Source organism: Maylandia zebra, linkage group LG3, assembly GCF_041146795.1.
Source record: "Maylandia zebra isolate NMK-2024a linkage group LG3, Mzebra_GT3a, whole genome shotgun sequence".
NCBI lineage: Eukaryota > Metazoa > Chordata > Actinopteri > Cichliformes > Cichlidae > Maylandia > Maylandia zebra.
The window spans coordinates 37275861-37347754 of NC_135169.1; the positions used below are offsets into that span (position 1 = coordinate 37275861).

Genomic DNA, 71894 nt, shown 5'->3' on the forward strand with positions numbered 1-71894 from the left:
GATAAGTGTCAACCATAGAATTAATTTTTGTTATACATGTTAATAATTAGAGCTATCTATTCTATTATTATCTATTAGAACTATTTGGTTATATTTGATAACTTTGTAATATATTTTATTATTTAATTTAGGTTAGTTATTCTTCTTACTGCTTGGAGCAACTGTTACCTCACGGATTAATAAAGTATTCTGATTCTGAAGGTTCTCGCTGATGGTCTTGCAGGTCTACAGTCTTGCCCCTAATGTCCTTTGACAGCTCTTTGGTCTGTCCCGAGAGAGTCCTTAAATCGGGCTCTAGCTCACTTAGGGGGCTTGGTGGTGGTGTGTGAGAGGGGGAAGAGGTGGAGCTCTGCTATCAGAGCTGTGATGAAGTCCTTGAACGCATCGCGATCAAAAGTACCAGCAGAGCGCTGAGTGACAGTCCTGCTCCACGGTAGCTGCTCCGCGCCAGAGAAACCAGAGCAGAGCCGAGCGAGGCAGGGGTGGGGGGACACGCACAGAGACCGCGTGCAGCAGGATGGGCTCCGCGCACTGCGATGTGCAGTAATTGGGATTAAACCTACCGGACGGCGCTTGGAAACACTCACAGCAGCAGCAGTAGTAATAGTAGTAGTAGTAGTAGTGGAGAGCAGGGGGAGCTCCGCCGCATGTGCTCCTCTGTGTGCGCCTGAAAGAACTTGTTTTGCTCCGTGCGCTGGGCAAAAATCGACCCCCTCCTCCTCCAGAGAAAGAAGCGACTCGGCGGTCATAAACAAACACGGGTTCAGATTTAAGCTCCGGGACTCGCAGTTGCAGCAACCCCAAACCGACCTCTGACTCTCCTCTCACATGCCAGCGCCGGTGTGGGGGAGAGAGGCAGAGGAGAGGAGCCGGGGGATGTTTGGATCAGCTCGCTGAACTCGCACAAACACCGACGAGGAAAACAAGAAGAAGTCGCGCTGGTTTTTCACGTGGGGGTTTAAAATAAAGAGAGAGGAGGAGAGAGCCCGGGGGGTGTCATGGAGAGCCAAGCGGGCGAGCAGTACAGCCACGAGGACGTGCGGAAGAGCGGCTACCTCCGCAAGCACAAGTCCATGCACCGGCGGTACTTCGTGCTCCGCGCCGCCTCGGAGCGCGGTCCGGCCCGCCTGGAGTACTACGAGAGCGAGAAGAAATTCCGGGGCAAGGCCCCCGTCCCGAAGAAAGTGGTGGCGCTGGAGACCTGCTTCAACATTAACAAGCGGGCCGACTCCAAAAACAAGCATATGATCGTGCTGTACACCCGGGCAGAGAGCTTCGCCGTGGCCGCGGAGAACGAGGCGGACCAGGACGAGTGGTACCAGGCCATGGTGGAGCTGCAGTGCAGGAGTAAGAGAAGCACATTTGCACACAAACACGCACACATGCACGCTTTCCTGCATGTACACACACACACACACACACACACACACACACACACACACACACACACACACACACACACACACACACACACACACTGGTGTGTTTGGGGCTTTGCACGAGAGGAGAAACGTGGCAATGCGTGCAGAGCAGCGCGAAAGGAGCGCACTGTGGACCGGGACGTGTTTTATTACACAGTTTAAGGATTCTTCCCAAGCCCTCACAGACTGCAGTGTCAAGACGACACAGTTGTCCTTTCATTGCTCGTTTCAGGCCGGTTGAGGTTCATGTGTGCACCTTTTAAAGCCTCTGACCGTGGTTTGCGTAAACGTGCGCCTCTGAGCCGCGCGGTGGGGTTTGTATCCTCCAGCACTTCTTACCACGCTGGTGTCAGGCTAAGAGTTTGTTCCTTGTTGTCCAGCACACTTCTTTCGGGAGGGGGAGGGTGTCAATGAGTAGGCCTCAGCTGAGTACGAGTTTGGCCTCCCTGTCCCGAGTTTACTGCTCAAACACACCCTGCCCTCTTGTTTACTCTGCTCTGCTTTTCTGCTGACACTGCTCTGTATTACATCAGGCATTGATCTCAGAGCAGGAGGAACACGTCCCCAAAAACCCGTCGGAGAGAGAAGTGCATTAGTATCCGACTGCTAAGTCATTAAACTTTGAAATCCATCTTCTGATTTGATGGGTAACGAGTGAGCAGCCCTGATGTGTCCCATCCAGCTGCAGTAGGTTTGTCCCAAATGGCCTCAAGTACCCCAGGGGGTGAAAAAAAAACAGTAATCCCTGTGGGTTTTTCTCAAGTCTTGTCTATCAGCTGCTGTGTAAACACAGCTGTTACAGCTACAGCGGTGAGCACAGCAACTCCAGATCACCTGTTCAGCCTTCCTGGCTCTGAGAGAGCAGATAGGCAACCAGGGACACATGACGCAATCGTGGATGATAAGAGTTCAAGGTGCTTCTCCTTGCACAGGACCTGCTGCTGGGTAACACAAATCAGCTGATTAATGTAGGGGCTGGGGGAGAGCACAGAAATAAATGAGGACAAACTTTGTGATAGTCCACTTTTTATTTGGAGCCAGAGGAGTTTTATAATGTCAAATATCTGCAGGTGTAAGCCGCTGCTTATTACGGGGAAGGTGACTGGACGTGCACTCCTCCTGTCTAGCATCTAACATTTAATCCAATCTACAGGTGCTCGCGTGGTCACATGTACAGAAAATCCCATTTCATGGCCGTCCTCTAAGAAATCCAAAGTGTCCCAACGAGCCTCTGGCTCGAGCATCCTCACGAACAGCCTTTGAAATGACTGATCCCTCGGTGGCTGCTTGTCTCCTTCCTTTGTTTTCCCAGAGTGCTGGGTTTCTTGTGTAAAGTAAAGGCTGCGGCTGGCTGCAGAGTAAACTCCAACGCTCTTGTGGTATGTGCTGCAGCCTATACACAGTTTCTACTCTTCTAGAAAAAAAATGAGGCCACACACGCGCGCGCGCGCGCACGTGCACACGTGCACATATGCATGCATGATCCAGGCGTTTACTGAGATGTTGCTGCATGCAACTCTGTAAGGATTCTCGGCCTGCTTTGATATGTGCACCCCATGCACAGTTTCAAATCTCGCTCGCGCCTCCATGCTCTACAGCCTCGCCTACCCACAGTGACGACCCCCCCCCCCAGGCTGGGATTATTGTCCCAGCCTGGATGGAGAAAAGTTGAAGCTGAAGCTGAGCCAAAAGATGCTGCACTATCTGCCTCACTAGTTTCCACAGAACCACGCCCTCGGTGTGTTACCTGTGTAGTTCCACATATCCCCTCTGCAAAGCAGCCGGCTGCAAAGGCTGGAGTTTGCAGCGTGCGTGCAGTGAAAGCACGAATAAAACCGCGGATGTCCTTGCTGTTGTACAGTTTCTGCTTCCTCTCCAGGCCTGGGAAAACTACCTAAAGCCGTCCAGGAACAGTTCAATATTGCGCACATGGCTGGTGGTAATTAAACACAAGCCAGCTGCCACGCTGGGCAGGATCCCACTTATTTATTCAGCTGATTCCAGTAAGACCCTTTCAGGCAGCGCGTACAGTATTAGGCTTCAGGGCAGCTATTTGCCCAACTATTAGGAGGCAGTCGAGTGTGTAAAGGTTTAACCTCGATGAAACGGAGCGGAGGCGCGACCTTCAGTCGCCGTGCGCCGGGCAGAACGCGGCACCTTGGGAGCTGTAGTCGGCCTCGGTAAACACTATAATAAAGTCCAAGATTCGTAGCGATCAGCACCGAACAAGAGAGACACACCATCTACAAACACACACACACGTTTAAATGTGCCAACATAAACAGAGATTAAAGCAGACTGACTGACAGTTTCTGATTTAGTCCTGATTCTGAAACGCAGAAGATCAGTCGGAAACATTCGGAGCAGGGAGGATCTGTTCCTGCCTGCAGCATCCGCAGAGAAGCAGTTTGCTTAATTTATGTTTCATATGAGACTAAATGTGTTTGATGGGCCCTTTGGCCATTTGATAGACTTCACTTTATGTCTGTGGAGGACAGAAACTGCCAATGTATCGGATCAAAAAGTGCATATTTAAAAAAAAATTAAATAAACATATGATATAAATGAATTAAAAAGAAATAGCAGCATAAATAAACCCTGAAAATGAATAACAAATAAAATAATTGGATGATTATTACAAAGATAAATTAATATAAGGAGAAAAAAAGTGTCACACTGTATTAACTAATGAATAATATTCATTTTGACTATTAGTTGAGTATTTAACGGCAAAATATGTCAAATCGTTTTTTTTAATGACTCAATAAATGAGTCATTTAAATAATTTACTTAATCACTTTTGATCTTTTTGGTCCCCTTATTATAAGTTCTGGTTGTCTTTTATTCTGTGTTTTCTCTTATTAACCATTTATTTTTGAACTCAGTCCAAGAATTCAGCAGGTGTTTCCTACTTTCTGTAAGTCACGCTGTAGGTGTGAGGAGAACTTGTGTTTTTGAGTGAACCGTCCTTTGTGACGTCCCTCTGAGTCGGAATTAGAAGTCAAATCTCCCCGTCAGGCTGTTTTTATCTCGGAGTGTCGTTCAGCTGCCCCGGCCTCAAAGATCTGGATCTCGCCGCTGGTTCGCTGAGCCGACCGATTAAATGTTAAGCCGTGCTTAAACACTGCTCATCTCCCTAATTAGGTGGTAATTATTGTCTCGAGGGTTGGCCGACGTTTGCACAGTAGAGGCTGTGTGCCAATTGAACTTTTTTCCGTCTCTTTCTTTTCTTAAAAACCCTCAAAACAAAACACATTTTTCCTGCAGAAGTGAAGCTTAACTACAGCTCTCTGTTAGAACCTCAGCCCCGGTTGGAGCGTGCTGAGCTGCCACAGAGTATTTCTCCTGCGTAACGACTAGATGCACAGTAACCCTTTGTAACTTCTTTAACTCGGTGAGCTGCAACCTGACCGGATCTGGTTTGTAGCGATTCTGCAGCTTGTAAAACGTCATGGATGTGAGTCAGAGTCGGCCTTGAGCAATCTGCTTTGTGTCCGCTGGCCAACTTGGAGCTGAGCTCTCTTTGACTGACAGTAAAGCGAGGCCAGCAGCAGCAGCACCCGTTTAATCAATAAGTGCCGATGTGTGGAGCGTGTGTGGCTTTAAATGCATAGGAACCTTTTATAGCAGGCCTCACTGATTAATGTTGCTCGATAGTATCCCATTAACATTGTTTAAGCCGTGAGACCAGTTTTCCCGTGATTCACTCGCGTACGTCAGTTTGAAGAGGAAAAAGAACTCCACGGGACTCCGATGTGAAAAGATGTAACAAAAAATTTATTCCACAGTTTTTGCATCTTACAGGAGTGGTCAGGTTTAACTTGTCCTCAACAAAATAACCTACTACGTTAGGAAAACCGTGTGGCTCTGTTCTACCCTGCTGCCCCGTATAGCTTATGCCGTGTTAACTCCTTTTCTCTCTCTCTCCCCCCTCCCGCACCGCATGCACTAATTTGCATACATCCGTGATGCCCGGATTTTACTATAAACACGAGTCTTTAAGGCACATGTATTCATGGTACTACCTAACCTAGTTCCACCATAAACATGCATCTATTTCCTAAAATTATTAATTACACAAACAAGCTTAACAACAGCGAAATATAAATACTAAAACATATGAACTATCTTAACTTGGCTCCCACAAACATTGTTATATTGGGGGTCAGGAAGTTCATGGGTTGATATTCATCATGCACATGGGGGATGCTTTAGAAACAGAGGTAGTAAACAAAAACCTTAATTAGTGCCATGCTGTTCCTGTAGTAACGTATACATGCAGCAGCAGTGAATGGATCACAGTGAACCCGCCCTGTGCCAGTGCTTGTTATAAAAAAAATGTACAAAAAAACATACAAAAACTAAAGCAGCATTTGGGTGTGAGTCATATGACAAGCCTTTCCTTTCATTATACCTTATCTGTGTATGAGGTATAACTTTGACCACAGGCATCAACACTTGGATCGTGAATCGTGAGTAAACTCTGTTATCCCGATTCTTTTTTGGTCTTGTTACAGCTTTGAGGGCGCGCTCAGATCGAGCGGGTTCGAGATAAAGCTAGAGAAGCGCAGGAGGGATGGGAAGGACGCTGAAGCTGGAGGAAAAGAGGGAGACAAGGAGGAGGTTCATGGATGTAGTGAAGGAGGACATGCAGAGGGTTGGTGTGACAAAGGATGGTAGGGATAGAGGGAGATGGATGGAGATGAGCCACTGTGGCGACGCCTAAAACTAGCAGCGGAAAGAAGATGGTAAAAGCTTTTTATAGATTAGAATGCTTTAACCAGGCGGTTACCACCACACCTTCCTGTAGCTAATCAGCATAAGCAACACGAGCAGCACTGATAAGTCTACGATTACAAATGCAGGTTGCAGAAGCTTTTAGTCAGTGTTTTTTGACGAGCTGCTGTTACCATATTCCTCCTCCTGATGTTTTCAGAGCATTGGTCTGCGCTTTGTAGTGATTTATTTCTAAAATACAAGTTATCCACTTTGGAAATGTTAAAAAAAGACAAAAAACCCAACAACAAAACAAAGCAAACAAACAAAAATAAAACCCCAAACCCATTGTGTATTGTTAAAAATTCCTTCCGCACAGTCTCAGTCTGTGCGACACAAAGTTTAGTAACCCAGAGCCTCGCTGACCAATAAAGTCCGAGGTGGATGCCAGCTTGGTGGGTTTCTTGCAGCTTTCTTGCGTGTCCCGGAACGGCGAACCTTAAATGCGTCACCGATAATTTCAGGCAGCCATGCATGTACGTCTGTGCGCACTCCCGTCTAACCGAGACCACATGTGAAACTAGCTCCGGGCGGATGCTGGTGTTGCCCCCCAAGTGTGGGCCTAGAGAGATGGGTGGGGTGAGGAGGGTTGGGCAGGAGGGGGATTGCAGATGCTTGAAATGGATGAAGATCGAGGAAGTGGAGAGGTTAGAAAAGAGGAAAACGGGTACACATGGCAGCCAGAGATTAGACCAACTGTTTTCACTGCCGGGTGGCTCTCGTCTCTCACAAATACGTGCGGGGATAAAATGTACACAGCTGTCTCCCATCTATCTGAGCTGGTACACTGGTAAGTGAGCGTGGGTGGATCTGGGCGGCACGGTAGCTGAGATGGTGGGGGTTTTACCCTCACCAGTCTCTGTGCAGTCTTTTGTGGCCCTACAGCACAGCGTGCTAGGGCAGTGAGGTCAGAAATTTGAAATAGGACCCAATGAGAGCCAGCCAGCTAATTTCCCCTGATTTACAGGCGGCATTAGCTAACTAAGAAGTTTTAGCTGCAAATTCAAGCATTTTTTTGTAGATGGTCACTGCTTGATTGTATCTGGACTTCTGCATTTCTGCAGCCAAGTCCCCAGGATTTTGGGGGGTAACCACGACAGTGATGAGCCCGCCACTCAGTGAGGTGCTGTCAAGGGATCTAGCGGCCTTTGAGGCTAAATATGGCACCTCCTTCACCCCTTCACAACCCCCGTAGCACAAAAGGCTATAGGAAAGCAAGCTTCCCCTCAGTGCCAACAACTCGTAATTGAAATTACAGTTGAGTAAATTAGCTTGGATTACGGCCTCTTTATGGTCAACCTGTGATCTCGAGGGAGCCAGCTCAAGCGTAGCAAATAAATCGGCGTGAATAGGCGCCAGTGTTGCCCGCGCAGGCTCCCGCTCTCCAGACTTCAGGCTTCCAGTGTGTGCTCACCGCGGACGTGGACTAAACAAGTGAATAAGGCAGTGTATGTTATCTTCACCTCAAACTGCGAATAAATATGCACGGACTCCCAGACCCGATGCATGATCTGTGAAAGTTGGGACAAGGTTGTCAGAGTGTGTGTGTGTGTGTGTGTGTGTGTTGCCCATATTCAACCAGCAGATTTCACGCGGATGGTTCATTACCTCCAGGTGCTTTCATGTGCATCCGGCTTAGGTCCTTAGATTATCTCCAACTCTGTGTGCGTGTTTTTCTGAGGGTTCATTATGTAGTATAGGGGCGTTGTGCTGCACGGAAGCTGACTGACTGATAAACTCTCCATGCCCCGCTTTCTTTCCGACAAACACCAAACAGCCATAAAGATACTCGAGAGGAAAGCCGAGGGGGGCGATTCATACTTTATACAGCACTGTGTAAGATCAGGCCCTGAGCTCTGTAATGCTTCATAGGTGTGAATCCACCTGCAAATCTGTAGAAATCTAGGAAAAAAAACTTTGAAAATACTTTAAGGGTTTTTATTTTTTGAGGGTTGTCGATTAGAGTACACAGCCAGAGCGGCCTTGAGATAAAAGGTGTTTGTGTAAGTGCTGTTGAGGGCACAGCTGAGGTTTAAGGCTTTGCTTTATTCAAAACAAACAACACGCTCACACTCTCCTCGAGACATTTTAAATGGGTTCTTGAAAAGAAAAAGATACTCTTTAAGGATCGTGCTGCACTGCAATCTGAGTCACTCTCAGAGAGCAGGGGGAAAAAAAGAATTTTGAAATAAGCCTGTAATTAGATTCTTTTAGGCAAAGCAATCCCGAAATAAACTTTGAATAACGCTCCTTTTTTTAAACCCCCTTTCTTAATGACACTCTTATATCTCCTTGCAATCTCCTGTAGTCCCTCATTCCATAGGTCCCCGCTGAAAAGTCCCAAAACCGTCTCTTCCTGTTGTAAATCTAAATCGAGGAAGCAAAAAGGACTTCTTGCACAGAGGTCCTCGCGCTCATTCACACACATGGAGAGAAAAGCAGCACATGAAAACAGCCGTGCATGGCCTTGAGTGAGTCATCTAATATAGGGGGAGTGCCACAAACTCGCACGCACGCACGCACGCACGCACGCACGCACGCACACACACACACACACACACACACACACACACACACAGCCGCGAAGCCGCAGCTTCACTGGCTTTCAACAAAACATCTATTCTAGGTCTCTTTCAAGTCGTGAGCGATCCTCCAATTTTGGGTAAGAAGAGTGGACGGAGACGCGGCGAGACACGTCAGACCTCTCCCTCTTGTGCAATCGCATGTAAAGCTGTTTTGGGATTGGGATCTGGAAAAACAGTTTGCATAACAGAAGCTCAGTTACGTGATGTTCGCTGTGCATGCTGAGGGTCCCGGTCTACATGTGGTTGTCGTTTTAGGATTGTTTTTTTTGTTGTTGGTTTTTCTTTTCAACCAGCAGATGCTTGGGGAAACAGAATGAAGCGTCCATAGAAAACCTACTTTGGGCTGTTCCTCATTCAAATGAGGTCGCCACAGCGGGCTGCTCCACATGTTTGATTTGTCAGGTTTTTTTCCCCTTTCTTTACACCAGATGTGCAATGTGACAAAACCCCAAAGGGGTTTGTGTCTCCTCTTGGAATTGAACTAGGGAATCTGTGTAAAACATGGTCATTCTTCTGTTGGAAATTTGAACTTCGAAGGTGGAACAGACAGATTTTTACCTCAGAAAGTCGGAGAAGTCATCAGCCCCGAGATTGTGTACGTAAACATTAGTGAAACTGTAAAACTTGTAATCTGGGGATAAAAAAAATAAATAAAATCAACACAGCATAGAATCACTTTGTTTTGCATGGTGATATATTGATCCGGGGACATCAAATGCAGATTTTTTTTAATTAGGTGCATATAAACGCTCTGGGGGTTCATTGTCTGTACCATCCTTCTGATATAATGTTAGCAAAGCAAGCTTACATTAAATTGGCTAAACTGAAAAACTGTCCAACAGTGGACAAACACAGCTTGACAAAGGTGCTTCCTTATTCCGAGCAAGCTAATAGCTCAGTCGCATCAGTAAAAAAAGGATAACAACCTCCTTCATCGCCAAAAAATAAAAATTAAAAAGTGATTGTAATGAATTTTTTCACATTCTATAACCGATTGCAACTTTTGACTAAATGCTTGCCCAGACTTGCGGGTGTTTCACACTCACAACCATGGAGGCAACCTTTATGCAGACAGTTGCCATCTTACTTGGACTGACTGCAATATCTCTCAGAGAGATTGTTAAAGGTTTGTCTGTGAAGGTTCTCAGTCATCCAGGTCATCGTAGTCAAAGGAGCTTGCAAAGAAAAGCGTCTGGACTTCTTTAAGTTGCTTGAAGAATGGTGGGGAGTCCCAGACACCATTTGACCTTATAGAACTGAAGAAGCTTCTCGGATGAGAGGTGAAACGTCTTCAAGCAACTTAAAGAACTCCAGACGCTTTTCTTTGAAAGCTCCTTTGACTGTTGAAGGTTTGCAGATAATTTCTGTCTAATTTATAAATGCAGACATATCAGCCTGAATGAGTCCCTGTCAATGAGCACAACTCGAGAAGAGTTGACTCAACTTGCTGTGAGCTGAATGTATTCAGGTTATGTTCCTGTAAGTTAAAAGTGAATTTCTGTATATGTAGACAGAAGCCGACATGTGAACATCGATTTCTCAAAGTTAATTGTTGCATTATCAGAAACGGGCTGCATTGAATTGCCAGTATGACCTTTTTGCAACAAAAAATAACTGGAGTGAGATAATTTTATGTCTTTAAATAAAACAAGATAATGTTTAACTTTGAAGATGTGATTTGCACTTGTAACGTTGGGTTGCGTTTAGTGGTTGAGAGGAGGCGGCAAAACACTTAGCAGGGTAGCCAAAAGAATACACACTCACGCTGGCGTTGGGAATTCCACAGTGTGTTCTTTAATATACCTTCTCTTCATCAACCATATAAGCCCGGTTGAATGGCTGCAGCTTAACAAACATAGCGCACAGTGTTCGTACAACCCATAACGTTGCAAACAAAGGTGTCTGGAGAGGTAAAACATAAAATACGTCCCTCCTCATGCACTAGCGTGTAAGCACATGTTCACACCATCACAGAGAGAGAGAGCAGAGAGACCAGTGGCACACACTGATGACACCATCAACCCTCGACTTGGGTGTCTTAAAGGGACACCACACCATAGTGGCTGTTACACACTATTAAAAAAGTGATAAATTACAATGTATATTATTGCAATACTTGTAATATCATATTGTGGGTAAAGTATTGTGATAATATTGCGTTGTTGGATCAAAACTATAGCTTAAGGCAGTGATTACCACCAATAAGCACTCTGTGGGCTCTTATACAGTTGCTAGAGGTACATGAATCAAAATCAAAAGCTAATGGATAATCAGTTGGAATTGACAGTAAAATAAGTGCACAAATCAACACTAATCCTTTGTGCAGAAAAATAGTTGGGTTAAAGAGCTTTTTTTTTTTTTTTTTTTTTCAGTCATGAGGCTTCTTCTATATTTTAGCACCAGCACTGGCCATTAAACAGAAATTTGTGTATAACAGGTTGTTAAACAGAGACTCACCACTAAATGCAGCTTTTACTGAAGCTGAAGTTGTGTTTGTTCCTTCCAGCTGCTTCAGTTTGAAGCTTCTCAGGATCCACAGGTGCATCTCCACAGGAAGAGAGTTATGTGCATTAATTAAATCGTGTGGCTCAACAGCTGCGACTTGGTGAACTGATCGTAATTATCAAAATGCCTAACTTGGAGAGAAGATCGGTCAGGACTCCTTAATTAATTCTTGCTTGTGCTTATTGAAATCAAAAATATTTTGCTTTGTCTGCGTAAAATCTTGCAGTTTGCAGTATTATATCAATATGGTGCCTCTTTGACCATTAACGTTTAATATATATGTTATATATTTTATCTAAAATTCTGACTTAAAAAGTCCAAAATGATTAACTTAAGATGAAGCTAACAGCTAAAAATACATTTGGCTAAACAAATTGTTAGCTAAACATCGTGGGTAAATGGCTAAAAATTCTAGCTAGCTAAAATTGATAAATTAGAAGAACTGTGTAAATACGACTAACTGATAGTGAACTAAAAGTAAATCAGACGATAAAATGATTCTACTGAACAAATTTGAACATTGGCTTTGTTGGAACATCAGCAGATATATGTATATAATATATAGCAAACCAGTGGTTTCAATGAGATAACCCTTTTAAAAATAGAACTTTCCTTATTTCAATACGTCGTCTCCTTCAGTATGCCAGATGTGGTAGGCTAATAAGGCAGGTGCTTAAGCTCACTATAAATGCACAAAGACCATCCTGTTCCATTCAAGGGAACAGGTTCTGATGTTGAGGTCTGTTTCTTTAGCCTTGTCATTAGTTTGATTGAGTCTGTGTCATAGATGGTTATCATGCTCAGACATATCCAAACTGGCAACATAACAGAGGTATCTCAGAAATGTGGGACATGTGAAAATAAGTTTCAGGAACTTTTTAGGGTGGTTCCCTGGAGAAGAATACGAAATCCACCCTAAACATGACTCACATAATGTTGTTCCTATAATCCGTGCTAGTCAACAGATGTGATGTCTTTTGTGTGTGGATATAAATGAGCTTAGATGTAAATCTGTCATATATTCAAAGGTAGTGTCACTAGCCGCTAACAATGATTTGCAGTACAACGTAGTATTAAGGTACTTTCCTGGGATAATAGTCAGACAAATATTAGGTGGTTAGATAAGTCCCATGCCTTTGTTTGGCCCCTACTAACTTAGGATCAGATATCACTTTGGGCCGTTTTCTCTTGTGTTTTGGCTTCAGTAGGCCTCTGGTATCTGACTACAGCACACTTAACACAAAGGGTGAATGTGCTGCCTGTGCTGCTGCTTAAAGAAACTTCAATTTATTAGTTTACAAAGCCAGTTTTTATTGTCAGTTCCGCTTGAGAAAATAGCTGTTAAGGGCGTGCCGTTAGGATTCCTGCCAGTGATTTGCATTGTTTGTTTTGGAGAAGCATTTCTTATTAAGCATTTTCCAAGTCGCTTCTCTTAAGGTTTTCCACAGAGCTGTTATTTTTCCCTTTCCATATTCATCATTCTTATGTTCAGCTTCAGTTGTCAAGAGTTAAATTTTCCCACACTGGTAGTATGTGTGCCTCTGTGTGTGTGTCAGGATGCCTGTGTAGCTGATAAATGAGACCACAGGCATGGAGCCTGCAGGTACAATGATCCGGTCTCACAAGCCAGTGCGTGCCCAGTTTATACTTGGATCTGTTTTAGAAATATATGGAAAGCTCGGCCACAGCACAGCTTACATAATAAAGACAGCTTGCCCTCAACTAACAGGCATATAATAGAGATTTTATCAGTTGTTTCTTTTATTTGCAGGTGCATCAAAGTCATGTCAGTCCTTTGTTGCAACAGCTGTACTTCCCAGTGCTCTTCATAAATCCTCACTTTAATAGTTTAATCTCTTATTTTTCTCTTTGTTTTCATCCCAGTAACCTTTTAATCTCACTCTGTCCCCGTTCTGTCCCTCTAGGTAAGAATCCTAATGACGGCAGCGGTGCAGGAGACTATGGAGTGCCTAATCCTGGGCCAGCATTCAAAGAGGTATGGCAGGTAAAGGTATGGCCCAAAGGCCTGGGTCAGGCCAAGAACCTGGTTGGCATCTACCGCCTTTGCCTGACCGACAAGACGGTGAACTTTGTGAAGCTCAACTCTGATGCTGCCGCCGTGGTGCTGCAGCTGATGAACGTGAGACGCTGCGGCCATTCAGAAAACTTCTTCTTCGTTGAGGTGGGACGCTCTGCAGTGACAGGCCCAGGCGAGTTCTGGATGCAGGTGAGCCTGTAATCTACAGTTCTGTTCATGTTGATGGTTATTTTCATTCTCCAATCCTACTCATATCTTAAAAGCCCGCAATCAGCAGAGTGAAAGAAATGTCAAAGTTTTGTCAGAGGCTTCATGGGTTTGAAAAAGGAGATTAAACAGAGTTTCCATGACAATCTAAGATTTAAATACAGGGCACTTTGTCTTTAAGATGTTAGTGGTTTAATGTGCAGTAGTTTTTAACTTTGAATACATTATGTGAATATAAAATCAATCATATTGTGATTTCATTCCCTTTATCAGATGCTTTTTGCCTCTTGTCCTAGGTGGATGATTCAGTAGTCGCCCAAAACATGCATGAAACCTTGCTAGAGGCCATGAAGGCGTTGAGTGAGGAGTTCCGCCAGCGCAGCAAGTCTCAGTCCAACTCTGGCCCTGGAGGAGGTGCTACTGCTTCTAACCCCATCAGTGTTCCCTCACGCCGCCACCACCCAAACCCTCCTCCTAGCCAGGTTGGCTTCACCCGCCGGCCCCGAACCGAGCCCCCTGGAGGAACTAACAGTGGAGCACCCATCAACTGTGCCAACGCTTCTCCCACGCCAAGGCATAGCTTCCCGAGGTCTCGCACTGCAAGTGATGGGGGGAAAGGGGAGGATGGGATAACAGGTGCCACACCGATCCATGGGGTGAACTCCAGCCCCTCCACCAATGGCTCTTGCTCTAACACCCCAATCCTCAGATCAAAATCAGCTCGTTCAGCACCCACCACAACTGCTAAAACTCCTTTAGGGTTGATGCGCTCTATCTCGACCCCAGCTCCTTCCCCAGCTCCAAGTCTGTCCTCTAGTTCTGGTCATGGCTCAGAGTTTGGAGGCTTAACGTCTTGTGCTGGTGCTCCGGGGTCTGGAGCCTATAGTCGTATTCCCTCTCATCGAGCCTCTGTCTCCGGCTCACCCAGTGACTACGGCTCCTCAGATGAGTATGGTTCAAGTCCTGGAGATCACACGCTCCTACCTTCTCCTAGCCTCCCTGGAAGCTCTGTTGGCAGTGTCAGTAGTCAGTCCCTCAGTGAAGATGGGGCCAACTATATCCTAATGGGCCAACGTAGTAGCAGTGGTGGTGGCAACAGTAATCAAGGAAGTGGCTCCCAGCAAACACCAGGAACACCAACCTCTGGCTCTCAAACTAAAAGAGTTCTACGCCGCTCCTCCAGCCGAGAATGTGAAGCTGAACGCAGGCTGCTGAGCAAGCGGGCCTCCTTACCTCCTATGGCCCTGGAAAGGCTGGCTCCACGTCAGCGCAGAGCTGAGGAGCCAGCAGATGACGATTCGGCCGATTACGCTATCATGTCAAGAAGCACGAGCCGAGAGTCTTTTACTTCCACCTGCTCTTCTACACAGAAGGAATCTGCCATGAGTGCTGGGTCGGCAGGGGGAGGAGGCGGGTACTTGGATGTGGCAGGAGAGTTTAAAGCTGAAGGCACTGGAGGAGCAGGTGGTAGCGTAGATTTAGGCGTGGACAATGGGTACATGTCAATGCTACCTGGAGTTACTCAGCCTCCGACGTCCCTTTCCCAGTCACTGGCCGTTTTGGTCCCCGACTCAGACTCCAAACCTGCTGATGATTACATGGCCATGACTCCTAACAACAGCGTGTCGCCTCCACAGCAGATTCGACCTCCACCAAATTCTGATGGCTATATGATAATGTCCCCTAATAGCAGCTGTTCCCCTGACCAGCGTGGAGGTCTCTCCGGTGGGGCTTGGGTGGGCAGTGGCAGTGCAGACAGCAGGCCAGGCAGTGACTATATGAACATGTCTCCAATTAGTGCACGTTCTGTAAACGGCAGTCCCCCACCTCCTGAGCACTCATCACATTTGGAGACCAGTCCACAGCAACATGGTCCCAAGATGGTGTACTCTTACTATTCCCTACCCAGGTCTTATAAACATAGCCCCTCTACCGGACACTTTGATGATGGTCCTGGACGAGGAAGAAGGCCCAATGGGAGTTCTAGGAGGGGAATGGGTGGCGGTAAACCTATTAGAGGGCTTCAGGAGCAAGCAGCAGTTGGTAATGCAGTAGTTGGACGCCACCTGTCTCTCTCATCTTCCTCGTACTCCTCCAGCTCAGCCAGCAGTGAAAGTCTGGGTGAGAGCGACGAGCGAACTACCCAGGCTTTGAGTAACGTGACTGGGGGAACTCAGTCCAAGCATGGGAGTAAGCAGCAGCAGAGAAGAGGCTCTGGTGGGTTGTCCAAGCAGGGTAGCTATACTAGAAGCAGACCTGTTAGCCTGTTTGTTGACGTATCCAAAGCGAACACTCTTCCTAGAGTTCGTGAGAACCCTCTGCCACCAGAACCTAAGAGCCCTGGGGAGTATGTAAGCATTGAATTCAAGGGGGAGAAGGGCAATCCGACTGGGATAGGATTAGGTCGTGGTAGGGGTCTAAGGCATGGATTATCGCTGCCTCATGGCTCCAGCAGCCAGCAGCCTCAACAGAAGCCATCTTCTTCCTTTGGAAACTTTATACCCCTTTCCCGTAGCCCATCTGCCCCGATCACTCCACCAGCTGCCTCTGAGTACGTCAACATGGACCTGGGCCCTTCTCCATTGCCCTCACCCCTCTCTCTTACCCCGCTGGTTTTCCCCTCTTTCCATACCCCTCCCACACCCCCAACGCTTGCTCATGCCCCTAAACCCTGTAATGAGGATAATACTGAACCTCATGAAGATGAGGTTGAAGTAGCAGAGGCCCTACTTAGGAAAAACAGAGAAAGCGTTCCATCAGTGACGAAATCCGAGTCTCCTACATCATGTGGAGACTACACAGAGATGGCCTTCAGTTTGAATAACAACCCTGTCCCCCGGTCATCATCTAGCGTCTCCCCAAAAGGCCCATCTCCCACCAGGGATGATACATCTGTGCTGCCACGGGGTCTAGACTTTCCCCTATCCAAAACAGGACCCAACCCAGACCAGGGAGCTAAAGTTATCCGGGCCGACCCCCAAGGACGCAGACGGCACTGCTCAGAAACCTTCCTTGCCTCAACTTCCCTCTCCACCTCTACCTCGACTTCTTCCTCAACTGCTTCCCTCTTTCCTGAACACCAGTCTGTAGCCCGCCGGCTGGGCTTTGAAAGCATGCTGTGGGGCAATGGTGTTGTGACTGAATCTCCCACTCAGTTCCCCCTTCCTGGACAGCAATCTCTTCCCACAAATGCTCAGACTTCATCTGCAGAGCAAGGCCTTAACTACATAGACTTGGATTTGGCCAACAAGGAGAGCCCCCACGTGGGACTGGATGGGCCCTCTGGCAACCAGGCCCCATCTCGCCTCTTCTCTGGACTGGGTTCTGGTTCTGGGGTGGGGGCGGCAGGTGCATCAGTCGGCAGCAGCGGGAGTGGCAGCTCCAGCCTGAACACGTACGCCAGCATTGACTTCTACAAATCAGAGGAGCTGCGGACGCACCAAAATGGAAGCAAGGAGGGAACTGGTAAGAATTGTTATTTTTTTCCCCCCTTCATGTCTTTGTCTTCATACAGACTCTGTGATCTCTATGTCACCGCTATGCTCATAGGTTTTCTATCTCTCTTTCTTTTCCTGCAATCACATGGCTCAGAATGAAAAAGAATATGCTTTCAAGATAATCCAATAGAGCACAGCCTCCCTATCCATCGATGTTTGTATTCAAACTTTACCTGGCGCCAGATTGAAATGTAGAGACTTGTTTATTTGTGTGACTGTCTGCATAATCTGCAGTAAGAGCCAAAGCTTAGCTGTTCTGACAAATCATGAATTGATTTACCTCTCTGAGCTTTGGTGTACAGAAACTCTTCACCTGATATGATTAGATAAAGTGTTAAAGGTCAGACAGACTCCTGAAATATCAGTAAATATCGAAGTTGTGGAAATTGCTATTGATCTGAGGCTTCTTGAATATTGTCCATGCATACTCAGTGCTGCTTTTCCCTATTGGGAGTTTAAAAGCAGAACTGGGATCCGTTTTTAATACGTTTATGACAAAGATCAGAATCATTCTGCTCTGATTGAGCCATTGTTTGTTGAGGAGAAGAGCTGTCTGAGACATCTCGCTGCAGTCCCACTCTTAGCAAAGGAAACCATTCACAATTGCCACTGAAGCGTTCTGCTTTAAGTTCAATAAAGATTAACTTTGACCCTGTTTTCTGTTGACCTGTCAAATTAAAATGCTCCATTATGACACTTGAGGAGATTGCTGTGAGAGAAAGAAATTTTGAATTATAATTCTTTTTTTTTTTTATCATCTTCTTCTTTTTTTTGCACTTCTAGAGCTCTAAAACGTATGTAGGAAAGTATGCAAAGACTTGAAAGAAGTTCCAGGTTTGTAGATTTGGCCCTGAAAGCATTGCGTGCTGTGATTTGTACATTACTTAATCTAAGCTGAAAACTTTGAATGTTTAGTTGAGCCCACTGCAGAGTTAACAAAAATGTTTTATGATGAGTGTTTTCCTGTAATCACATGCACTTTATGTGTAGAGTTCCTGATGCATTTAAAGTCAGCATTTTTTTTTCTCTGCACATTCAATGAGGTCATCGAGGCTGGATAATGGATTTTCATTGTATTTACATTTTCTCCTCCTGTGTGGAGCAATTTTCTAGCTGTGGGGGACCACCGTGGCTAAACAATGCCTTAACTAACTCCCTTTGAGGCATTTTCCTCATAGAAAAACATTCCCTTTGAACCTCTGTCTGCACTAAATTGGCCCGTTAAGCAACGGACGCCTGCAGTTTAAGCAGATAGAGCAGCATTTAAATGGAGATGGGGGGAATTTATATGCATCAGTAAAACACTCAGTAGTCTTGCTTAAGCTTCCACAGTGGGTCTCTTGTGATGCATGCATCCTGCCAAGGATCCTCGCCGCTTATGAAGCCCTGTTTGCTTCCACGTGATTTGCACCATGGGCCGTGCTGGACCGAAATCCTCTCTGGGATTTTTTCATTTTTTTGTTGTTGTTTTTTGTGGTAAACGTTGGAATCAATGAAGAATTTGAGGCATTAGCAGAAATTCATCATGGGATCCTTCAATGAGCGTGGCTCAACAGTTGGGTTTCATTCCACGGATGGAAATGAACCACCGGCTTGTGTCCATACCTCACTGCGTTAGTTTTATTTGGAGACGTGAGGCCGTCTCTGTGGAAGATGCATGAGTTTTCTGTGTATTTTACATCGAGATGCTAGCATGCTACCGCAGAAGGACCATATGGGCTCTGGCTGCTGAGAACATCAGCGGTGCAGCGTTTGGGGCGGGAGGGGGGGGAATGTTACACATTGGCTGTGAATGTTGAGATGGGACCAGTCCTCACTCACACAGCTCTCAAATGCCTCTGTACAGTGTTCCTCCTCCTTTCATCCCTCCCCCTCTTTCCTCCTGCTCCAATAAATGATCCTTTTGTTCGAGTGTTTTTGCCGCGGTGGGCTGGCAGGCCCCAGCAGGACCAAAACCCCAAGACTACTGGACTCTCCTGAAACTTTTTTTCTCATGTACTCTGTAATTTGCGCCCTCCAACTTACTTTTTTTTTCTTATTTTACTCTTTATTCCTGCATTCATCTTTCCTCTGGACAGCTTGTATTCATCACATCTACTGCTTGTCCTCGCTCCTCTTCTTGCCTGATGGATTTTTGAAATTCCTTCCCTCCCTTCTGTTCACTACATGCACTATTGTTCAACAATTTTTTTTTTCTTTTGCTGAAGACGTCCTTTGTCTTTCTGCCTCCCCACTCACACTGTGTTTCAGCACAGTCCTTTAAGAGCAGGCACGTTTGGAAAACGCATCTTTAGCTGAGATGTTGTTGTTTTGCAGCAGCAATGCGAGAAAGAAACGCAGACATGGAGAGATGGTACATAACGTCCAATCTGTCGGCTTCTACACAGAAAAATACAGTTTTGAAAGGATTAATTATCTTGTCTGTGTCAATCCAGTATGTGTGTGTGTGTGTTTTAAGGAGTTCAGGTCTGCTGTAATTACAGGGCTTTTTTTCCAGCAGGCACCAGCTTGTATAGGAAGAGACTGTATATGTCTCAGGGGTGCGTTCTTTTGGCTCTGAGGGGCAAAGGCTAAAATTGAACATCCGTAGTGGGACGAGAGCCAGAAACACTCCTTTTGGACTCCAGTTATGCAATAAGTAGCGTTTAAAAATAACCCGTCACGGTTGGGGAAACGAGGAAAAGGCAGACTGAGCTACTTCAAACCCAGTTCGTCTTTTAGAATAACAACACAAAAAATGAATCAGTTGCAACAAATTTGGGTGAATTTTATGGAGACAGTTTGAGCGTCTGTGCTGCGTTTTACAGATGCTGAGCCGGTGTCGTGCTGATTTATTTATTTATTATTTTCTTTTTTGTCCCGTGTGATGGAGGAGTTTGGTGACCTTCAGCAGAACTGAGTGAAACATTAGATTATGAAGTGGAGAGGATGTTTTTTTTCTTTTGGGGACAAATTAAATCAGTGATCGCTTGCAGCATTTTCTCCAGGAAAACCATGTGAACTAATTTTATTATCTTTTTCCTCAGAGGCCAATTATTTTATTTCTTCACCATCTGGAGGGGGATCTCTGTTCCAGTCCCAAAATAACCTGTAGCTCCTAAAATTGCTTCCCAAAATGTGCTCCATAAGGATGCCTTATAGGAATTTTCAACCAAAGATATCGGTAGTATTCAGTTAAGCCTAGATGCGATTGGTAAGTTGAGGTATACAAAGCCTGCCACGCTCTGATTTAGTCACTAGGTATTCTCCTCATCTTACCCTGAACTCTGAATGAAGTTATTGGCATGAAGTTTGACTCTTTGGAGAGGCAGCTTATTATTTTAATTCATTATTTATTTGCCACTACCTTCCTCAGTGCGTGGTAAAGTAAAACATTTGTAAAGAAAAAACTGTTAATGGTGTTATTTTGTAACTTTAAGAAAGTGTGCATACGTTAATGGACGATGATGTCAGAGACGTTTCTTAGATTCATGATAAACTGAGTTTGCTGCTATAGATTCATGGTGCACTTTCACATATATTAATATGTGTGACTGACAGTTGCAAAGACTTCATGGTTCTCAGCTGATATCCAAAAACTTATGTTAACTAATTACAGTCAGCCAAATTAATCAGCCTCATGATATATGAACTACAGGTGTACGTGTTTCTCTTTCATACCAGTGTGTTTCTCTTGTGTTGGATGCACTCTGTGGGGCGATGCTGTTGGTCATTGGCAATGTCACAATGAGGGACGATGGGGGAACTGGACTACGGAGCAAATCGCCCAACCCTAGCATGCACCTCCTTTCACAGATGATGTGCACAGTACACATTGTGGTGTTATTACAAATGGTGAAACTTAATTTTACTGCAGTATTTCCAGTGGTTTGAGAATGTATTTCTGGTGGTGGATGGTTTGGCTAAAGGATTTACAGATGTTTCCTTAATGCTTCACTAGCAGGCTTTGTGTAGCAGAAAGCATCTTGAATATTAGAACTACTCATCCAAACCACATCGTGCACACATACAGAGATTCCTTGATTTAGAGACATCGCAGAGATGAACTTCTCACCTTTAACCTGTGATTACATACTACATAATTTTGTAATGTCAGCACTTGTTTGGAAACAGCTATGTTGCAATATGCAACTTGTGATTGGGCTGATTACATTATAAATATATGCACTGAATATCTTAAAATATATCTAAAAGTGGTTTGTCTTGTGTTCTAGTTGCTGTTTTACTTTTTACCACGTTGCTGAATTTTTGTAGATCCCAGCGAATTCAATTTATGACTATTACGCCATTATTACCAATGAATGATGGCGGAAACGAATTATCCTAAGGTGTTATCGAATTATACAAGTGTTTATTTAGCACTGCTCTTTAAGCAGCCGAATGATGCTCCGATCTACAGCAAACCTCACGTTTGTAAATTCCTCACAGTTTTCCAGAGTGCGACAGGCTCGTCTCGCTGTGCATGTAATCCAAACCAGCGCCAGGTTAGACTGACAGCACTAGTGGTGTTATGTAAAACAGACCCACGTGGCTGGGACACGACCCCCGGAGAGGGTGAAGCTCAGGGCACGGAGTGTACGTATGCATTTGTGCTCCAAGTTGTTTATCAGTTGTGATTTCTGTTTGTGCTGGAGGCAGACCGAGCTCCAGCCTGCTCCGAAGAGTTAGTCTCGGAGCGCAGTGACACACAACTCGGCTCATATTTATGCAGAGCGTAACTGCACACAGATGTGCAGCAGGACAAAACATGTGGTGACTGAATCCAAGCATGATATGTGACTGCAATTCTTAGCAGTTCATCAGGATGGTGTTAAGAATTTGAGCGCTACCGGTGTTATTTGCTGTTAAAATGGTATGTACTGTATCTATTTAGTGTTAGAGCCTTCTGGTTCGAGGGAGACCAGCAGCAATACCATTACTTACAGCAATTTCATAATCCCAGATTTATGTACCCCTTAGCCTCCCAGATTCTCCTCTCTGGTATTCATCTGTTGTACAGTTGGCTGTACGGATGACAAACACGACTAGGTGGGAGGTGCACCCCTGCATCTTGTGATTACATAATGCATAATATGCTGGAAATTAGCTTGAATTTTGCACAATGCAAATTAAATGTTCCTTCATTAGGCTAATTCCAGAATAATGCAACTGATTTGCCCCCCGGGAGGAGATCTAGAAAAAAAAAGCATTGTAGTTGCACAAGAACATCTGAGAGGTTTAGTTCTGTGGGGTTTTGTGAAATATATTATTCCTCCCACGGTTATTTAGATTTTTTCGATAACTTCTGGATTTGAGAGGTTTGTTTTGTTTTTGTTTAAGTCAAGGTTGTGTCCTCTGAAGTCCAGTGTGCATTGGTTGGGTGGTCCGTTCAGGGAGTTACTAAACTCACACCGCACATAGCAACAAGCCTCCTCTGTTTGGGTTTTGGGGGAGGGTTGAAGGTTGTGCATGCGTGTGTGTGCGTCCCGCTGCACGCGTGTTTGTCGGAGAACTCCCTCCACCTCCCCCACTGACTTCAGTCATATTATGATGTCATCTGTGTGCATCGCCATGGTCCAGTCGGGTGAATCCAAAAGCTTGAGGGGTAATTTAGGTTGATTACTAACACATATACTCCCACATAGCTTTGTGAGCACACCTACTTATTATGCAGAAATGCAGAATTCACTACACTGCGGTAATGGTTAGCGACAGTCAGCCGTGTGAGCCTGAAAGTATAAAATCTCCAGACTAGCAACAGTGCCCCTTATTTCTCTTAAAAATCTGCCCCTAGGCCTTTGGTATTATTCATACATTGTTAAAAACACTGCTTACAGTACGTAACTTAAGCTGAGAGAAGACTGCAGACAAACTGGGATCAGGTTACGGAAAGCCACGCTGCAACAAATTACTGCACATGCAGTGCTGTGCATGCATAGGTGTATTCTCACCTTGGGTCATGTAGTAGTCAGTAGGTTCAACATAAGAACGAAGAATAAGAGAATCTTAAGTGAAATTAAGATGATGTTACTGATTGGGCGGGGCAGCAAATCCAGACATTTGATTCTGAATGCGTGTGGATCATGTATCCAGATGTTTGCTCCACAGTGAACACAAAGCTTACAGTTTGTATGTTGCCAGAGGCACACACACAGACCAATTTTATTAAAGGTTATTAAAGAGACTCGTTAAAAATCACGGTCTGATGAAGGATCTGAAGTTGTGTTTCTTGCTTCCAGCTGTTTGTAGAAGTCTTTCTGGTTAGTTCATTAAATATATACAACTTTATAGAGATCCCTAGAGAAGCAGGAAGCACCGATTTGATATTTAGATGGGATATCGGTGGGATCTTTTTGCATTTGTATGTTTTTTTTGTTTTGTTTTGTTTTGTCATTAAACTGATCAAATTAGTTTTCATGGCTCTTGGCTTTTGTCTCTCTCTTTAAACCAAGACTGATGTTGCCTTACACATGAAAGAGTCATTAGAGTTAATAATTCAACCTTGGTGTTGGACTGGTGTTCAGTATTGACAGATACCCCTAATTCAAGCCAGGTCAAGTCAGTGTTATTTATATAGCACTAAAGCAAAACAACAGTTACCTCAATGCGTTTAATATTATAAGTTGAAGACAGAGAAAACCCCAACAATCAGACGACCCCCTATGAGCAAGCATTTGGCAATAGTGGGAAGGAAAAACTCCCTTTTAACAAGGGGAACTAGGCTTACGGAGAGACAGCCATCTGCCATCACCAGCTGGGGTTTAAGCCAAGGTATCTGTTTCATATTGGAACCAGTAAAAGCTGGATCAGTGCATCCCGACTCAAAAAGAGCATTAACTCAACACCTATTAGGTTTAAATCCTAATCTTGTGTAAGGGGTCAGAAGCCCCAATATTGGAGTACGTTCAGTGATCAATTACGCTATCTCATCAGATTAAATCAGTATTTTACCTGATATAAAGTAGTATAAATTAAGCGGTGTTACGTAAGTAAAAAAAAAAATAGCTGCTGACTTTTGCCTTCATGGGGAGTGGTGGTTGGACTTTCCATTTTCGGTGTGTGTGTGTGTGTGCGTTGTTTCAGATGTTGCCCGCTGTCCTCCCCGTCACAAACTAATCTTCCACTGAGTGTGGTGTGAGGGAGAAGAGGAAATGGGAGGATTTGGTTCTGCAGAATGAATACAGACTAAATCTCTGGTGTATGTGTTGGACATTGTGCATGTGTGTGTCACCGTGCAGCCTCTCCGCACACATGTTGAACCTTCAGAAACCCTAAACTGAATCAGCGAGCGCAGTATTTGCAGCACAGTTCAATCACGAGGTGACTTGGACTGTAAATTCTGCTTTTGAGCAGATTGTTTTCTTATTTGTGGATTGCATACATCTCTCCTACATATCTGCTTTCATACTATTTCTGTTTGCTAAGTTTTGACAGACATCAAAAAGCCCTTTCATAAAGTGCTGTTGACTCTCAAATGCGAAAGCCTGGAACGCCGGCAAGCGTGGAGAATCAATGAGAACGGTTTTCAGGGTGTTTTTAGAGCAATGGTGATTAATCTGGGAGACTCATGAGCGATAATAAGTTAATTTACTTGGATCAAGATAAGAAAAATGGACTTTACACACTGAATACTGCCTGAATAGAGAGCAGGTGTTTGTTGCTATGGTGCTCAAGTGTAAAGAAAATTAATTAATTAATTGCTCGACTCTTTTTCACTCCCTCGTTGCCAACATATTATCACACAGCTGGTTTTGTTTTCAGTAACTCCTCTTCCCGAGGCCTTAACCAGGCTGTGGTGCACACATTCATGCCTGGATCCTGCTTGGTGCGATCTTGCTGATGGAGGTGAAAAAATGACGCGTGGGTTATAAATGAGTGTGACTTTGACAGTATAGTATCACGAGGTCAGAGCGAGAGCTGCAGACCTGAGTGGCTTCATTCTTGAGCTCATCACATGAAGCTGAAGTGGGACAGATCACCTGATGGGACACAATGTGTGTTTCCGTGTGTGTGTGTGGGACTAATTCCAGTAATTCCACACGTCCTGCCGGGCTCGTATCTCATTTCCGGCCCTTAATGTAATGGACACATCCTTCACTACGCTTCATGTATCGCTTACGTTCTCTAGTACACACACTGGCGAGTACTTTGTCAACTGATCCAACTGCAACACGACAGAAAAAGTTAAACACACTTTGATGTGAATCACGCAGTAGTAAGTAAGGTTAGCAAAGGTCGACGAGGTACTCAGAAAGTCATCTGACTGCTAAGGGCAGTATTTTGAAAACATGTCTGTCATGCGTGACCTGCAGTTTGGAGATTATCAGCCAATGCAATCGGTAGCCAGTCAGGTTGGTTATCAAGGTGCATCTGTTTTTTGTTTTTGTACAGTTTTGAATCTTAAAGGAAAGCTTTAAAGAAGTTTCCTTACTGGAAATACTGGGCAGCAAATTCACAGAGTGTTTAATAATAAACAGGTGAGGGTTAAATTTGACTTTGATCGGGGGATATTTCGCAAAATTTCAGCAGGATGGTAGCCACACCCTGAAGCATTTTTCTCTTATTTGTTTAATGTGTTAGTGCAGGATAAGCATTAGGTCTCATTGGGGCCTAAAGACTGATCGCCGAGCCCCTGGCAACCTCTGTTTTCTAGGGAAAATGTGTATTTCTCAGCGGTTTGGCTATCGCTCAGCGAATAGTAGATGAGTGTTTGGCTTCTTCCATGCAAGTTGTGCATGCGGCAACCACTGTGTGACCAATTTTACCAATCTTTTAGCAGCCACTCGCCAATCAATTCTAGGCGTACACATTTTTCTCCGATGACCAGCGGCTGCCAGGGTTTTTCAAACTTCTTTGTGTTATTGAGACCAAAGGAGTCTGTTTTTCAGGTCATGGGTTAAGGAATGGTCTCAAAAGCCCAGTCTTAGTCCAGCCCTTACACCCTCTCCCCACACACCTTCAGTCTGTTTCAGCGAGATGAGATGATGTGCGCTAAAAGGATGTGAGAAGAGCATCGTGGCAATAAAGATGCACAAAGGAGCAGCAAGCGAACTGTTGTTCAGCAACACTTTGAATAATGAAGTGTTGGCACTAGAAGTAACTTAATGAGACCTGCAGAGGTTTGAAGTGCGTGAGCATTTTCTATTCGGTTCCATTCATTATTTGTATATAGCGCCATATCACAACAGCAGTCATGTCAGGCTTAAAGAGACTCTGAATAATATGACAAAATATAAAGGTCTGCAATCCTGCGTCCTTTGGCTATATGAAATGCTAAAAATTCTAAATAAATGAATTTTAGTTCTCACAGGAGTGGCTTTTTTCATTTTCTTCACTAATGAATCTCTTTATTTCTCTCATCCACAAAATGACTCAGCTTGGGCTTAAATCATTTACTCTAGAGCCCCTTGACAGGACCTTAATTGTGCTGCTTTTTGTTCTGCGTGTGTGTTACTGGTGAGCTGCCCAGCCTTCGAATGATAATTAGGTAGTAAAACATTGGCTAATGGCTCCGCACTCTGGTCATGTTTTGACTAACTAGTACCTTATTCACATGGATTCGGCACACAAGAACACAGAGGCAGCAGAGTGAATTGTATTGGCAGCCTGGTCAGTCAAAGAGGCGCCGCTGGACAGAGTAAGTGTGTGTGTGTGTGTGCGCGATTTGAGGCTTTCCACTGTTGAAGCTGTCACAGGATTTGATAGAGGAGCATATGATTGCTACACCTGCACTTGCTTGCTTTTCACTTTTCACCACTTTAGTTACATTAAAAAGTCTCAGTTTGTTTGGTTTACACACACATGCTTGAAACGACACACTTATCTCACTCAGACACACACACAGACACACACACAGACAGACGTCTCACCTCCTTATAGGAAAGGCTCAAAGCAGATCATCCAAGCCAATCACCTTTCAGGAAGCAGGGATCAGCCAAAATCTCCTCAATTAATAACCTTCAGTGACCTGACTGTGATCTACCACAAACACACGCACACGTACGCACAGACATGCGCGCACTTACACGCACACACTCTCTCTTTTGTCGGTACTGTTTTTGCTCATTCTCTTCTCGAACAAAGCCCCTCGGCCCACCATTCCTACCTCCTCCGCGCTCCAGACTTCTTTCTTCTTCTGCTCTTCCTGTCTTTTCTCTTTCTTGCAGAGCGGGCTCTTTGTTTTGCGCTCTCCTTTTATTTTCACACCAGACTTTTATTTTTCTTTCTCACAGTCGTGTTCCTCTGGGGCGTACGAGCCGTGTTTGCGTACAAGGTGCTTGAACAAATGAAATAAATCACCTATGACTGTGACCCGAGCCATCCGTCAGATATAAAACAGAGTGCGTGATTAAATTTATTTAGATCAGAGCGATGGACTCAGTTAACTTGCAGAGCATAAATCTTGTCCAACTCCGACTCTTTTTTTTCTTTTTCTTTTTTTTCTTGAAGTTGCCTTCAACTTAATGTGAGGACTGTGTTTGAATGTTGCATATTATGTGTGTGCATCATCAGAAACCTCCCTGGCTGATAAATGAAGCAAGCAGAGAAGTTCCCCAACCTATAAAGTGGCCACTTGAGGCTGGCGCCAAAAGTGCATCAATCCCCCCTCAGACGCGTCTGTTTAAAGTCTTTCACTTCGGTGGAAATCACCATGTTTATAGCCAGCTACAAAAATTAGGTCTCCCTATATTACAGTGATGGCGATTTTTGCACTATCAATTACTACTAATGCTCTGCTGGGTTCAGGAATCCTTTTAACCTTTTTTTTAATATTTATTTTTAAATGTATGTGTATATATATGTAAGTTTTATGTCCTGGTAATCACTAAAATTTGAATTTATTATTAAACTACAATATCCACTGTTGCATTGAGATATTTTAAGATGCCATTTATCCCAGATTTGGCAATTTCTTTTTTTTTTTTTTAAAAAGAAATGTTTCAAATCCCATTTGTTTTTGTTCAATTGGAGATATTTTACGCTATCAGACATTCTGGCTAATTGCTTTTATTTTACTTTATTGCATTTAGGTAGAAACAAATCAAAATAAAGTATATCTTATCTTAACCTAGATGATGCTTCGAGATAACTACCCCCTAAAGTACTATGATGGATAGCTGCGTACATAAATTGACAAAAATATGATTTACTGCTTTGTAAACTGTGTGGTTCAAGTAGTATCCTAGTACTGCGGGGCGATTAAAGGTTTAGTTTGTTTATTAAGATTTGAACTGGTTCATGACTGAAGTTGTAAGAAGATGCTATGTTATGGGGATTTACTCCTATCCCTCGTATCTGTCTGGTTGTTATTTCAGGCAAAATGGCACAACACCAAGCGTAGTTATCTGACCAAATAAAGCACTCCTTGTGTCTCTTCCAAGTGACTCCTTGGTTTGTTTTACGGCTTTTTGCTGCACTTTGTGCGTCCTGCACGTCTGTTGTGCTCTGCCGCATCCCAGAATGCAAAGCATGCCTGGCCCAAACTTGCAGGGCACACCTGGTAATTCGGGTTGGATCACATTTAATGGTGAACAAACCGCTCTGCAGGTGGAATCGCCAGATGTGAACGCAGTAATCGCATCTGCACCTCTGGAAGGAGGTAGAGCTATGATTACCACACCAATGGGGGGGAATTGAGACAATTTAATCGATATAAAAGCTAACGTGTGAAAACACTCAAGCGCCTCGTTCCGTCTTAATGCAGTCTAACCTTCAGTAACACGTGTGCAGTAGCTTGGCGGTTGTTCTAAGAAATCCAGAGGAGGACAAAATGTCAAATTTCTACCCAGCAGTTGTTGAGATGCATCACTCTGAAGACAGCTCTCCTTTATTGGAAAACATGTGGTTTTAAGTTACAATTTAAAAAGTGACAGGACATAAAGCTCTGGAAATTTGCCTGAAGCGGGTTTTGCTGTTTTTGATCTTATAGCGACAAATTATACATTAGTCCTGTGATGATCTGTATGTGTCTGGCTGTGTGTGTGTGTGTGTGTGTGTGTGTGTGTGTGTGTGTGTGTGTGTGCATGTGTGTGTGTGTTTGCGTGTTTTCTGGGCAGTGTGCCAGTTCCGTGTATGAGCATGATCCCGGCTACAGAGCGCCAATTGTGCGCTGTGGTATGGGATGTATGCTGGGCTCGGAGCGCGTCGGGCGCTGCCTAAAAGAACGGAGCTGCCACCCACCAACCCACTGGGGTTACTGAGTGCAGAAGAGGAGGAGGAGGAGAAGGAGGGAGTGTTTCCCTCCGTTCACATACACTCATTCTTGTTTGCCCCCCTCCCTCCTAATACACTCTCCCAGGAAAGCTTCCCCTGGTGCTCTATTTGAGTTTTTGTGTGGCGTTTCGGCATTCTTCTCACTCTCTGTGTGTTTCCCTGTCTCTCTTATTTTCTCCGTCTGTCTGCTCTGCCATATAAATGTCTTTTCTCCCCTGCGCGTACACATCTCTCTTCTAGCACAGGGAATTGTGTTGATGTCAACACCTCCACAATGTATCTCCCCGTGTCGCCTCTATGATCTGTATGTGTCTGACTGTGTGTGTGTGTTTGTGTGTGTGTGTGTGTGTGTGTTTTGTTGGACTTGGGGCCGCGGCGTTGCTCAGCTGCTACTTCTCTAACTGGGTTTGTCTGTAAAGAGCTTAGTGCCGGTGGGCGCTGGAGAGCACTAAGCTGATTACCCTCTACTAACGAGCCACTTCTCACATGGAGACCATGATTGTGCTCCTGTCTGGTTGTATTACTGTTTATTTACGTCGCCGTGTGCGATTTCAGTGCATGTTTGTGTGTTTGTTGTGGGTCGAGCTGTACCGAGGCCCGGACGGATTAGGGGATGAAGGTTCAGAGGGGTGAGAGGAGGTTAAAGTGCATGGCAGGTCAGCTGAAGTGCTCACGGTGAAAACGGAGAGAGTTTAGTCTCATGCAGAGAAGGTCAAGTTATTCTCAGAGGAGACCGATTTACAGTCTTTTTTTTACTCCCTCACTTGCTTGGGCTTTGACTGGGATGTTTGAATTGGACCCAACTGAGCCGTTTTCCACTAAGTGACTGTTAATCTGTCTGGACAGTGCAGTTAATACAATCTCAGAGTGCCAGGCCTCTACCTTCAAATGGCACTTCGCACTACCACTGGAATTTGCTATGCGCTTGTATTGTTTGTGGTATTGTTGTGGTATTAATGGTATATTGTTCACGGTCTCTGCACAGTTGCACGATGGCTGAGTGCCACCTGCCCACGCCACATGTAAAGTTTCATTGGTCAGCAAGTCAAATGTGAACATTTGAGAACTAGCCCTGAAAAATACTTGCAGTGAAGTTCTTCTGGAGTCTATAAAAGAGAGGGGAAATTTGCAGGTGTACATTAACCATGCAGTTTAAGCAGCTTTTATAGAGTTTGCTGATTCTGCAGTGATTGTGCCCGAGTGACCACTGCAGATAAAGATAATCTAAGTAGTGCCTTAAAATAAAGCAAGTTAAAAAAAAACAACAACAAAAAAATCACTGTGGTTTTTCGAAATATTTTAATATTCTTTAAATTAATTTAGTTTTTACAGTTTTGCCAGGAGTGAAAAGTTTTGAAAAGTGAAACATGCCTCTAATGGCCAGTAGGGGGCAACAGCTCTGGTTGTTAATAAGGGAATCAGATTGTATAGAAATCTCTAGGAAAACATTTCTATTACGACCTCAGTAAACACCTTCCTGATTAATTTATAGTCTCAACAACTAGTTTCAAGTATTATTAAATAGAAAATTCATTGTGTAACTCATGATCCTGAGTCAAAAGAAGGGAAAGCAGGCTATGCTTTAAGGGTCGCCCGTTCTCATTGACAACTTGCTATCAGAAAGCCTCAGTCACACTTGCGTACAGACTGGTTGGCAACTGTTTGTCAACCACTGGTCACTAGGGAAATATGTCATTGTGTCCTAAAAATGTGTTGGCAAGTGGTTTCTTGAGTTTGCTGGCTCCTTTCAGGTGAAGTTGGTTGCAAAGAAGGTGCTGCACCGACTACCTCCTTGGGATTGCTTTGATGGCAAAGAAGTTGCCACGGTTACCTGTACTTCGCATTGAAGATGCCAATTTGTCTGCAACTACTTGCTAACCAACCACAGAGTGCTAATGAAAGGAAATGAAAAAATCAGAAATGGTGAACCGTCACCTTCAGAGTAAAACCTGTGGCTCGCCACTGCAGCCAACACATTTCAAAAGATAACCAGTCTCAATTTCCACTTTGTGCTGGACTTTTCACGGTTCCGAAACTACTTCTATCCAAACTACCCGTGACCGTGGCGATCTGCTAACGACCAACAACAGCAGTCCTGAACAACTGGAAGGAGGTTTTCAGTGCAGCACCGTATACCTCTTTGCAATCAATTTCAGCTAGTAACAGTGATCCAATTTCAGCAGCTACTTGCAACTGATCAGGGAATATCATCATGTCATGTCTAGTTTCAATAAACCACAATCAAAGAGCTCAAATCCTACACTGAAATTCTTTGAATCAGTTTGCGTTGTCTTGGTTGCTGCTTGAGTAGATCTTGCAAACAAAATCCAAATCCTCACTTCAAAGTCATCTTGGACACAGCATATGACCTTCGTAAAATCAGCCCATAAAATCATCTGTCACAAGGTAAATTTAGATGTCTCAGAGGGAGTAAAGTTGACAGGAGAAATATGTTTCAACTACTAATAAGGGTGAGCAAAACAATAAGAGAGCACGAGGTCTTGAAACAGCTGACTTTTGCATCAAGTAAAAAGCAGAAATTTGCATGCAGCTGGTCACAGTTCAGCGTTCGAATGCGAGATGTTTCTAGTTTATGACGCCAAACACCGGAAACCCAGATGCAGTTGCTTCCTTTTTCCCTAAAGTTAGCAAACTGTGTTTTCTTTGAGAGGAAACTGGTATTATGCGTAATGCTGCAGTTTGTTGCATTACACAAAGAAGAGTGGGGTGGGGGGGGGGACTCATGGGTACACTACTGAGCAATGCTTGAGCACCATAAAAACAGTAGGAGGCATCTAATTATTCATAAAACCATATAAAAAGGGAAGGAAAATATGAGTTAAAAAAGTGAAAATGTAGTTTATTGTTGATAGCTGAAGCTTCTTATACTTGCCACACAAAACCGTGAAGTGCAAACAATGAATTGAGGATCTTGGTATGAGTTAAGCCAGCCTTTCAACATCATATAGGTTGCTCAACCCTGACTGCCTATAGGGGAGCCTATAGCCTTGAATTGCGTAATCGAGTTCAACGAACTCTGTTCAGGAAACCAAGCCGCCAAAGGGCTCGGTCTCTGATGTCACCTCAGAGAAACGATATTTCCCAGTGTTAACATATGGCTGTACCCCCCAGCTGTTCCCCGTACACACACAAATGTACACTTCCTCTAACTGCGACTGTGCAGGAAGATGAAGTAAACTCCACACGCAGGCCCCCGAGCTGATCGCTTTCCCGAGATCTTTAAAGTTTTCTTTATGGTAACAGCAAGGAGGAACAAACAGTACTTCGACCTGCCTTATGTAACTCCTCGGTGCAGACCGAGCGAAGGAGCAGATTTGTTTGCTTATCGCTGCCATTATTGGCTTGAGAGCGGTCGTTAACCTTTAGAGAGCAGCCTCACCTCGACGTCACCTCGTCGTCAGCACCATAACTGGGCCTTGGTGGTAGAACTAACAGCTTCCTGTGCTTTGCAGGGGTTTTTTTCCCATTAAATTGTCCAAATTACTGCTGGGAACAGAACGTGTGTGTGTGTGTTTATAGAGGCAGTTAAGCATATGGGTTCTCTGACTGTAGTTAAGTTTATTCTTTTCATTTGAAGTCAAGTTTTGCCTTGTTGTGAACCTGAACCCTCAACTCACTCAATCAAAAGCTGATTAATTAACATATGTTCAGGATGTATTAGAGGTTCTGGTTCTTTTGTCTTGTAACTTTGAAAATGTGCTTTTTTTAGCATGTGGTTAAACACATCACATACTATATCTTACTGCCAGCAACCCGTTAAAAAGGAAGCTGAAGCATTGATAAACGCGTGTGCATTCCAATCATTGCATGTTGGATCGTGAAAACAAAAGTTCCTCTGAGGCCAAGGGGTACTATTACTAGAGAGTCATACATGCTTTAGTGGTATGCAGCTAAATCTAAAGCTTGAGAAGTCGACTGTGACTTGTCACAGTGGTAATTAGGCAGGTTTAGTGAACTGTCAGTTGTCAACTTAAGTAAAATAGTATTTATTTGCTTTTTATCTGAAATAATTGGTGTTAAAATATTAGTATTTTTTTTTTTTTTTAGAAAACGTCTCAACACCAATATAAAGCATTAAAACCATATACATTGTACAATGTAGATCCTTCTTGCCAGAGTAGCTCTGACCTTTTGGGACATTTTAAATTGGGAGTGGGAGTGGATCGTTTGGATCCCATGATTTGCAGGGTGAGGCCTCCGAGGATTCTTTCTGTCGTCACCCTGTGAGGTCAGCAGTCACTGATACCATCATCACAGCAGCTACATGGTTACGCTGAGCTCTAATTTACCCACGCACCCAGACGCTTCCTTGTTGAAGGTGTTGGTTATATGTGGAGATGATGATGTTGTACTATAGTAAGGCAGATTATATTTAGCATGAATCTAATATTAATAATATGAATTTGTATTAGTAATAATACAAATTTATTGCATTAATGGTCTTGCTTAGCAGACTTATCTGACCATAATCAGTCCCTGAGGTCATCATCCACCAGCTGGGCAATCTGTGCTTGTTTAGGCACATCTCACTGCTGCTCAATCAGATTGTGAACTGGGAGGTTTGGTTCTGAGTCGACCCCCTGACCTCTTTCTTGTGTTCCTCAGACCATGCTTGAGTGATCGTTGCAATGTGACAGGACATGCAATGAGTTATGTGCATGCAGCAACCTGTAAGTGGGTGATGCGTGTCAAAGTGACGGTCAGTATTTGGTTCATTGGTGTATCTCTGGAGACAGTCTTGGATAGTTAAAAAGAAGGAAACTGCACGGGGATTAAAGGCCGGTATAGCCGGTATGTTGGCTGCTTTGCATGGCTTTAAGGCAGCACGCTCGTGTCTCGAGACGTGCACGATGCTCAGAAATGACACCGAAAACTGCAGCTTGCACTGTCGGATGCGACATTGGTTTCACTGCTTGGTTTCACTGCTTGGCGGATGATGCAAATGGTGAGCTCTAGAGCTTCCATCAAAACCCAAATTATTAGTGTTGTTGGGATGAAAATGCCACGTTCGTTTGAGTTTAGCCAGCCTGAAGTCATGATGTTTACCTGGATTTGTTTTCTTGCCACTCAAGCGGCATGTGCTGTGTGCCCTTTGGTGTGCCAGATTTAAATGATGTGGAAACCGCACCCATCCGGCACAAGCTGGCACTGCATCAGTTGGTATTTGGCATTTGAGATTTCAGATCGTCTCCACACATGCTGATACCTCTCCACCGTGTTTGGATTCAAGCCTTGTAAGTGCTCCTGCCTGTGTGTGTATGTGGGTTTGAGTGGTTTGTGAAACTTGAGTGCTTTTGTCTTGAAGACTGCTTCTGTCAGTCTGATAAAGACCATCTATGGAATCTACAATTAAACTGCGCACAGACGCACACTCACACAGAGCTGTTAACACAATGTTCTTCCCCACCGCGGGCGTCACAGCACCCAACCGGAGCAGTTAAAGCCTCGATTTGGCAGCGGAGAGGAAATGAAAGGCGCTTAACTCTCCTGTTTACTCATTAGTCATACCTGGCCGAGAACAAACAAGTGCACGTGGAAAGTGATGGATGTTGAGGAGAGAGGAGCGGATGGGGGTGGGAAGGAAGGGATGTGCGCAGTGTTTACTGTTGATGTTCTTGTTGAATTTCATTTGCCATTAATGAAACTGTTTGTATTCATTACCAGTTGTCAGCCAGGAGAGCCGAAAGAAACATGACGCAAGCTTTTTCGCCCCCTTTACACGTGTGCGTCGTACATGGCTGGTCGACGATGTCTACTGATGTGTAAAGCACGCTCGTCATCAGCGATTGTGTATGCTCGTTGCGAGGCAGTTCGCTGTGAGCTGATGACGCTGATGGCTTTTCTTTTTTTCCTTTTTTGGGGCGGGGGGAGTTAGGCAGAATATGAATGTGAATCACCACCAACTGTTCAAAACAAGACAGGGACACACACACAGAGGTGGTGGTCGGCCATGCGTCATGACGCAGCTCATTCACATAACATGAGGGCTGAATATCCACGACAATCTTACTTTGTACAGGTGTGAGGGAGTGTAGCTCTAAGTCAGAGGAATGCAAACATACCTTCCATTGATTGAAAAACCTGCTTCATTGTGGCAAAAACGAGGCGTGTACTGAGGTTAGGTTGTTTAACATGATCACTCGTCTTCTATTTATTCATCAAATAAGGAACTTTAAATAGAAACCGCAGACACGAGCGTTACCAACACCTCAAAGTAGCCAGTCCCCTCTGACAGCATCATTAAAATGTCAGTTATCTCGAAGTCGACATTCATATCAACCGTAGATCCTTCAGCACAGCGTCGATCCCAGAAACGCAAAGTCTGTCAGCCCAGCGGCTCGTGGTAGGGACAATTGGAAGGGAAGCGTAAATCCACTTTGGACATGGGAATTTGGGAATTGGAGAGCAGGTAATAAGAAGCTACTCCCTGCATCAGCTAGGATTAAACAATCACTGTATCCCAAAAGGTTGATTCTGTTCATCTGGATGTAGCATTTTCAGAGGGAGGATCGTTTCATCACTTATCCAAGTGACTTCTAAGTGCACAATAACTAAAACCAGCCCACTGAATGGTAGGGTGGGCTGGTTTCAGTCATTGTGCAAATGTACTGTTTATAAGATTGGGGAAACGGGCAGTCAGCTGACACTGAAGAAATCACTTGGATGAGTGACGAAACATTTCTCTCACTGAAAACGCTACGTCCAGATGAACAGAATCAACCTTTTCGGATCTACTTACCTGGATGATTGAGCATCACCGTGTCCGTTGTATGGCTGACTGGTAAGAACAGTATATTTGTTGGACTATGACTCCCAGAGTGCATCTGCCAGTGACCACTGCAAACTTTAAAAGGACTTTTCTTTTTAAGTGTTGATTTCAGTGCATGGTAAACAATGAGGAGGTGGAAGGCAGCTGGAGGTCGAGCGGGTGTTTTTTCTTGCACGTGTCTGTAATGTTGTTGTTTTTTTTATACTTGTCTGAAGTCAAACAAAATCCCATCAATCCCCGAGGCAGTGCTCCATGTTGGTTGAATTTACATACTCAGAACAGGACATTCAAACAAGCTCTGTGAATGCAGTGCACTGTGTGGTACATTGTACAGGGAGTGCAGAATCATTAGGCAAGTTGTATTTTTGAGGAATAATTTTATTATTGACCAACAACCATGTTCTCAATGAACCCAAAAAACTCATTAATATCAAAGCTGAATGTTTTTGGAAGTAGTTTTTAGTTTGTTTTTAGTTTGAGCTATTTTAGGGGGATATCTGTGTGTGCAGGTGACTATTACTGTGCATAATTATTAGGCAACTTAACAAAAAACAAATATATACCCATTTCAATTATTTATTTTTACCAGTGAAACCAATATAACATCTCCACATTCACAAATATACATTTCTGACATTCAAAAACAAAACAAAAACAAATCAGCGACCAATATAGCCACCTTTCTTTGCAAGGACACTCAAAAGCCTGCCATCCATGGATTCTGTCCGTGTTTTGATCTGTTCACCATCAACATTGCGTGCAGCAGCAACCACAGCCTCCCAGACACTGTTCAGAGAGGTGTACTGTTTTCCCTCCTTGTAAATCTCACATTTGATGATGGACCACAGGTTCTCAATGGGGTTCAGATCAGGTGAACAAGGAGGCCATGTCATTAGTTTTTCTTCTTTTATACCCTTTCTTGCCAGCCACGCTGTGGAGTACTTGGACGCGTGTGATGGAGCATTGTCCTGCATGGAAATCATGTTTTTCTTGAAGGATGCAGACTTCTTCCTGTACCACTGCTTGAAGAAGGTGTCTTCCAGAAACTGGCAGTAGGACTGGGAGTTGAGCTTGACTCCATCCTCAACCCGAAAAGGCCCCACAAGCTCATCTTTGATGATACCAGCCCAAACCAGTACTCCACCTCCACCTTGCTGGCGTCTGAGTCGGACTGGAGCTCTCTGCCCTTTACCAATCCAGCCACGGGCCCATCCATCTGGCCCATCAAGACTCACTCTCATTTCATCAGTCCATAAAACCTTAGAAAAACCAGTCTTGAGATATTTCTTGGCCCAGTCTTGACGTTTCAGCTTGTGTGTCTTGTTCAGTGGTGGTCGTCTTTCAGCCTTTCTTACCTTGGCCATGTCTCTGAGTATTGCACACCTTGTGCTTTTGGGCACTCCAGTGATGTTGCAGCTCTGAAATATGGCCAAACTGGTGGCAAGTGGCATCTTGGCAGCTGCACACTTGACTTTTCTCAGTTCATGGGCAGTTATTTTGTGCCTTGGTTTTCCCACACGCTTCTTGCGACCCTGTTGACTATTTTGAATGAAACGCTTGATTGTTCGATGATCACGCTTCAGAAGCTTTGCAATTTTGAGACTGCTGCATCCCTCTGCAAGATATCTCACTATTTTTGACTTTTCTGAGCCTGTCAAGTCCTTCTTTTGACCCATTTTGCCAAAGGAAAGGACGTTGCCTAATAATTATGCACACCTGATATAGGGTGTTGATGTCATTAGACCACACCCCTTCTCATTACAGAGATGCACATCACCTAATATGCTTAATTGGTAGTAGGCTTTCGAGCCTATACAGCTTGGAGTAAGACAACATGCATGAAGAGGATGATATGGACAAAATACTCATTTGCCTAATAATTCTGCACTCCCTGTATATAAATAGTAAAAACACAGCCGTGTCTCTTATTTTTATTCATGTAGTTTTTTATGAACTGTGTTTCTTATCCAGTTAGTGGCCATAATAATGGGCCAGGCCAGCCGCCACAGCTGCATGGCTGCCCAACTCTCCAAAACACACACAGACATATAATCACATACTCATTTCATACTCCTGCTCCAGCTCATTGCAGCTCATTGATTCAGAGCTTACTCCATCTCCTGTTATTGTGTCACTCGTATCCATGTCAACGTTTCGCTCGCTCCTCTCTAGCTTCTCTCCTTTTCTTGTTTCAACCTGCGTGCAACCGTCCAAACACGGCACGCATGTGAGGCGACTGGTGCAGTGGATTTGCATGTTTGATCTCAGGAAAGCGTTTTGCAAACCAAGCTGGCGTGATTGGAGTGGTCTGTAGGGACTTGTGGTTTAATTTTGAGCTGCGCACGAGTCCTGTCATTTCATTTCTGCCATCAATCAAATTTGGCAAAAACTGCCAGCGTTCGACTTGCATGAATCGACTACTTTGGTGGCCTTGCAAGCCAACAAACGAGTGCCCAAACATATTATCACCTTATAACTTCCTTTAGGGCTAATTTGTTAGCATGCGGTTGCTCATTTACACATCCAGCAGACACAGAGTGACATTCACTTCGGTCAGCTGTTGAATATTAGTCTAGTACAAGTCCTTTTAATTCTGTTTTGATCTCCAGTCCTTAGCAAGTGCAGGGAATGGCTCGGGATGAGTGTAGCTCATGCTGAGGAGGTGCTTCGAACTATAATGGGGAGCAGGTAGGGCAGAAGGAGAGGAGGCGTTTCCTCTTGTGGAGATGAGGCGATGGCAAGTGTCAGTAGTGGAGAGTCCAGAAGGTTCTTAGATAAATATTTGCTGTGCATGTTGGCCAAGTCTGCTGTCTACCCACAGTCTCTCTCACACACACACACACACACACACACACACACACACACATACACACACACACACACACACACACACACACACACAAACACACATACACACAAACACACACACACGCACACACACACACAAACACACACACACACTCACACACACACACACACACACACACACACACACACACACACCTACGCTCTCACGTGCATGCCTGCACATTCGATCACACTCGTCCTCGGTGTTTGCACACGCATATATATGCAGTCACACAGAGCTGCACTTCTTTCAATAAAGCTGCACATAGTAACTTAAAACCAGCAGAGCTGTTGCTGTATGAAGCGGCAGAGGCGTCTCTATTAATAATTACACAATTCATCATCAGATTGGAGCAGAGGCCAGGAGCTGTCATGAACACACACAGACACACACGGAGGCACTGTGAAACACAGATTGGCATCAGTTTCCAAACACACGGGACACGATTTCCAAACTGAACTCCAGATTCCACACTGTCAACCCCTTTTTTTGTCATTTTAATGATCCAAAGGTTCATGAGTTCTTCTCTGGGTCCTCTGTCACAGCAGAGCACTCCTATGAGGTGATGAAGACCTATAGAGGAACTGACCGAGATGGCACCGGGAAGTGAAGGCTTTAATTGAGAGTCATCTCAACTATAGCAAACCTTTCTTTCTTTTTTTTATTGTTTATACAATCTCTTTTTTTTTTTTTTTACAACATTTTTGCAATTAATAATAACTCAAGCCAGCTGCAATAGAAGAGTCAGTATATCTTGAGGGTGGAACATTTTGTAAATACCACACTGACATGTTGGCACCTGAGCTGATATGGCAAATTTATTAGGAAAAGGCCACTGTTTATTAAAATAAAAGCAGGCACAGCCTGCAGCAGCTAAGTGGTTACACTGATTATAAAACATTAAAGTTGCAGAATGGAAAACCAGAACAATTAGCTTCTGTACTTACTCCTGTAACAACAGGAAAGTGGGGCTACAATTTTACACAGGCTCAACAGAACTGGACAACAGAAGATTGGAGAAACGATGCTCGGTCTGAGTCTCGATTTCTGCTGCGACATTCAGATGATGGTATCCAAATTTAGTGCAAAACAAAACTGAAAGCATGGATCCATCCTGCCTTGTATCAACGGTTCAGGCTGCTGCTGGTGTGATGGTATGGGGGATATTTTCTTGGCAAACTTTGTGTCCCTTAGTAACACCTGACCATCATTTAAGCACCACAGCCAGCCTGAGTATTGTTGCAGACTTTTACAGCTATCATGTCAATATGGACCAAAATCTCCAAAGATGTGTCCAGCACCTTGTTGAATCTTTGACATAAAGGATTAAAGACCCGAGTAAAGTGGCCGCTGAGAGTATTCGTGTTAATGCATTTCCCTATATTTCTGCTCCAGATGCACATGTGGGCTGTGGGATGAACATTAACATTATCATGTTCATGTTTGCAGCACTTTTGGTTCAACTACCAGCCTTAGTCGGCTTTACAATGAATTTCTTGATCCAGATCGGTGCTGGTGTGATGTGAAGACTAATAAAGAAGATTTCCTTCCTTTTACATCTTCTTCACTGATGTGCCAAAAAACCACTTTGGCTGAATTTTGCTGTTCTGTCACAGCGAAGCAAGAAAAGACACAAATGTCTCAGCAGCAGCTCGGCGGCTTTACTTCAAGATGGTGCAACAGCTTCTTGTGTTTCACTTCGTTTGTCCGTCCACATCGGAGAACCGGAGCAAGCTGTTCGCTGGCATTCTGGGAAAGGCCTTACACGGAAGAGAGGATCCCACCTGCTCATGTTATCACTCAGTATATCACTTCACTCAGGATGCCACCGTCATGTGTGTGCATACGTGTGTGTGTGTCAATGCTCAGTGGGGCCATCGGCATTAGTAGAAAGTGGCAGAACTGGTGGAGCGGCACGACACAAAGACGGAGAGAAATCGCCGGTCTGAATCAGCAGACAGTGACTGTGTGTGCGTATGTGTGTGAGTGAGAGTGGGAGAATGAATGAGATAACGTCCACAAAAACCCTTTGGTCCCATTGGCTTTCGCTGTGTCTGCGCTCTCCAGGGACAGGACGTCCCATGTCAGATTTCACTACGGTTGCCAGTTTCTGTTACACAGTTTAAACGCTGCATTTGGAGCAACGGCAGGAAGTTTCTGCTCAAACTGGGTTCGAGTTTCTCTGCAGTGGTTGTTTTTTCTTTCTATTTTTTTTTTTTAAAGTCACTCATTTCAACAGTTAGGAAAATCCTCGGATGCCCTGAGGGGAATCCGACGTTTGGACCTACAGTGGGATCATCTGGTTACAACACACTGATGTCTGCAGCATGAGCTGTTTGGAAAAATTAATACACTTTTTTAAAAGTTGGTCAAAGGTTAAGAAGCAACTCGCACAGGCCCGGACTGGTTTGTTGTTGCAATAAAAAGACTAATTGTGACCTTTGGTGGTTATTTCTATTTATGGGTAAACTACATGGAGGCAGCGTCTTTTTGTGTCTTCATGCACCACTCTGTGTTTAGTCAATAGCTATTATTATTCCCTGGCTCTCATCCACAGTGTGCCTTTTGTGTTGTCTCCCTCCCATCACCACCATCCAGTCTTGACTTCCCCTCCCTGATCCTGGTTCAGAGGTTTCTTCCTTTTAAAAAGGAGTTTGTCCTTCTCACTGTCGCCAAATGCATGCTCAAAGATTGTTGTTTGATCGTTGGGGTTTTCTCTGTATTATTATAGGGTCTTCATCTTACAATATAGGGGGCCTTGAGGCGACTGTTGTGATTTTGTGCTGTGTAAATGAAATTGAATTGAAATTTGTTTACTAATTAACAGCAAACAATCTCCAGAGGTCAAGATAACATGTTTAGATGCAATTTTTCTGTCCAAACCCAGCAATAATCAATGTATAATGACTTGAAATAGGCAAAAAGTGGCACAGTGGTTAGCACCATCACTTCACAGAAAGATGGGCCCAGGTTTGAATCCCCTCACCTCCCCATGATTGCTGGGATAGACTTTAGACTGTGACCCTGTGATGGATGGATGGCCTGAGAAAAAGTGTCTCAAACTTAACTGACAGAAGCGTAAGCAGATGTGTCCAGTTCTTAGTGACTGACTTGTCTTTACTGCTCTGGTGCTGAGATACAAGATGCATTTAATAAGATGGTGATGATTTGTTGTATCTTTTTTTAGCTTTTTGGCGTTGTCCATTCATTGCAGGAGTTGCTGTTATTTTCTCTCTCTTTATACTTTATTAACGTCTGGGTTTCTGCAGATCACTGAGCGTCTAGATCAGGAAGAAAGCAGCCAGTAATCAGCTTTACTTGTTGACACTGATTTTCTATGAAAAGGTTTAAGCCACCCTGTGAAACAGACGCTTGTGTATTCTCACTAAAGCGTTTGGGCTGCACATAGGCAGCCACTGACTCTGTAGACCTGATTTCCTCGGGCATCTCCTTCCTTAGTTTTTGGGCTGTGAATGCTGACACGGTCTTATATGTGACTAAAAGATCAGGGAGGTCGTACACCAGAGGCTATGAAGAGCTTTAAAAGCCAGAAGTGAGATCTCAAAATTCAGAATCGTACAGGGAACGAGTTCAAGGTGTGATCTCGAGGCTGAGTGCAAAGTTCAGAAGCTCACTGTCGTTTGTTTGAGGCAGGTGTTGAAATAGCGAAGGTGTGACGTGATGAAACAGAAGATTTTTGTCCCAGTATATTTCTCAGGTGATGAGAAAGCTGTAGTGTGCAAAGGCCAGCATGTTGGCCTGGCGGCATAACAAACTACTTGTTCGGATATTGTTCAAGGATGAGCTAAAAATACTCGGATGCGAAGCGGCACATGGGACAGGACAGTGGATGTTCTTCTCCCCCTGACTCTGCAGTGCTGCTCTGTCTCTGTCCATCTCTTCCTGTCCCCACACATTCCTGTGCTGTAACACGCCCACTCAGGCTTTCCCACTGCGCTGCTGCATAATGGAAAGTCTCTGGAGCCTTATACAGGCCTGTCTCTGAACCTCACAGAATATAGGAACAAATTACCACCTTTAATAAGCATTTAGCTTTTAATACCATTTAAAGAGTGCTATAGCTTTTCGCACTCATCTCATAACCTTTTTTGTGTATATATACCTTACCCTCTCGCACACCTGGTTAAATAGCTACAGCAGCTATGCTACGAGCTGCTGGAGGCGTGATTGACGGCGGCAGAGCTACAGAAGGGGCAGGCGTGAAAATGCAATAAGCGTCAACAGTCTGCTCGCCGCTGTCAGCTGCACGGATGTAACGCATGGAAATTTACAGCTGAGCATAAAAGGAAAATGTTGTATTCAAATGAAGAGATGTCTTCAGGTGATAAAAAGCTTTGATTAAAGATGGATGGTTAGCGCCTTAATTCTCATTATTTCAAAGGTGGTTAAGCATCGCGTGGAGGTGCTCGTTCTGGAGCATACTGATTTCAAATCGTGTTTTGGTGAACACGAGATGCTGTCTTAGTCTCAGAAGAGTTTTTCCCAGGAAAACCTTCCCACTCTGTTTGTACCGAACAGCATGTGCAGAAAATGTAACGTTTTGTGCTGTAACTCAATCAGCCACAACATTAAAACCATTTAATGGGGATGTTACTTAAAACTCCTACATGAGCGTTTTTGCGGGCCATGTGCAACCGCCTCATAAACAGCAGCAACTTCCCCATTGGGATAAGCCCCCCCCCTCTGCTGCACTGCAAAAAATGCAGCAGAACAGCTTCACAAAAACCATAAATTTCTCAAGGAATTGCTCAGGGCACCACAGTCTCCTAGCTAGGGCCACTCCTAAAGAGAGTTTTAATGACGTGGCCTACTGGTGACCATCTTATTGTACTCACCTGACTTACTGAGTTTATGCAGACTATTAAATACGATGGGGACGGGCTTGAGATCTGATTCTGGATGTAATCAGGAGATAAAGAATTATTTTTGCCTTTCTACAAATCTCTTCAACCTATTTTCTGGTTGTTGGCAACAGCTCAAAGGATTCAGTCAAAAACTGGTGTGAGTACTCCACCAGAAATATCTGTCGACTGTTTCCTGTAGACTCCAAAACGGCTGTGCACATGTCTGTCACATGTGTGATTCAAACACTACTTTACACTAGTGTTTGAATTACTCTTTGATGTTTAACTCGGCTACTTGTTCTTTACCTGAACAGCTCTCATATATTGTGTGTCCTCATATGGGTACTTTGTATTTTGCCTTTTCGGCACCATATACCTGTACAGTGGTGACTTTATTGTCTTTTGCTGTCAAATAAACCCCATTTCAAGACATACTTTTAAAAAAGGATGACTTTCTGTTCAAAGATGATGCTTAGTTTTTATACTTATCAGGTCTAAGTGATTCCAAATATCTCAGAAAACTGAAATATACAAGAGCTCAGTTCAGATGAGGTTAAAATGTGGCTGTTTGAAACCGGTTTTAACGCCTTTGCATTTTCTCGTTTTGACTTCAAAGAAAGGAGGAGGAAATTAGTGTTCTTAGTGTACGGAGGCCCAAAAATGCCAGAATAACAAGTTATTGAACAAAACAATTAGTATTAGGATTTAAATCAAATGAAAAATTTGGGGGAAAAAATCTAGCCAATAATTTTTAATTTATTTTAAGAAATGACAAAAACTGACAGCGGAAGAAATGAGCTTTTTCCAAAGGATGGCTGGCATCTACCTTGGAGAAGGGGTGAGGAGCTCAGCCATCTGAGAGGGGTTTGGAGTAGAGGCACTGGAAACCTGGCCTGGCCAATGGTACAGTAATGTTTGGTTTGTGATTTTAATCAATTATTAGGCGGTTGCAAGGCATGTGATTAGATAAGAACCTGTAGCGGCCTAAAATATTTGGGCGTGATGAGTTTGGTTGCTCAACTCCTGATTGAACAAGGAGTTCAAGAACAGACAGAACATTTGTGTATTGTAGTAAATGTTTTTGTTTCTGTATTTCTTTCTACATTTCTACTGTAGGTATTTTTTTATTTTCCAATTCGGGCACTGTTGGTCTCCCGTATAACTCTTCCATTTGTTCTTTTCTGTGCAAAAATGACCACAGTGTGCTTGCATTGAATGTTTAAAATGGCAACTGTAGTATCTTTAGCAGTTCTTGTAAGACGAGCTGGTTGCAGCTGCCACCCACAATGAAGAAGCCATTTTCAGATTTTTTTATGTATTTATATTTTCCCACACCCACCTCTGAAGCCCCCACGAGCCAAGCATTAGATGCTCAGAGGAAGATTTTGGTTGCAGTATTACTTTTACCAAACCGTCATCCACATGCGCGCCAAATTCATGACTAACAAATAAGTACGGTGAAATCAGATGCTGTGGTCAGAGTGCAAACATTAAATCCTTATAACTGACAGACTTTCTGGCGTCGCTGGAAGAAATAAAATGAGGTGACACGGGAGCTGTCCTGTCGGTTCAGCCTGCCAGTTTTCGTCTATCCGTGTATACGCAGCTGTCTTTGACGCTGGATCCCGGCTCATGTTGCGCCGTTTCGCCTCTTAGCTGCTCGCCTTGCCTGCAGCATAGATGATTTAATGGAATCAAGTATAATAACAGTGCAGAAGGATTTCGGGAGCTCAAGTCGCTGGCTTGAAAAATTGCATCCATCGTGGAAAAACCCTCAAGAGATTCTCTCATTTGAAAAGACTTTAATGATCTCCAGAAGAATATTCTTGGCTTTTTGCAATGTGTAGGTCAAAGGTCCTGGCTTCTTGGCTACTTTTGGAGTTGCAAGGAATTTGCTGTCTTGCACAAAGAGATCGCAGCACGCTCGAGGCATTCAGTAAGAACGGATTTGTACATTTTCTGCTCTGCGACCTATGAGATGCTCACAGAAGGATGAGATGCAGTGACGAGCATTGATGCTTTCTGGTGATTTTACATTCATCTGTTCCTGTGTGAAGTTCATAGATCCATCTAGTGCACATGTGTCTTGCTCTCATGAAGACGGTGACACTGACAATGCTCTTTTTGTACAGTCTGTTTTTCAACCAGCGCCACTTTCCATTGATTGTAAACACATGATGGACTCTAGCGCGGGTCTGGCCAATTTCCTTTAGCATAAAATATGATTTAAACCAAACCAAGTGACCAGTGCACTCAGTGACTCACATCACGTTGCTGGGAGCAGCCTCCGTGTCTTGTGGGAGCCGGGGCGGCATGAAAATGACAGACTGACACAGTCGATTTACGACAGGAGAACAGGGTGGCTTTCAATTTTAGCCAGCCCTCGATTGAGACATCACATAGACCCAGACTCTCCTAATTACACACACACTTTCTGACACACAGGCGGCTAGAGAACAGTTATTGGCTAGACACTGTACTCCGGAGGCAGATAGCCTTGTCTAACCTCTTGATTTAAACAGTCTGGGAGAATAGTGAAAGAGAGCCACACACACTCACACAATCGCCACCGTGGTCATTATCCTATTGATTAGCCAACAGATGGAGAAACGATGCTAGGAAGTGGATGAGATCGATTAACATGTCCAAGGCGACGGCATGGGGCAGCCTGGGGAAAATAAGATATCTGATTAGTGTGACCAGGAGAGGAAGCACTGCACATGTAGCCGCGTATAAAAGGCTGTATGTGTAGACAGCTGTTTCACATTTTTTTTCCTGTATAATTTGCCACGTCTGTGCAGAGGAAAGGTCGTTATTAAGTGAATGTCATCTGCGCAATTACAGCATCTCCCAGAGTTTGCATGTGTGTATCCATGGCAGAGCTGCAGCACTAACAAGAACGTGTAGCGACACCCTGCTCTGGATTCTCATGCCGGATAGCTCGGTTATGTTGCTGCTTTTCGAGCTGCTCCGCTCTGATTTAGGCCGTCACGGCTTGGCCGGCTGGCGGGCACCGTCTGTGCTGAGGCACGCTAAATATAGCTCACTGCACCAGGAAGAAGACAAGCTGGGGGGAAGACAGAGAGAGGGAGGGGGTGTAAATACAGAGTACCCTCAATTGCAATTAGAGAGTCAAGCAAGGCTGGGAATTTTTTAATTTTTTTTAATTTTAAGAAAAGAGACTGGGAACTCTCTCTGAGCCTGTCCTCTTTACTAGCCTTGTGCTTTGGTTATTTTGGCACTCGGCGGCTTAAGTGCCTTCAGTGTGAGTCACCACATTTGACTGAACCAGTTTAGAGGGCACTTACTGACCTTTATGGTCGTCATAATTGTGCTTCCAGTACAAGGTGCAGGAGCTGTGGTTCGCATCTTGCATTCATTGTTTATTTACAACACACAAGACCTTTAAAGCAGTTAGCCTGTACTCGGTTGTTATCTACTCCACAATACAACAACCTGACATCTGGTTTGAAGGTCCATACACACCACGGGAAAACTGAAATCTTGAAGGAATAATTGCACATCTAACCGAGTTATATGTGTCTAATGCAATCAATGTCAGACTGCACAACATCAGTCCGGAGGCCTGTCAGACTGTGCAGTGTTGAGTCAGCCAGTGTTTTCTGATTCTTTTCATCCTGCATCCTGACTGGTTGGTCCATTTTCTCCACTGAGGTTTCAGAAAACCCTCACAGAGTTTTAAGCCTTGAACCAAGCTAACCTGCTAAGAGGTGAATCGTGACCATAAAAAGATTGGATCTCCATCAAAAAATAACAAAAGAAGAAAAAGATAAGATTGTGTACATAAATACTTTTAACAGTGGAGGAACTACTTATCCTTGACCTGTATCCCAGTGGAAGCTGTTCACTTAATAATAATAATAATACATTTTATTTGAGGGCGCCTTTGAAAAACCCAAGGTCACCTTACAAAAGAACAAAATTAATAAAAGAAGCAATAGTCATAAAATACAATAAGTTAAAATTGCAATGTTCAAACTTGCACATCACTTTGCATCTTAAGGCCGGTCACATACTGATAATCCAGGCTCCAGTTGCCTAGGTAACACAAGTTACCAGTTTACTTCCAGGTCACATGTCAATTATATTTTTACTCTCATTGGTAGTTACTTCAGCTACTCTCCTCTAAGTTGAGCAAAGCTCGTCTTTGTTCCCGTGTCACCGGCAGCTATGTCATTTGAAGTTGCAAAAACTCATTCAGTTTCTATCGTCTCCAGGCCACCACATCACTGCAAATTGCTAACTAAAGATCCAGCTTTAATTGTCATTTGAATGATTACTATCTTAAAACTTTATTCAGCTTAAATATTTCAGATGCAACATACAAATCTGAGGCCATGGTCCTCAGCTGGAAAAGGGTGGAGTACTCACTCCTGGTCAGGGACGAGTTCCTGCCCCAACTGGAGGAGTTTAAGCATCTTGGGGTCTTGTTCACAAGTGATGGGAAAAGGGAGCGGGAGATCAACAGACGGATTGGTTCTATGGCTGCATGATGCGGATGCTGTACCGGTCCGTCGTGGCGAAGAGCTTGTGCGTAAAAGCGAACCTCTCAATTTACCAGTCAATCTGCGTCCCTACCCTCACCTATCGTCACAAGCTTTGGGTATTGACCGAAAGAGCGAGATTGCAGGTACCGGCGGCAGAAATGGGCTTCCTTCGAAGGGTGGCTGACGTCTCCTTTAGAGATAGGTTGAGGAGTTTGGCCATCCGCGAGGGGCTCGGAGTAGAGCCGCTGCTCCGCCACACCAAAAGGAGCCAGCTGAGGTGGTTCTGGCATCTGATAAGGATGACTCCTGGGCGAGGTGTTCTGGGCATGCCCCTCCGGGAGGAGGCCCCTGGGGCAGACCCAGGACACGCCCCCCCTAACAGATCACAAACCTGGATGACATAAGACACACCCACACAATACACAGACCTGCTAGAGCTGCAGTGTTCCTGATACGTGGCGTCAGTGCTAAGCGCTGTGGTGCCATTCTTCTCGAGCCGTATACCAATTTCTTTTGCACCAGTGGTACCATTTGTAGTAGTAAGTGGATAGAGGGTGCAGACTCCCCCTTGTATAAAAACAATTTTAGCTCACTTCTGCACTGCAATCATCGCTGTACACTGACTACTAAAGCTGTGACCAGGGTAACCTAACATGACACGGCACAGAGGACCCAAGACTGACAGATGGCTCTGGATGTCATGTGATTCTGCTGCTGTCTCTACTGTGGAGCAGAATTATGCAGCTAATCCTTCCAACGGCGCAAAAAAAAAGAAAAAAAAGAAAAAGAAGCCATGACTACTTTTCAGACTTGACATTTTGAATAACTGCAGCAGTGACATTTTCCCACATACCTGTGTGCTCACATTTGGGGCATGTACTCAGGAAAATGCAACATGGGATCTAGAACTCTGTTTTCCCACGTACGGGCTTGTGCGCACACACACACTCTCACACACACAGTTGCCTGTAGCCATAGGTGTCCTCACTTTCTCCCTCCCTGCTGTTCCCTTTATCTCCTTCTTCCTGTCTGAGTCTTTCTTCCAGCCCGTTTAGCCGCACTACGTATTCAAGTTGTTCGTTTTAGGGTCAGCGTGTTCCAGAACTGATATCACACATTACATATTAACCAGATAAGGTGGAGACACTTTGTTTACATAACATTTCTTTCATCTTCTTCATATCTGAGGTGTGTTTATACGATTTGTAATCAAACCTCTCTTCTCTGGCTTTTCTTCTAGAGTGCTGATGTCGGTGAATCATCCCTGGGGAAAACAAAGGCTCCGCCTCTTCATTTTGTGGCAACCTATCGCATCGAGAGAGCAGCTGGATCGGACACGGTCCTCAAGCACTTTGTCAGAGACTGATGGAAAACTTCTTTTCTTTTTTTTTTCCTCTTCGCTTTCATCTAGTTGGTTGTGGAAACCAACAGGGATGTGTGCCAAATGACATTCTTAAAAAGCTATTTGCTGCTCTCATTCCTTGAGTGAAACCCGTCAGAGGAGGGTACAAAAATGGAGAACAGTGTTTTCTTTTTCTTTTCTTTTTTCCTAATTGGAAGAGCTCCAATTATAAAGAATACAACGGTTGATGAAAAAGAAAAATGTGTGGAATTGTACATCTGCTCAAAAAGTGCCTCATTTTCAGATTGTAGCCATTTTCCAGAGAATTTCAGTGAAGCTTTGTGGGGTGTTTTTTGTTGTTTTTCTTTCCAAGCTTGATTTAATGTAGTTCTAAAAACAAAAGTGGGGAGCACTGGTGTGAGCTTTTACTGCATTCATGTCATAAAGTATGGAAGGTTTGAAGGTTTGCTGTGTGTGCACAGCGATCGTCAGCTTTGTGATTAGAGTTGCTCGTATGTGGCTGAAAAACATTATAGACACTATGTCTTTAGGTTTCAGTTCATATTCCTTGATGTGAGTCTTCCAAGATGGGTAAAATCAAGAAAAACATGTTGACAGTCCTAACTGGAATGTTGAAATAAAATGAAACGGGGGGGGGGGGAGATTGTACACAATAAATATGACATGAACGCAGAAATTTCACTAAGTCCTCAGAGCCACAAGCCTAGAGACCAGTCGGCAACCTCCTGGCAACTTCTGGTTGCTAGGGAAAAAGTTAGTATTCCCCAGCGAATTGTTGCTAGAGGAAATCACTGCACCAAAAACTGCACCTTCTTGTCATTGCTGTGGTTGCCGGCAGGTTGCTGCAGTCACTTGTAGTTTGCAAGGAAGATGCAGACTTGTCTGCAAACACTCACCGCTTACTCTCCCAAGCAAACCATAAACCAACACGTTTCAAAAGTTGCAACCTGTTTTGAAGGCAAACAGTTCTCCATTTCCAATTTTTTCTTACAGTTTCACAGTTGCTTGGTGAAGAGATGGAAAGTGTTAGCGGACAGCATTTCTTCTTGCAGCCTCTAGCAAGCAAAGCAATCACAATGTTTTTGATGCAGCAATAAAAACACCTTTTTGTGACCAATTTCAGAGTCGTGTAATACCCATTTTTCCTTAGAAAACGGTGGTTGCAACGGGGTTACTAACTAGTCTCCAACCATTTGAGTATGGAGCTTTTGCAATCAGTTTCACAGCAACTGCCAGCAGCCTCTAGCAATGACTCGCAACTGGTTGAGGAATAAATATTTTAACCTAGCAACCAGTAGCTGCTAAATGGTCGCTAGCAAGCCACTAGGTTTGTCTGACTGAGACCTAAAGTACTAGCAATCTGCTAGCCTTCCTTTCTACTGTGAGAAATACTAGCATAGCTGCTGTTAGCGTACTGTTAAATATTATGCGTCGATTTTACTCTTCAAAATTCAAATTTTTCTGCTCCTGATATCTTCTTCACTGCATACTTTCGCTGTTCGGTGAGCCATAAGTATTGAGCGCACAGGCCTCAAACAAAAGACACTTGTAGCAGGGAGTACAGTTGCCTGCTAGCTAGTTAAAACCAGCTAGATCAGATTAACATATTAGCATTGTGCCAGGGCGTAAATTCGCCGTCCTGCTGACCACAGCTCAGGGTTAGACCCCCCCTCCCCAAATATACTGCTAAGCAATCCCATTAGAGCTACTGGCTCCAGACACTTGTGTCTCACTTAATCCCCTTCATCTCAGGATGCTAAATAGCATACAGTGCACACAGCTGAGGACAGAGGCCCTATCAATAGCCATGCTGATGCTAGCTTTGTAGCCGTCAGCACACTGCTTTTTAGCAGCTGAGCAGGGATCAGTTCTCATTTCATCGGTATGAAAAAAACTGCAGTTTGTTCACCAAACATTTTAAGAGGTGTTTTCACTTTGCTTTGGCCCCAAGTCCTTCTTTTCTGTCTAGGCTCTTGCTTCAATCTCTGCTATGCATTAGAACTTAAGTGCCTGTTTGTCATATCTCTCTCTTAGCAACTAGCACTAATATAGATATCCTATCAGAGTATACTGACTATTTTTGTCTCTTATTGTTTTTGGGTCTCTTTTGGCTGTACAGTTCTCATGAAAAAAACTTTTTCTGTTTGTGCGGTGTGGCAGCGATCTATCCGATGACTTGACTGATAGCCGTGGCTTTGAGCCCATAAGCGTTGGACCTTAATGGAGGACTAAATCGCAGCAGTGCCAAAACACAAAAAAATCGCGGCTGTTCTCCTCTGGTGACCTTGAGCTCTCAAGTCTGGACACATTGCTTTGTTTTTGTTTTGGGGGGGATGAAAAAATGTAACCTTTTATGTTCTCCCTCCCATGGTGTTTTCTTTAGCAGCGAGGGGAAAACCGTGACATATCTCACCTCGCTGTCTGCTCATTGTGAAGATTTGCGTATGCTTTAACCTTGAATTTGTGTGTGACTCTGACTGGAGGGTTTAAACAAAATACAAGTGCACGAAGAGGAAGAAAAGGCCGCCGCACAGAAACAGCAGCAAGAAGGAGAAAAATAATAAATAACTTAACGTCTAATTACACATGTATGTGTGTAGCTGCAAATTTGGACTCGCGTGTTTGCCCGCCTGCCTCGGGATGCTCGTGAACTTTTTCCCTCTGGTCACATGACTTTTGAGGTTGACAGCGTAACAATTGAGCTTTTTTGATTGGTAGGAAACTGCGGGTAATAAAGGATAGTCATTCAGAATTGAGAGGGGGGAGGAATAAGAATGAAAAACAGACTCATGAACACATGAATCTCACGTGTTTACCCACCCCAGACTCGCAGGCAAACACGCGATAATGAGTAGAAAAGCTTCTAATGGTATTTTTGGAGATGTTCTCATAATGTAACTCAGCAGTTTTCAGCCAAAACGCAAATGCTTGATGGTACTTTGGAGTTTAGAAAGAGCGCACAAACACAGTTGCTTTCAATCCTGTCGTTATTATCCTGCCATTAAGAGCCCCCCATCCCTCAAGCTCTGAGCATCTGATGATTTTATTCTTTTTTTGTTTTATTTTTGCTTCATAATGAACGTTTTTACCTTGTCAAACTGCCCGCAGCCTGGACAACTTCGGCTGCCCGTGGCGACGTACTCGATTGTCACACCCACATATCATGAACTGAACTCCTTCTGGGAGACGCTCAGGCAGTTTTAAGGTCGGCTGTATGATTTCATTCATTGCATTGTTAGCGGATGTAGATGTGTTCATTAAATGTGCAGGAAGGTGCTGCTGCTGCTGTTCTGAATTGTATGTATTCCTCCTGTTCCCCCCGAGGGATGGTACTGAATGGGGAATATTGTGAGATTTGCCATTGATGTAGACAGTTTTACTTCTATTGCTTGAGGAAAAACAAAATCTGACTAGAAAGGATTAAAAAAAAGTCAAACAACAAAAGGACTAAAAGGACTTGTGGTTTCTTTTGTGTCTGAGACTGGCTGCTGGGTTTTTGATTGATGTAATGGGGATGATTTGGTAAAAAGAAAAGAAAGAAAAAATGACAGAAAAACAACGGAGCTACTGAGCTGCGAGCGGAAGACGCTTTAATTTACAGTCTGAAGCAAGTGTGAACATCTGCGAGAAATGCCACAGACGCAGACGGGCTCATGCGCCTCTCACACTTTGTGAGTCACACACGCTCGATGAGGCTGCGACCACAGCGCAGATGTCACGCTGTTTTGTGGAAAGGAAAATGGCCTGGTCGTTTTTCAAAGGCGTCTTAGTCACATTCGCTACTTCCATTGATAAGATCGTCGACTGGATTTTTTGGCCGCTCTCCGGTGGAGTTAATCACTCGTCTGACCTGGAATTTAACCAACACCGTGTTCGCTCAAAGGCCTCCCTCTGCCTCATTCAATGCGACCCTCTCACTCAGCACTTGGGTTTATTATTAAATAAGCTTTCCTCTGCCCGATAAATCCGTGCTCCCGTGTGGGATCTTGTATCGTCTTCGTCCACAGATGGATGAGTAACTAAACCCAGCCCAGGTGTGATTGCGGGCTGGCAGAAGGAATTAATAGAAATGAGAGCGCGCAGAGACCAGACGTGCACCTGCACACGCTCTCACTTCCCTTTATGAATAAAAATTAAGGATAGTTTAGACAACCATAAGCCCCCAAAGATTAAAATAAGGCACTAAAACCACACCTGAGGATACTGAAACCTACACTGCTGCTTTTTTCTGACACTTTAGTTCTCTTTGGCGCTAGTTCACTTTTTGTGTAAATGCGTCTTGGAAAATACAGCTGAAAACAGAAGTGTCAGCCAACTGTGACAACTGTGGGCAAGACGAGTGAAACTCGGTGTTTGATTATGAAGAGCTAAAATTGTTTGATTACACGTCTAATATCAGAGATATGTTAATATAAGACAAAGAAGTCCCGTCCCCCCCCCGACGCCGCCAAAACAGAAACGACCGAAAACAAACCGATCATTGACAACTTTAGTGTAGTATTAATGTGTGTGTGTGTGTGTGTTTGTCTGTGTTATTTGCAAGAAAAGCTGTAAAAGTGGGCGAGCGTGGCTCAAGAGTTGGCAGTTCGTCTTGTAATCGTCCTTGGGTAAGACACTTCACCCGTTGCCTACTGCCTCTGGTGGTCAGAGGGCCCGGTGGCGCCAGTGTCCGGCAGCCTCGCCTGTCAGTGCGCCCCAGGGTGGCTGTGGCTACAATGTAGCTTGCCATCATCAGTGTGTGAACGTGTGTGTGAATGGGTGGATGACTAAATGTAGTGTAAAGCGCTTTGGGGTCCTTAGGGACTAAGTAAAGCGCTATACGAATACAGGCCATTTAAAAATGTAAAAATACGGTTAAAAGTCCCAAATTTATGCCCTCCTTCATATTTTTTCATCCAGCATGCCGGCCTGATTCTGGCCCCCAGGCCTAACATTTGACACCCAGGGTCTACACAAGTTTACACAAGCAGGAGCCAGGATAATGAATCCATAAACAAGATGTGTCCAGTGCATACACACATATTTACAAAATGAATGGTAAGAAAGTGCGAACATGGTCAAGTGCATCCCCTATATCATTATGAAGGGGGCGTTTAGTTATGTGAAGCAGAACTTTGCATCCTCAACTGAATTTTTAATTTATTTTTGTAATTAATTCTTAAAGTTTGTACCTCAAAATTTTACTTAATAAATTTAAGTAATTCTGACTTATGGATGGAAAAAAAGAGGAAAAATCTGTGGCGTGAACTAGCTTCCATACATTTGTGCTGCAAAGTTGGGAATTTTAACAGGTAGCCGTAGGGGCATGACTAATTCTTCACACCATTTATACTCAAAAATCAGAAATCTCATCTTGACCCTGGAAGGACACTTTTAGAAGCTTCTTCTGTAGTGTGGCCTGAAAGGCCGAAACACATCAGAAATGCGACATTTACCAAAATAGTCTAGTACATTATAGTTTCAGTCATTTCTCTGGTCCTATTCAGTGCTTAGGCAAGCAATGCTCCTGATTTACTGAGTGACCTTAAACACTGTCACAAAGAATGTCCCTGTTTCTATAGAAATCCACAATCAGTGAACTAAAAATGAAGAAGCAAACCATCTTTGTGATGCACTCTGAGGCCCTCACAGCAGATAAACTCATTCAAATTAATCTCATTACAGTTAAATAAGACAAGGCGGAAATGCAGAGCATCATAAGGAGAGAATGGACACAGCGGCCATCTGGTAGTAGTGGCGACAGCCAGCGATGATGCCAGGCTCGGCTACGGTGACAGCATCCCTGGCGAAGACAAACGACTGAAAGAGAGCAGAAGACGGATGGTGGATGGGAGCCAAAGCAAGAGGACACAAAGTTCAGTCATAGGGAGGTGCGCTGGCCATGAGCCAGCGGGTGGACCTGATGTGTCTGACTGCCAATAATCTCGTTATTGTATATGTGTTCATCATACTGTATCTGTGTTGCAGTTACACAAACACACCTACATGCACAAATACATACACAGTGGCACAAATACACTCTATAACCCTGCTTGTATAAACATTAGGAATACCTGCAGAGTATCGTGTGAACAAATTCAGTTAAATAACCACAGGAGTCCCTATGTGGAACATCACATGAGCTTTATGTCTGGAGTTCCCAGCGGTGTCAGATTTTTCACAGAGTACATAAATCCTTTAAAGTGCTCGAGAAAAATGCTACGGTGAGCTTCCACAGTGATAGCAGATATGATCGACACCACAGAGGGGAAAAAAAGCTACTTAATGGTGCAATTTTTGAGTGCAAGAGTCTATTTTGAACCTCAATATGCACTATATTTATATTATTTTATATGGGTTTCCATGGCCGAGCAGCTGCATCCAAGCATTACATCACCAAGTGCAACGCAAAGTGTCGGATGCAGTGGCGTAAAGTACGCCACCACTGGACTCTACAGCAGTGGAGACGTGTTGTTTACAGTGACGAATCACGCTTCTCTATTTGGTAATCCAGCAGATTGGGGATGGACTCTTCTTGTTCCAGAATGGATGCACATCAATGCACCAAAGAAAGGACCATAATGGCATGGACCAGCAAGTTTGGTGTGGAAGACATTGACTGGCCTGCACAGAGTCCTGACCTCATCCTGACAGAACACCTTTGGTTTGAATTAGAGCAGAAACTGTGAGCCAGACCTTCTCATCCAACATCAGTATCTGACCTCACAAATGCGTTTCTGGGAGAACGATCAAAAATTTCCATAAACATTCCTCCAGGTCAACATAATATTAAACCCTATGGACTAAAAACAGGAAGCGTGAAGGGGTGAGGGACAAGCAAATACTTTTGGCAATATAGTGTATGCTCAGTTTGATTGAAGCTAGGATTTGGAAACTTCAGTTTGTTGCAGGTTAACAATTCCTTCAGTTTAAGTCCTCAAAAATGATGTAACTGCACATTAATGATCCCATGCACTAAGCATGCAAGCAAAGAGTGCTTCCATGCTGTACTAGACTACAGTCTGCTTCTGTAAAATCAAGGCTGTTGTAGTTAGTGTTATAACGAATCAAGGAATGGTATGAAATCTGATGTTCAATATATGAAAGAATGCTAAAAGCTCCGTCGAGTGTGTGTGTGAAAATCATTTCCTAAAATAGTTTGATTTCCAGTCTGCTTTAAAGCATCAACACATCTGCTGAGCGCAGTAAAAACAGGTCTTAAAGCTGCAGAAAGAAAACAGATGCATAAATCTCCCGTCAGATGTACGTCTTGGGCCCTTTGATGAGGCTAAGCGATCTATTTTTATAGGTTTACATCACTAGTCTCTGGCCTTGCACATCATGTACACTTTGTACCACTAAATGCTGGCAACAATACAGGAAGTCTTCCGGTCTTTATGACTTCCTCCATGGTGCGGTCCACAGGAAGCTCGATGAATGTAGGGCATGGATGAAGCTTTTGTTCCAGAAGCACATGTGGGAACGGTGATGTGGGCACTACTCCATGCTTCAAGAGTGATTCCTCAACATTATTCACACTTATTCTATTGCAGTACTGTGCAAAAGTCTTGAGCCATCCCTCGTTTCTTTATATTCTGCTTCCAAGGAGGTAGATTTTCATGTGGTTTTTTAAAGTGCTCTCGAGCAAAACATCTGAAGGCTTTTCTGAAATCCTTTCCAGTGTTGTTTTTCTTTGGACATTGGCTGCTTTTTCACTCATTTTCCATCCAATTTGCTCCAATTTCTTTTATTGAATCTGTCCAAACGTATCAGAAGGGGGGGGGGGGGGGGGGGGGCGCTTCCTTAAGAAATAGGAAAAAAGAAAAACAGCATGACCTGACGCGGGACCTGAGATATTCGTCTTGCACCTCTGTTGATCTGTTCAGGCTCTCATTCTTGCAGAAAGGAAACAGAGAAACGGTGAAGGTATGCCAGATTACACAGGAACTGGACTGACAATAAGTGGCAACAGGAAGTGATGAGTCCAAGTTTGAAATTTTGGGTTCAGCCTAATTTTTCAGCACGACGGTGATCCCAAAATATCCCAGTGCACACGATGCCAATACCTGGGTAGCAAAAACACACAGTGGAAAACTATCAGTCATGGATTGGTCTGGACCTCAAGATTATTGAAGCAGTGTGGGATCAGCATGATAGAGAACAGAACAAAAGGCAGAAACATCCAAAGAAGAGCTTTGAATGTCCTTCAAGAAGCCTTTCTAACTATTCCTGAACACTACTTAAGGATATGTCAAGAAAGCTTGACTAAGAAAGGACTTTTCATGAGAGGTTAGAAACAGCTATGCTCTTTTTTCCTTATTCCCCCTTACAGTTAGCCACATTAAACCATAAATAAGCCAATAAAACCTTTGACTACAGCCAGATGCAAGATGCTTCTCTTAATCCTACAACGTTCCTGTATTTGTCTCCATGTATATATGAGCCTTAGGGCAAAGTTAATCACTGCAGACTCAGTAAAGTAAGTTTACACACAGTCATGGTATCCATGTGTGTGGGTCCATCCACTACATGACATCTGAAGCCATCTGAGCCACAAACACCACAGCCGACGCAACCATTTTCTAATGTATTTCCAGTTCCTTTTCCTCACCGCCCCCTCTTTCACATAGTGTACATAGCCAAACAAAAAGCCTTTCTCTGTCTTTCCCTCCCTCCCCTTCCTACTCCCGACACCACCCAGCTCTCACTCTCCCTCTCAGCCGACTCGTGAGAGACTGTTTGCTGTGATTATGGATTTGTCTGGGTTATAGGATGCGTATGAAATTAGCTCTGTCACTCAGGAGCTGGCTGGCTGGACTAAAAATGGGGAGGTGGAAACTGTAAAAAACAATAAGTGCCACATGGAGGGAGTGAGTGAGGGGAAACGAGGGGAAGAAGAAGAAAGGAGGAGGGAAGTAAGGAGGGGCTGCGAGGCCTCAGTGCTTTATTTTCTTTGAAAGCTCCCTGAAAACCACAGACACATGGTACAGAATTCCCCTCACAGTAGAAGTGGGAGGGAGGGCCAGCCTTTGCAAGAAAACACCACACACACACACACACACACACACACACACTGATAGAGAATATTTTAGGCGAGCATAGAAACTTGGAATTGTGTGAACTCGACACACAACACTCAGCTAACACAAAAGGCAGCACAGAAAGAGGGTGACTTTGAAGGAGCCGGCAGGCCCACGCCTTTACATGCCAGCACATGGAAACCTCATAACATCAAACATCATATCACCTTAATACCTCTCAGCTCTATGGGAAAGTGGACAGTCCCACTTTCCACGGGTATTGGTAGAGAGTTGGAGGGGGGTGTTAATCCAATATACAATGTGTTTAACTTTGACTGGCAGGTCCCCTCCAAATAAAAAAAAACCCTCCCACTTTCTCATGGCTTTGGGGCCTCTTCCAGGGTGTAGATGGAGGACAAGTGTAGAACTGGAATTTAAGTGGAGTACTGAGAGAAGGTGAAGGGTCAGGTGTGAATGGACTTGTGAGGAGCTGTGATCTGGGTTTAGTGTCGGCACAGCATCCCCGAAAACTGAACGCTTGATTGTCTGATCGATAAAGGAAAGGAATGGATTTAAAATGATTACTATCTGTTGCAATGATGATAGAAAATTGATCTTTGTGAATTCATTTTACTTAAAAGTCATGTAGTGGGCCAACAGCAGACCCCCAGGATGAGAAGTGCAAAGCCTCTTGACTTTATCACATTAGATAATACAGTGGATGAGCCACGCCATCTAGTGGAACATCTGTGCTCTTGCTGCAAAACCAGATCAGGTCACTCAATGTGTGCTATCCGTAAATTCAGCTAAAACTGACAAGACACAGAAGAGTAGCAACAGAGTGATGACTACATCCTTGTGATTGAAACTAACTAAATGTGTACTACATCTGCATTCCCTTTACGGTTTAATTCGAGACAAATAGGGTAAATAATGGAGCGTTTTAATGAATTACTCTGTGTAAACTTATGAGATCGGTTGATGGAGTTCAAAGAAGCCCCACTTGGGCAAAGGAGGATCAAGTTTTCCATCTCAGAGACCGGCATGCTGAAAGCGTGAATGTAAGCTCAAAAACAGGAGATGGAAAATCTGTGTCAGCACGCTGAACAGCCACTGCCTGCATGGAAATGAGGACACAAGGAATACAATCCATTTATAAAAAGCCTCAACAATGACCTTGCTCTGTTTTCCCTCTTTCTATTTGACATTATAGAACGCAAATCATTTGCCAAACGACTCAAAACCAACGCTCAAAAAGCCACATTTCACGTCTTCTCGGTCAGAGCTGGAGTAATTCAGTGAAAAGGCTGCGTTATCATACATTCCCAGCACGCTGAGTTTTCCACATCATCCAGAATTCCAGTAAAGCACTCTGCTAGTCATCACAAATTACTGGTTTAAACAATACTGAAACAAAGAACAGAAACGCAGGAGAGCTGATGCAGCATTAGGAAAATATGTTAAAGCCATTCAGTTCATTTAAATATCTAGACAGGAAATTATACATCAGTAATACCAGGAACAGACTACAGAGCTTTTCTGAACAGACTATTTTTTTCTTTATTATTTAAACTAGAGCAACATGCTTTTGGCATCATTCATAATGTGGATAATAAATATTGCAACATCAGCATACTGCAATCCAGTGGGATCTGGGTGAGTGCTAAACTCCTGCACCTCATGCACTACACCTATCAGTTTAACTGTAGGCACAAAGATGGCTTTATTAGCTTTAGTAACCAGGCAGAAATGTAATGGGTCACATGCCGTCACAAGTCACAGGTTATTGGTAATGTGTGAAGTGCACAAAAAAAGTGATTAGTTTTCTTGTCTTTTCTTGGCTGACTGTATTGGACAAGCTAGTGAAAATTGCAATCCACTGAGAAGTCAGGGAGGTTCACGAACATTCATATTCAGGACAAATGAATCTCATTCAAGTCTAAATGAATGTGTTTGAGTTCCGGAGGATTATGAGTGCATGGTCAGTGGTAATCATGGCCATAAAAAGCATGAAAATATGTAATTTCACTGATCATGTTACTGATGTTAGCATAACAGTAATAGGAAGGCCAAAACCACAGCTTCCTGATGTGGGGGTCAACCAATAGGATCACTCCATCTATGATCATGAACATTTAACAGGGGTGGGCAAAACATTTTCCCAAAGAGCCACCATTAGGGCCTGATTGTAGCAATTACTATGATCAGTAACTGTTTATAATACAGAGATTAAATTCATATTGAGCAGAAGTTTAGCTTATTGGTTGGGTCATCCACAACAGTCCCCCATGTGGCCCCGTTGGGAAAATTGTGCCAACCACTGCAGGATCCAAGTGGTAACATGGATAGCAATGCAATATGTCAAACTACCTCATCATTTGGTATTTCTTCATCATTTTGTGTAAAATGTATCATCATGAAGAGTCTTTTGTTAGACTTTGCTGAATGGTTTGAACTGAATGTTTTTCAGTACATCAGGAGCAAGAACTATGGTGAAGTTGTAAGTAGTGTGCATGGAGGTTATGCAGTGGAAAAAACAAAAGTTCTTGTAAAAGACAAATGTGAGCTTGATACATTACGTGATCATTATTTGCAGCTCATCCATCCTTTGCTGGAGGAGCTAAAATACTATTTAGAACATTTTAAGCCAAAAGGTATTTCTAGCTTTATACTTAAACCTGCTTTGTTAGCATTAAGTATCAAAGCTAACTGGTTTTAGGTTTAAGACTAATTGGTCAAATTGTGCTTTTGTTAGCTAAACCTGACCCATTAGCTTTTGTTCTTTGGCTAAGCGGTTCTTGTTCCTAAAGCTAACAAAGTGGGTGTGTATGGGAACATCTTACACATTAGTCTTTGAGCCTACAAGTCAGGTTTAGCCACAAAACCTACTTTGTTAGCTGGCACTGGGCTTACTTAGCCTAGGAAGAAAAGCTAATTGGTTATATTTAGAAACAAAGAATACTTTGTTAGCTTCAACTATGAAGGCTACTTAATCTTTCACGTTTCCTAGGCCTTGCTTTTTGCAACTTTAGTAAAGTCCCAGGCTTTTAAAGTATTGGAAATGCTAGCCTAATTATAAAAATTACCAGGATGCTCAATACCACCTCCTCACTACATGAAAAGGTGAGGACAGATGTTTGAAATATTCTCATGAGATCTCGTAATTTCACCAAACTACAGAGACCTTTTATGTAATTAGACACTGAGGTGTTTTCAGAGGGAAGACAGTTTCTGGTTGCAATGACGGTGCATATTTCACATTTTTGAAGCTAAATTAAGGGTATTTTCTGTTATCGTCCTAATATTACATCTACTATTACAGTTACATTACTATTAAGGGTCTTTATAGTGTTTATCCTTAAAACTCTGCAGATCACTGTCCAGTTAGTCCTCTTTGTTGCTGGGTACTTATAACCTAAAACAATAAATTATAACAAAACAAACAACAAAAGTAAATTATGAGCCTTTTAATTTGTATGGTGCAGCACATACAGAGGAGCATCACAGCAGATATACAGACAAGAAACAGAACTGCTCATCTCAACGATGCTCTTTCTGCCAGCAGACAAAGATTTGCACAGCTGCTCATCACAAATCTAGCATTTAAACATCTGCACATTTTAGTCAATTGGCTCTTTATGCTCCATTTCCAAGGTGAGAAGACCGATCAGCCCGTTGCACGCATAAATCCAGTTTAAATCTTCAGCAGGCGCGAAGAATGTAAACAAAAGGAAACAGACTGTCACTGTTTAAAGCTGGTATCAGGAGCTATAAACTTCACTAACAAAAGTACCCTTGAATGTAAACACGGTTTAATCAGCCATTTATAGCTCAGCCCTTGTAATAGTATATCCATCAGCTCAGTCATGTTGTTTAGAAATGTTTGTTGGCACAAAAACACTGTCATGTGTACTTTTCCAGCTTTTATTGGAACTGTTCCAGCATTTTTATTGTTTTTTTTATCTGGGTGAGGCAGGTTCACTGACTTAAAGGAAACATTTTCAGTAGAAGTTCGTAGGTACTCCATCTCTAGCAAATCTTTTGTAAATGCCTGACTTCCTACTACACTTGATAAAACTTCAGAGCCACCGCTTTCCTCATTATCTGGAAAAAAAATCTGTTTTTTTCCATTCATAATTGGCTTTTTCGCTTTTATCCGCCTTGTTTTTCTCTGTGCCGCTGAAATCTCCCATCTCATTATCAGTATTTTCCTCAGAGTTCTTGGTCATGTTTTTCCACTGTACTCATCATCATCATCAGAGTTTAAATTCGAACGGTTCATCGCTTTCTTTTGCTCGGTCGTAGCTGTCACGTTTGGAAAATGATCCATATCAGTTGGCCTGTCAGGAGATTCTGTTGTTTCCATGACACCACTGAACGAAGCACTTCCAAGAACATCGGTGTAAGTGACGGCTTTAACTTCGGCGGGGCGCTTGGGCAGCCTGACTATGGCCACAGTGTGATTGGTGAATGTAGAATCGCCGAGCTTTTTGCTGTTTCTGTGTCTTGCCTTCGCGTGTTTGGCTCTCACGGAGCGGCTGGTGGAGGTGTGGAGCAGGGTTGCCTTCATCTCAGCAGGTTTGCTTTGGTTGGGTGTCCTTAGCTCTGATTTTTGCTTTGATGCAAAAGTGAGGCGCCCCGCTGACCTCAAATGAGCGGAGGAGACTATGTAAGATGCTGATGCTGGATCTTGCATCGGGTGTTGCCACCATATTTTGTTGCGAGCCTGTGCTGTCGTGTTTTTTAAGGACTTGAATCTCCGGAAAGTGTAGGGTCTGCTGCTGTTTTTACCAGGTAAGACTAATACAGAATCCTCTGCTGTCTTTAAATATGGTTTAAGGTCAACACTGCTCAACTCCTTTGGAGTCCATGTTGATGTATTGCTGCTGCCTGGCTCAGTTTGATTGGAAATTTTGAAGCTTCTCGGTTCTGAGGTCTGTCGACGTCCGACTTTAATACCATCAAGATCCTGCTGGAGTCTGGCAGATTTGTCCGGTCCTTGAACTGAAGGTTTGGCTCCCTCGAGTGGTCGAGAGTCGGATCTTTTTGGAGCTTTTGTTATTTTGTAGGTTCTGAATTGTCTGTAGTTGAGGTTTCTGTCCACACCAGGGTCACTTTTAGGTGTCATTACTTGCATAAACCCTGATACAAACAGCGTGGGTGTTGTGACTGGGATTAAGGTGCTGGGTGAAGGTGAAGAATAAACTACAGGGTTTTTCTCCAACATTACCGGTGGTGTTGTAGTAATAGCAGATCTTCCTCTTTGGCCAAAACTGTACCTTTGGAGCAGAGCAGGGTAAAAATTTGACATTTTAAACTTATAATGTTTCATGTTCTCAAAGCTGTGCTGTTTGGAGTTTGGCTGTTCTTTAAAGGTGAGAGCGCGTGGCTTCTTTACAGCTTGCCACACAGGATTTTTAAACTCTTTGAAGCCAAAGATACTTTGTGTGCCCCCTCCTGGTTTTTGGATTGGCACCAAATCTCTTGTAGTTGCATTGACTTTGCTGACTGAAAGAGGTTCCTCACTTCTGGTGGCATACCCGTGTGTGGAATAAATGTGAGGTGAAGGGGAAAAACTTGCCATATTCTTCGTTTTTACTGGAGCAAGATGGAGATCGGAAGATTGTTCTGTGATGTGAGGAGGAAGAACTAAGCTGGAGATGGGTCTTTTTAAATCTTTGTGCATCTGTTCATCATTCTGAGCCGCACTAGTATGATGATATGGCAGATTGGAAGTAATTTGCTTGGTTGTATCTTTTGTGTTATAATACCTGGATCCAAATCTGCTGGCAGCAGGTACATCAGAGGGCCTTTGATTATCTGACGTAATGAAAGCATTGCTTTGTCCACTTAAAGCCTCTCGTCCATCTCCCACAACTCTATTAACTGAGGTCTCAGGGCCCTTGAAAAGATACGCTTGCATCTTTTTGTGTCTTTGTGTCTGACCGTTGCTCATTGAGTCTCGCCCATGGGGGGAATCTGTGATGGATGATGTCAGTTTTTCTGCGCTTGGGTTTGTGTTAATAATGGGGGTGTTTGCGCCATTGCTGATTGATGTTGCGTGAGGAGCCAGATGACTTGTAGAGCTGAGAAAATTGCTTGATTGACTCCCTCTCCATGTACTCTGTGCCCCAACTGCTGGAGATTCATTTGTCTCTTTATAGTCACTGTAACGCCCCCTTGGTGTTTCCCAATAACCACTCGTCTGGGATGAAGAAAGAGAAAAAGAAAATGGGTTTCCAGGAGATTTATCTTCATCCGTCCTTGAAGAATCAGTCTTTGCAACTTGTCCTCTGCTGTAAGGCTTTGGAATATATTTCAGGTCCCAAATTTTTGAAAAACTCAAGCTTTGGTGACTGCCAGCTTTTTCTGTAGGTGGTTTTCTAATAATCATTGACTGGGAATCATGAAAATTTCCAATTAGGGCTTCTTTCTGAGTGAGCGTGGGGTCATTCCCTTTGGACCTCCATCTCTCTGCGCTTTGCCCTCCGTGCTGGGGAGAGGATCTGCTAGTTAAAAAGCTGCTTGCCGGCCTCGCTCCATCTGTTCTATGGCCTCTCTGCACTTTTATTATTCTCACTCGAGACTGCCTGCTTGCTGGGCTGTTTTGACCGTCACTGTAAATACCTTGTGTAACCTGTAAAGGTTTTGATTGCTGATCAATGATTGACGGAGTCCCTCTATAATTTCCACGCGTCTTAGTTTCGTCATCAGTTCCAGTGTGAAGTCCAGTTTCTGTTGACAGCAGACCAGTAGAGGCGGGACGATGTTGCCTATACGGAGTGTAAAGTTGTCTCCAGGCGTTGTACGTCGCTCCATTGTGCTTCTGAGTTGCTGTGTAACTGGCTGAAAGTGAAAACAGATAGAAAATTATAAACTAAAATATTTTACATATCATATAGCCTGGCAATTGGATGACTGACAACTCTAGCAGGTTTAAAGCCCGTGTTATGTCTTCTTGAAAGAGGTCTGATGACCTACATGATTGCCAAAGTTTCACATAATGACGACATTGTATCTACAAGTAATCCCTTTGGAAGCTCTGGTTTCAGGCTGCTGTCGATTCTCAGTTTCAAGCTTTCCCCCCTCATTACACTGTTAAAATTTCAGGCAAACACCCAGATATTCAAGGAATTACAACTGGTACGAAACAACAAAGTTTTATTGTATGCTGATGATATCCTACCCTCTCTTTTAATGCTAGCAAGGAAAGCCATGGTGAAGTGGATTGGCAAGGATCATCACTACATTTCTATGTGGAAATCTCAGAGGTTGTGAATCTGGAAAAGCAGCATCTCATCTCTTTGACATAGTTTCTTTTTTTGCTTTCGTTTGTTTACTTATATTTAAAAATGTAATAAAAAGAACAGTGTTATGCAAACTTTTCACCCCATGTACCAAAAATGAGAGCTTCACAGGATATTAAACTGAATACATTTTATATAACCTTAGTTTTATATAGAACCAATTTGATTTAACTGACATCTTAACTACGACACTTACAGCAAGTTATTATTTTCTAGAGGAGTCTAAGTCACGGTGACCTGTTAAAATCTTTGCTCTGGAAACAGTCAAACATCCACAGGAAGAACAATCTAAACACAACAGAACTGAAACACTGAACACAACACCGCAGAATTAAAGATGGGAAGCTAAGCAGTCTTGTTACTGCAAATGTTTTTTCATAATTATTAAATGAATCATGTTTGCGCCACTATATTTAATAAATAAACATTAGCTAAATCCACCGATTCAAATTAAATTGTTTGGCGTTTATAGAGTTTGTGCCGGTGAGATCATCTGCTGCTATGCTATCATCTGCTATTCAACCCTTCTGTTTGCAAGAGGAATCAAGTCAGAAGAAAGTTAGTCTTTAGAGGGCGCTCAGCTTCAGAAAGTGGATGAACTTGGCAGTCTGCACCATGGTCCTGTGACTTGTGAGTCATGCAAAATTCTCTGGCATCTTAGATTAAAAACTGATTCCTGACTGTAACACTTGTATTTCATAATCTTCCCTTATATGATGTAAGATTACTGTTACTGAAGATGAAATGTTTATTTTCTTCCCTCACGCCAGATGGCTGCCCCCCCACCCCTGTCTGAAAACCCCAACAATCTTCTCTCTACTATTGCAGGATTTTTACTTTTGCAATTTAAAGTGACTTGAGGGGACAGTTGTTGTTGATACTTTATAAATTTAAAAAATGGAATCAAATTGATCTTATTAAAATAAGATCCTTATCTAAATGACCTGGAAACTGTTTGTGACATCCCTGATAAAAGTGCGTTCTGCCATCATTAACACCATCAGCTTTGTTGAAATAAATACTATAACTCTCCAGCTAACACATGCACAGCAAAACCCCACAACAGCCATTAGGATGAGCATGCTTGGGCTCACCTCTCGCAGAATCTGGGCACACAATAAACAGCACGATGGCTGCACAGATCGGCACAAACACAAGGACTCTGGAGAGATAAAAATTACACCCAAATGTAGATAGATAGAACTGAACTGTCGTCACAAATAATTGCTAGTGCTTTTCAGATGTTTTATCTGCATGTGCAAAAAAACCCCACAAAATACTGTGTACCGTTTACCTCAGGTGAGGAGCAAAGTTGCTGAACATGATCAGCAACTTTTTTCCAGGTTTATACGACTAGTAAAAGCTGCAGCAGCGCCGTTAGTCGGTATCTTTTACTTGAACCATGTAGGGGATCTTGCAGCTCTGCTGGTGCTTGTCAGTCTGATTGGAGGCAATACAGTTCACCTGGCCTCAGGTGACCAACTTCCTGGAGCTATGAGCAAAGGGCTATTTGTTGTTTTTCTGACTTCAGTGAATTTTATGTAAAACATTAACTTTCCTTTTTTGTCTACACTCCTCTTTCCTTTGAAAGGCCGTACATTTCCCCTTCAATTTACTTATCAGCTTTTAATTATGACAATAATAAATTCAAACTTTGTTGTTTTTTATCAAAAGGCAAATCACTAAAAATCCACAGAAAGCTTCAAACTGTGTTTTTAAAAAAAATGTGTTTATTTTTTTAAATATTAAATACTTTCATAAAAACAAATTAAAAAAAAACAATAAATATCAAAACAGTTGCATCTGTACATAAGTGGGGCTGAAAAGGCTGCTTTGGCATCACATTTGGCTACACAGCGGCCAAACAAGGAATCAAAACATTCACAGTGTCCACATGGCTTTATCATCATCGCCATCAAGTCCATTTTAAGATGATTCGTCACTCATACTGCATTACTCTGGGGCCATATGGGCTGCTCAAAACATGTGGCAGGACATCATGGCGAGGGCCCTCAGGTCTTCACTGGTCATACAGTCTTCTGAAAGAAAGAGAGAGCACATTAGAAAACAATGAACAACTTAATTCAATGGAAACCTCCCTAAAGTTAAAGAATGTTGTTATTGAATGGATACACATGCCAGTTCTTACAAAAGGTACCGAAGAAAGTGTGATCAAACCAAACTATAGTGTGACTAAGTTTGCATCTCTTTACAGCACTAATCATTTACTTAAAATAAAAAGTTGGCTATTATTTTCCTTTTAGTTCCTATAGCAGTTGGATTATTCATGTGAAGCTTTTTTCCTTAAGATTTCAGAATAAAATCACTAAATGGACACAAACTTGAGATTTTTAGATGATATTTTGACAGTCTGGTTTCGCTGATACTTAATCGAGGATAAATCTGCCAGTGAAAGTATTATAAACCACAATCAGGGTCTCTCTTACCTTCTCTTCTCTGCTGGCCCTTGCCGTTTATCGCCTGCCAAACTTTCTTCAAAGACCGCCGGAGTCTCCCGCCTCCTGTGCCCGCGGAAGACTCGCTCTCCTCGGCTGGAGTCTCGGGAGCTGTCGCTTCCTCCTCGTCCCCTTGAACCTGATCGTCCACGTCGGGCTCGTTGAGGAGTCCCGCAGCCGTCAGCCGCTCCAGTGCGCTCTCGTCCACCCTCAGCTCGGCTCGGATCTTCCCATGATCGGAGATGGATGTGATGTGTCGGCACAGCGGGCATACGATCAACCTGCCAGCCCCCAGATGCGCATCTCCGGGTCCCAGGCGCCTGGACAGGGCCAAGAGGCAGCTCTCGCAGAAGCTGTGCTTGCACTGGAGCTCCCGGGGACACCGCCGACCCGCGTTGTAGGTCTGGTAACAAACCCCGCACTCGAGTTCCTCTGCGCACATGTCGTTTTCTGATGCTGGCGTTTCGTCCTTAAAGTTTGAATGAACCAGAAGGCGAGTCGCTCTCAGCTTTATTCAAACTGCACCGAGAGAGGCGGGGCGTGGACGTCCTGTCGGAAACCTAACCTTTCAGACCCAACTAAACACGGCCGATGAGTCACAAGCCCCACGTGATGTAACGATACTGCTGACAATGACGCCATGAGAAGTGGTTCCAAAACACACAGACACCCACACCCAGCTACAGTAACACAGTAACAAGTGTGTATCTACACAGAATATCCACATTAAACATACAGAGTTTGTTTTCATTCCTCCTTGTCTCTCACACACTCCTCTATCACTGTGCAGTACATGACAGGCAGGAGGGCAAGATACAACAAGTCAAGCTGTGTAGACATTTCTAATAGTCCCAGGAAGTTATCTTCAGAGATCAGAGAAATGTCTTTCACATATCAGACTAGGCTTTTCCTTCTTATCTAGTTGTGTATGTGTGTATATGCGTGGGTGACGTCGGCTCTTCCCTCTCCACAGTAATCCCCCAAATAAAACTCCTCCTATCAGATAATCCAGCCCTAACTCCTTTCATGGTGATTTCCGCTGTGCCACAGTCTCGGCCAAAAATCACAAAGCCAGAACCTCTCCTGTTCTCTCCGTTTGTGTGTTTCCTGTGTGAGTTGTAGAGTCTTTTGTTCTCTCTGTTCTTTTTACGCCTTCCCACTTTTCCCCCCTGCATTGATCTTACTGTACAGGGTATAATTATGTAAAGCACCAGGTCTCTTTCTTAATACTCAAAGGAAAATGGGATCATATCCTGTGAAGTATTTCGTTTTTGTTTTTTTTAGAAAAGGGGTGTTTGGGTTTTTTGTAATGGGTATATACATGAACCACTTTTCACCTGTTTAACTACAGACACACAGAACTTATACTGAAATGTTACGACTAATGTTTCAAGTCAACAAACCTAACCAGGAGTGATGCTCACTGATGCAAATATCCAATTAGTCAGTCACATCGCAGCAACTCGATATATTTAGGCATACGCCTGCCATGTAAACTGGAGCTGCCAGGGATCGAACCACCTGCCTTCTGAATAGTAGGCCTGGTCTACCTCCTGATCTACAACCAGACAGATATAAAGGCAAAATGGGCTCTAACTGGTTTGCTCATGCCTACTTGAGAAGTAGGGCGTGTGTCTATAATTTTAAGGGCTTTCTGAATCTTGCACAACCAACCTTTAAACACAGCATGTGTGATACAAACAAACTACGCCAACGCCAACGAACACAAGGGACAGACCTCAGGTGGGTTACATGTCGGTTTCACTTGCTGTTTACGCTTCAGTACAAGTTTACAGTTTTATTTGTCATATGCAGGAAACAGCAGCACACACTTTATTCCCGGTAAGCAAAGCTAAGTGAACAGGTACCTTCCAAGTAATATAACAATAAACTAAATAGTAGGTCAGATCACTTAGATCAACATGGGTGTGTAAAATGAGTGAAAAAACACTTTAAGATCAACAGTTTAGGAAAATCATATCGAAAAATCTTAAGTCACAAGTTAAACTGTCTACTGTGAAAATTCTCCACCTGAGCTGTTTCAGGTTTCTGAGCTGGTCAGCAGGATCTCAGTAATGCTAAAGAGAAAGGAACCAGCCGTCAATTAAAAACCAGTGATGGTCTTTGCATGGAGCCTGCATCTCACGTGTTTATATCGCTGTATTAATTACAAAGGTGTAAAAACTATACACCTTCCAAACCGATACCAAAGTTTCTCTGTATGTGAGGAAACCTCTATGATGATCAGTTTCTCCATTTGAAGAGCATGAGAGGTGGCCACTGAATGAATCAAGGAATCTGAGCATGTATGCTATGTATAAACTGCAAGGATGTTTAATAATTTCAGCCTAAGCCCTACTTTCTATTTTAAAATCCCAACATGCTGACTGTGTGGAAGCATAATAACATGATACGCAAGCGGAGTAGTGCAAGTCATGATCGAGAGACACCAATCTGTCATTTTCTGTCTTTTGTGTCCTGGTTACCTTTACATCACTGAGGGTTTAATTACTGCTCAGCGAGCCACACAGGTGCCTCACTGGGGACCAGACGGATAAAATCAGGTGAGACTGAGCGAAAACAAAAGGTTGCCAGTCAGCTGAGCTCAGACATTATAAACTCGCCTGATTAATGTGCACCGTAACGAGAACAGATCTGTACCGACATGAGAGAAACTGCGTGTGCCTGTGAAGAAGAAGGCGCCGGTGTTGTAGGTGGGAAACAAAGGTTCCTTGGATGAGTGGGAAGCGGAGCGCAGTGGGTAAGTGACTCTCTGATCTCTTTTACGTTTGTGATGATGGAGCGCTGTGTGTTACTCTGTGTACAGTCCCAGCAGGCCCGCTCGCCTAGAAAAGAGTTCACTTAAGTATGCATAGCTGTCTTCCACAGGTCGCTTTCATTCACTAAAATGCTTAGTTTGGCTCTAAAAGTCGACTTTCTGTTCTCATTGCATGAATGTGCTGATGACTTATTGAAGAAAGGCTTTCAGGTTGCCATGGACCGATTCAAAGGGGACCCGGTGTGCTAAGCAACAGTCCCCCACTGAGTGTGTGTGGCTTACCTCGTCATTGTCCCGTGCGAGACACAAATATAGAAAAGCAAAGCGCCAGTAAAGCTACACAATTCTACTGATTCCTTTCATAAATCACAGATCAAATGACATCAACAAATGTTACAGACTGTCAGTGTGTCTGACCAAAAGGTTTTAGGCCTTAAAGTAAAGTATTGTGTATTTCCTTGTATCGTTTTTATGGTATATACAGTGCCGTGGGAAAGTCTTGACTGTGCCATGATTGCTTTACATTTTGATACCAAGGAGCCAGAGTTCTTGTAATTTTTAAAGTTGACTTGAGCAGTATTTCTCCACAATTTCCAAAGGTCATGTTCAGTCCAGTCCTTATACCTGACCATTTCCAGAGGAGTGGTTTTGTATTAACCTCTTAACACTCACCTGTGAACCACTCAAGTCTAAAACGTATCTAACTCGAGGGATGAACGGTTTTTGTGTCTACACATAACAGAAAACTTAAAACATAA

The 71894-nt window shown here is 43.6% G+C and overlaps 3 protein-coding genes across 4 annotated transcripts in view; 2 read left to right on the forward strand and 1 right to left on the reverse strand.

The window, feature by feature from the left end:
• Window positions 1-350: 350 nt before the first annotated feature.
• On the forward strand, window positions 351-53051 carry si:ch73-335l21.1 (insulin receptor substrate 1-B). The gene is made up of 4 exons (XM_004562735.4): window positions 351-1347; window positions 13213-13514; window positions 13829-16997; window positions 49473-53051. Exons 1-4 carry the CDS (start codon window positions 999-1001, stop codon window positions 49478-49480), a joined length of 3828 nt encoding a protein of 1275 aa, XP_004562792.3. The 5' UTR covers window positions 351-998; the 3' UTR covers window positions 49481-53051.
• Window positions 53052-62046: 8995 nt separating this feature from the next.
• Window positions 62047-68891, reverse strand: LOC101471706 (RING finger protein 227). Of its 2 annotated transcripts, none has more exons than XM_004562736.5 (4): window positions 68349-68891; window positions 67196-67937; window positions 66996-67063; window positions 62047-65440 (listed from the first exon to the last, which is right to left on the reverse strand). In XM_004562736.5, exons 1-2 carry the CDS (start codon window positions 68797-68799, stop codon window positions 67879-67881), a joined length of 510 nt encoding a protein of 169 aa, XP_004562793.4. In that variant the 5' UTR covers window positions 68800-68891; the 3' UTR covers window positions 62047-65440; window positions 66996-67063; window positions 67196-67878. The 2 variants fall into 2 exon arrangements, with proteins under 2 accessions (XP_004562793.4, XP_076737915.1); XM_076881800.1 differs by having other exon boundaries at window positions 67196-67940; window positions 68349-68879.
• A 1983-nt stretch (window positions 68892-70874) lies between these two features.
• Window positions 70875-71894, forward strand: part of LOC143416521 (E3 ubiquitin-protein ligase RNF182) — a 4058-nt gene continuing 3038 nt past the window's right edge. The window contains exon 1 of the mRNA XM_076881801.1: window positions 70875-71118. The gene's annotated coding sequence lies outside the window, so the exon portion shown is untranslated. The remainder of the gene's footprint in view (window positions 71119-71894) is intronic.

Bases quoted from the DNA above. Each gene is read 5' to 3' on its own strand.
- si:ch73-335l21.1 (XM_004562735.4), top strand. From the start codon at position 999: ATGGAGAGCCAAGCGGGCGAGCAGTACAGCCACGAGGACGTGCGGAAG. The intron at 1,348-13,212 runs GTAAGAGAAGCA...CTGTCCCTCTAG, and splicing joins GGTGGAGCTGCAGTGCAGGA to GTAAGAATCCTAATGACGGC. The intron at 13,515-13,828 runs GTGAGCCTGTAA...CTCTTGTCCTAG, and splicing joins CAGGCGAGTTCTGGATGCAG to GTGGATGATTCAGTAGTCGC.
- LOC101471706 (XM_076881800.1), bottom strand. From the start codon at position 68,799: ATGTGCGCAGAGGAACTCGAGTGCGGGGTTTGTTACCAGACCTACAAC. The intron at 67,941-68,348 runs GTAAGAGAGACC...TCTTTCTTTCAG, and splicing joins GGGCCAGCAGAGAAGAGAAG to AAGACTGTATGACCAGTGAA.